The sequence below is a fragment of the Urocitellus parryii genome, chromosome 12 (genome assembly GCF_045843805.1).
Source record: "Urocitellus parryii isolate mUroPar1 chromosome 12, mUroPar1.hap1, whole genome shotgun sequence".
Classification (NCBI taxonomy): Eukaryota; Metazoa; Chordata; class Mammalia; order Rodentia; family Sciuridae; genus Urocitellus; species Urocitellus parryii.
In genome coordinates this window covers 57,237,663-57,309,751 of record NC_135542.1, presented here as the reverse complement: position 1 = coordinate 57,309,751, position 72,089 = coordinate 57,237,663, and the positions used below count along the sequence as shown (strand labels likewise).

Genomic DNA, 72,089 nt, shown 5'->3' with positions numbered 1-72,089 from the left:
CTACAGGAAAAAAAGGAGGAAGAGCAATGAAGAATCTACTTTGGAAGAACAAGAATAGTTTATTCCAAGTAACAGTTCTTTAAAGTACAGAAAACATCTCTACATAGATCTTTTCAAAGTCTTAAAAATCAAAGATGATTTGGACTTTACAAAAAAGGACATCAAAAGAAAAGGCTCATGGGTGCAACTAAGATATAATACCGTAGAAAAGAAATAAAAGGAATAATAAGACTAATAAAAACATTACATGGTACAAACTGTAGTGGAGCAGTAAGAAGGAAAATCAATATTGGTGAAAACAGGTGCAGATACAGAGGACTGGGAAGGGGAAGAACACAGAATGCAAAGGAGAAGACAAATGTACAAAAATGATTAGAGATAAAAGAGAGATTGGAACTGCTGGGGGACAGAGGATGTGGGGAACATGAAGCTGAAACAATAATTCTATCAAACGGGCCCACTATGCTGACCCCCACATGCTTTCTTCTCCCAAGAAGCAATTCACCTGCAGCCCTATCTGGTCTTAGTGCACAGGTGATATCCCATTCCTCAGCCAACTACCTGTTCACTACAGGAGAAAAGCATAGTCCAAAATAATGTTAATAAGGGGAACCCAAGTTACCCCAAAAGAGGAGACTTCTGTAACTAGATCCTGAAACTCTGGAGATAAAGATAGTTCCTCCTAACCATAAAATCTTTAAGAATTCAATTAGAACCAGTCAGCAGGAGCTAAGGTGACCTAGAGTGGCCATGACAGTGGGGACTCAGTCAAAAGTCTCTGGAAGATTCTCTGGGATCACCAACAAAACTGGAGTGCAGGAGAGGTACATTGTCCCTCTCCTTTCTGAGAAGACCCACTCTTTCCCTTGAGAGTGTCCTCTTCCCCTTTTCTTATCCCTTCAAAAAACTCATTCCAGTTACTCTGAACAACATGGAGCCCACTTGATCGTAAGAATTGGGGTTTCAAGGGGGGTCTTCTCATTGACTCAGTTTCTCGGAAGGCCTCAGCTCCATAACAAAACAAAGGTAATGGAGATCCAACATCTGAATTATAATCCTGAAGAAAAATCAGTATAAGTGAAGCAGAAAAATAAATAAGACAGGAATGGACAAAGGGAAAGGACTAAATATACACAAGTAAAATTTATTACCAAGCCATTGAAATGAAAGCATAATGAAGCTATGGAACTTCAAAGAAAAAAAGTCTATAAGTAATTTTGCAGAAGACACGGAGAATCTACAAAAGAAAAAAACTAAACTTATGTTTTTTTAGCAATATTAAATGTCAGAAGACAATTGGAATAACGTCTATAGATGAGGGGAAATTGTTATTAACTTTGTTAATTGAATGATTAAGCTTTTGTGGTCTATGCTGTAATCAATTTTTATAAAATCCATGAGTTCCTTTAAAAAAAATTTTTTTGTAAGTGCTCTGTAAAGGTATCCGTGGCACATTCTTTACTTACTGTACAGTACATAGAAAAGGAAACCTCAATTTACTCTTTAATGGAAATGGCACAACTTTTCTGATCACAGTGCAATACAATTAGAAATCCATAACCGAAGTGGAAATTTAAAATTTAGATACTTGAATTGTTTTGTTTCTTTGTTGTTGTTGTTGTTGTTGTTTGGGGTGCTGGGGATTGAACCCTAGACCTTGTGTATGCTAGGCAAGTGTTCCACCACTGAGCTACCCCCCAGCCCCAAAACTTAACCTTTCTTAAGACAAATTCTTCTGTTCAATTCTTGGATCCAAGAGTAAATCAAAAGGCATCAGCAGAGAATTAGAACCAACAAACATGAATGTAACACCAAAACCTATGGGAGAAATTGACGCTATGCCATAGAAAAAATCTATGACTTGAAACATACATTACCAGACAAAAATAAATAGGCAGCCATTAAATTTTAATTGGGAAAATAACAAAATATACCTAAAGACAAATAAATTAAACATGGCTAGATGCAGGCAATAACATGAATGAATTTCAGCTAAAGAAACCAGACCTCCCCCTTCACAGTGTGATATCCACTAACTATAAGTTCAAGAAGAGTCCATCCCAACTTAATGGCAGCAGGAATCAGCAGGGTGATTACCTCTTGGGGTGGAGCAGTTTGGGTTCATGCGGAAGAAGCAGGAAGCAACTTCCAGGACAGTGAACAGTTCTATTACCTCATCCAGGTGGTGTACACAAAAGTTAAAATCCACTAGGTTGTGCCCTGAAAAGAATGAATCCTGTGTTAATAAGTAATACTGAAACTTTAGAAAATTTTTAATTTAAAAATAATAATTAGTGAATTAGAGAAAAAAATGGTAAAATTGATAAATATAATAATTAGTTCTATGGGGAGAGGGTAAATATATGAACTAGGTAAACCACTAGTTTTGAAAAGGGAGAAAAACATAAATAAAAAAATTTAGCAATAAGAAAAGGAAAGGCCTGGAGTTGGGATCAGCGGCAGAGTGCTTGCCTAGCACAGGTGAGGCACTGGGTTCCATCCTCAGCACCACATAAAAGTAAATAAATAAAGTAAAGGTATTGTGTCCATCTACAACTAGAAAAAAAAATTTAAAAGGAAGTAATAGCTAATATTTTAAAAAGCAAAATAATGTTAAAGAATGCTATGTATATTTTGTTTCTAAAAATGTCGAAACCCTCAATCAATAGAAAACCTAGGCAAAGCAAAAGAAATTTCAATGTTTTCTAAGAGCTAATCCTCACAAAAATCACAGACATGCGACAATTTTGTGACTAAAATATTTCAGACTTTCAGGCTAATATGAAGGGTAACTAAGGCTTCCAGATTTAGCAAATAAAATAATAGCAGGCCCAATTGTATTTGAACACACTTATACTAAAAAAAAAATTATTCATTGTATTCATTGTTTATCTGAAATTCAAATGTAAGAGGGCACCATATATTTTATGTCTACCTAGTTGCAGAAAATGGCCTTATTACTTCTCCTTGGTGACTAGAGACAGTGACCATAGCTTTGAGGAAAAGATGGATGAGTGAAAATGAAGTGGATATAGAGACCCCTCCTATTTCACCACTGTGACTAAAAAATCTGACCAGAACAATTTGGGGGGAAAGAAAGGTTTATTTGAGGGCTCACTGTTTCAGAGACCTCAGTCCACAGACATCTGTCTCACATTCCTCAGGGCTCAAGATGAGGCAGGACATTGTGGTGGAAGAGTGTGGCAGAGGGAAGCAGCTCACATAATTATCAGAAACAAAGAAAGAGACTCTACTCTCCAGATATAAAATATAAACCCCATAAGCCACACCCCCAAGAACTACTTCCTCCTGCTACACCCCACCTGCCTCCAGTCCCCACTCCGTTAATCCCATCAGGGATTAGTTCACTGATGAGATTAGGGCTATGGCCCGATCATTTCTCCTCCAAATTTGATTGCATTGTCTCACACGTGAGCTTTTGGGGGACACCATATCTAAACTGTAACAACTCCTTTGCCACAGAAACTCCATCGTATCATTAAAAACTAATGATGAAATGAAAAGAAATTGTAAAACAGCCTGGCCTTAGACTCCTCCACAGAAATATCCACTGCCAGAAGATGACACTAACAAGACAGGCAAAGTTCTGAGGGAATATGTACATCAAGAACCTACTCAGGAAAGGGTTGGTTCCTATTACAATGTTCTCAGCATGAACAAACCCAGGGAGGGCAGTAAGGTGCCCCCAAGGACTTTCTTGCAAATTTGACTGGATAGTGGAAGCAAAGCAATTGAAAAAAAATAATGAAGTTTCCTTAAAAGAATCACTGGTAAGTACTGAAAACTTCAAGTTATGGTAAAACTGGAAATTACAGAAAGTAAGCAAATAAATATGACAACTTAAAATCACATAAAACTAATAAAACTGAGATGAAGAGAGAAATTATTAAAACTTCATCAATAAATTTTAGATAAAAGTTAAGTCAAAGCAAACATAATAAATCAAACTATTTTCTTTTCATGGCATAATTTTTCTTAAACTATAGAAGCATCTTTTAGAAATGAATCTTTCATGCTAAATTTTTTTTTCTAGATTCCTGAGGTGTCTTCAGTTTTAGTTACTTCAATTATTTGTTTCCATTCTGGTAAAATGTAATCCATAAAAAATTAAAACTGTTTAATTATGATCATGTTTCCAAAATTAATTTCATCTAAGTTTTATTTGTTCATTCAATAAATGTCATCATTTGAACACCTCCAATGTTCCACGCATCCTGCTTTTTGTATGCAAAAACACAGACATACACACACACACACACACACACACATACACACACACACAAGTGATAAAGAGATAAGTGGTGTATATCCATCTAATGTTAATGATGCTTTCTTTAGAATGATAGAATTTGGAGTGAGTCTCTGCTTTCTCCTTCCTTTCAAAAAGCTTGAATCACTTATAAGAAATAGGAATTATTTTATAAAACAATGTTACCAAGGAACATGGAAAAGGCTGGAAATTTAATTTTTAAAGGTCACATATCAAAACCTGTCAAAGAGTGCACCAAAAAGAACTAATATGCAAATCTCATTTGTGAATAGTGGACAAATCCTCAGTGAAAAGAAAAATTAATAGAGTTACATAGTACAGTGACAGATTAACACACTACAACAAAACAGGTTTATTCCAAGAATGACAAAAATAGACACTTCATGTTAATAGATTCATTGCTGTAAGTTTAAATGAGATAAAGCATATAATTTTCATATTAGATACTAAAAGCATATTATAGAATACATCATTCATCCTAAATGTTAATCAATAATAGGTCAGTAACTTTTTCAAACTAATAAAGCCAAAGGAAAATCGAGTAAGTATGATGCTCCAGAATCCAAGTGAAGAAATTCAAGGAGAAAATGGTCCACAGTATATATTCTAATATGCTTGAATGTTGATTCCATGGAGGAGAAAAAACTGCTGTTGCCAAGAGAGGAGCAAAATCATAGCAGCTTGGCCTTGGGAAGCAATAGGGAAGACGGTCCTAGGAAGAGCATAGACAATTCATCTTTGTAAAAAGAGCAAGGACATATCACAAAAGCACAGAAACAAAGGGGTTGAAAGAGGGAGCTCTGTGCTCTTTTAGCTTTTCAATGAGCAAGAATCAACAAAATCAGTGAAACTAACAAAAAGGGAGTATAAAAGGTGTATATAACCATTGTGTTAGTCAGCTTTCTGTTGCTGTGACAAAATACCTGAGAAAATCAACACAGAAGAGGAAAACAATATTTTGGTCCACAGTTGCAGAGGTTTCAATCCAAGTTGGCTGATTTCATTGCTTTGGGCCTGAGGTAAGGTAAATATCATGGTGGAAGGATGCGATGGAAGAAAGCTGTCACCTCATGACAGCCAGGAAGAGAGAGAGAAAGAGAGAAAAGAAACGGTCTTGGTAAAAAATATACCCTTCAAAGTCAAGATCCATGACTACTTCCTCCAACTAGGCTCTACCTCCTAAAGGTTGCACCTCCTCCTAGTAGCACCACAGATGGCAATCGAGACATTAGCACATGGCCTGTGGAGGACATTTCATACCTAAAACATAACATCCATCCTTTAGGATCATGGAAGAGTGATCAAGGAAAAAGGGAAATAATAAATAAATAATTTGTAGGGCTCTGCTGAGTGCCCACTTGAGACATGTGATCATAAATTCAAAGAGCAGCCACTATAATCAGGTGATTCACCACAAGGATATTCATCCCAGGGGCAGAGGCAGAAGGGCGGATTCCAGCAGGACAAGGGCTGTTCTAGAAAAAGTACAACAGAGGAAGGAAGAAGTCAAGGTGTAATGGGACACACTCACAAATACTAGGGTGGGGCAAGAGTCGAGGGGAGACTGGTGAAGGTAAAAGATGGTGAAATTTTCTGCAATTAATGGATAAAAGGTTCTAAGATGGTTACAAATGGTTGAAACTGGAATATTGGAATTAGACTAGGAAAGAGAAGAAGGTGAAGGGTCAGAGATTGGGACATTAAAAGTGCAGGTTCTGAAGATAATAATAAAGGAGTGGAGACAAAAGATCATTAGAAGTAAGGAAGGTAAGGTACTAAGAGGCCAGCACGATCATCTTCTTTTTCACACAAAATGGAAAGTCTTTGCTGACTGACAAGGTGCTACACGTTCTGCACAGACCCCACCCCCATTAACTTACACGGTTTCTCCTACTACCCTTCCTCCCATCACTCTCTGAGCCAGGCTTAGCTCCCTACTCTTCCTTAAGCTCACCAGTGACATTCACAGCTCACATTCCTTTGCATCTGCTACCTTGGCCCAGAATGTTTTTCCCATGTGAACATCTCATGGTGAAATGTCACCTTCTCATTGAAAACTGCACTACCCACCACATCCCAACACTTCCTATCCCCCTTCCCTGCTGTCTTTTACCACAATCTAACATGCACACTATACTTACAGTGGTTCACTATCTCTCCAACTAGGCCATAAGCTCCATGTGAGCAATGTTCTTTATCTCTTTCCTTTACTGCTACATTCCCAGAAATGATAAGAACATTTAGCACACAGTAGGTGATCAGTGAATATTTGTTGAGCAACTGAGAGAGAGAGAGATCGGTAAGTAAAAGAGTGAAGGAAGAAATTCACAAAGGTTTTAGGACTTTGCTGAAACTAGGGAAGGCCTAGTTTAAATCAAGAGTAATACTACATCCTTTTAATGCAACATTTCTTTTTATGTAAAAATGTAGCATCTATTAAAATGTCCTGTTTTTAAATAACCAAAAAAAAATGTGATCATTAAAAGTAAAGAAACTCATAGGTGGCATACAAAACTTCCCCAGGAAGGTTTAATTTTAGCTTTTTCACTCTCCTTTCTCATCCAACTCTCTGAGCAGCTCCTTAAAAATAACTCTCCCAAGAATCTTGTGTAGTTTTAAATGAAGCACACATGCCCCAGTGAGAATCAGGACTGCAAGCAAAATCTACTTAGAAATTTTTGTGGCAGTTGCTAAAACATACTTACAAAATCATTTTTAAAAATTCAAGGTTTCATTCAAGTCATCCAGTCTAGTTAGAAGCCCCAGAAACACTCAAAAATAGATTTGTGAGATTAACTAAAATGGATTTTTTTTTTAACTCAGGGCCCATTCAAGTAATACCCAAAAAAAAAAAAAAATGTGGTAGACTCATGGACAAGAGAACATGGATTCCAAAATGAAGTTTAATGCCACTTGCTTTCTGTTATTCTTGAAGCTGCATGTACACTAAGGCTGATTCTGATGCGTCAGAACCTCAACTAGGCTGTTTCTTCAGCAGAATAAATAACCTGTGGGCTTTTCAGGCAAGGGAGTGATACACAACAGCTAAAAATGAAATATCTAAAAAGCCCAAGCACAGTTTTTCTCTTCTCAATCTCTTCCTCTTCTTCTCTCATCTCCCCTGCTCATTTGTCACCCTAGGCGTGTAACCCTCAGTGGAGAGCCCCTGTGCAGGGAAGCCTCAGTATTAGGTTGTGGATTGGAGAGAAGCAGTGGTTCTGAGCAGCATACAGACATCACCAAGCCCTGAGCCCACTCACCTGGGAAATCAGCAGATTCTCCAGGAAGACAGAAGTTCTAGTTATAACCAAAACAGAAACAGGCATAAAATGAAATCTCCCAACTCAAGGACCATGTAACCTGCTGATACTAACACTAAGCAATTAATGAGAAAGCTATTGCCCTTCAGTTATTTGTAACAGTTCATTGATTTCAAGCAACTGAAACTGAGTTCTAGCCAAAAAAAAAAAAAACAAACAAAAAACAAACAAACAAACAAAAAAAAACTATTCCACTTGAACTTGGGAAAGACAGAAAATACAGTAGCACCAGGTACTGTTATTAAAATCTTTAAATAGTCTCTATAAGGCATAACAACCTCTTTCCAATAGTGTGTCCCTTCATTCAAAACACAAGCTTCCTTGGAGACTGAATCAGCTTCTTTTAGCTTGAATCATGGAGACACCTGCAGGTCACATATGTGGAAGTCATAGTGATTGACAATTCCACTGGAATTCCTGGAAGAAAGAAGTGTTGATCCCCAAAGGAAAAATGAGAAACTGATTTTTTTTTCTTAAAAACAGTGGTGTTTTACAACCCCTGTGATATAAGCAGACTACCCAAAGGTTTCAGAATACGAAGACCAAGAGATTTTGTGGCTAGACCCTTGGGGGAATATACATACTAGGGGAAGTAATTACCAAGAAACGGTGCCCCCGGGAGTCCATCAGAACAAAACAGTACCATCTCATCAAAATACAGGTGTCTTGGTAGACACAGCATGACATGAACTAGGTGGTGGCAGAGGGAGGAAAAAGCTAACTTGTGAGAATACAGAAGACTTAATCTGAGAACTCCAAAACTATCTAAAATGTGGAAAGCCTGAAAAATGAGATGAGGTTCACCTGTCAGTCAGGGTAGAGCACCATGTTCAAGAAATTCAGGAAATAATGTAGAGGTGCTAATAGAAGAAAAAGTTGGCCCAAATCTACATCATGTCAGCTTTGGAACCAACTTCCTTAACAAGACTCCTAAAACGTAAGCAGTAAAATCAAGAATCAACAAATGGGATGGATTTAAACTAAAAAGCTTCTTCACAGCAAAGGAAATAATCAAGAATGTGAAGAAAGAGCCTACAGAATGGGAGAGAAAAATCTTTGCCACCTATACCTCAAATACAACATTAATCTCCAGGGTATATAAAGAACTCAAAAAAACTTAAAACCAAAAATAAATAAATAAATAAATAACCCAATTAATAAATGGGCAAAGGAACTGGACACTTCACAGAAGAAGAAATACAATTGGTCACCAAATATATGAAAAAATGTTCAAGGTCTCTAGCAATTAGAGAAATGCAAATTAAAACTACACTGACATTTTATCTCAGTCCAATCAGAATAACAAGTATCAAGAATACAAGTAACAATAAATATTGGTAAGAATGTGGGGGGAAGGCACACTCATACATTGCTGGTGGGACTGAAAATTGGTACAACCACTCTGAAAAGCAGTATGGAGATTCCTCAGAAAACTTGGAATGGAACTACCAATGACCTAGTTAACCCATTCCTTGGTTTATAGCCAGAGGACTTAAGATCAGCATACTACAAGTGACACAGCCACATCAATGTTTATAGCACCTCAATTCACAATAGCTTAACTATGGAACCAGACTAGACGCCCTTCAACAGATAAATGATTAAAGAAAATGTAGTGTATATATACACAATAAAATCTTTTTCAACCATAAAGAAGAATTAAATTATGGCATTTGCTGGTAAATGGATGGAAATGGAAAATATCATGCTAAGTGAAATAAGCCAATCCCAAGGAACCAAAGGCCAAATGTTCTCTCTGACATGCAGACGCTGACTCACAACAAGGGAGGATAGGGAGGGAAAGAATATATAAGTACCTTGGATTAGACAAAGGGAAATGAAGGCAAAGGAGGGGAAATGGGGATAGGAAAGATAGTAGAATGAATCAGACATTACCTCCTTTGTGCATATATGAATACATAACCAATATAATTCTCCATCATGTACAACCAGAAGAATAAGAAATTATACTCCATATAGATATGTTAAAATACATTCTACTGTTATGTATAACTAATAAGAACAAATTTTAAGATATTTTAAAAATAATGTTGAGGTGCATTTGACTGGGAAACTTCAAGTCACTCATAGAATTGGGGGTGTGTTTTGGTTTTGGTTTTGGTTCTTTGAGAACAGAGAGAAAAGGGAATTTGATTTCAGCATTGCTCTTTCTTAACTGTGGCTCCTAAAATGAGGCGCTGCTGCGAATAACAAGGGGTGAGAGATCCAAGATGGTGGAATAGAGGAGGTCATGTTCGCCTAAACCTAAACCCTGCCTCCAGGAACTGTGCCTACAGGATGACCTCTCTCACTCCAGCAATTCAGAGGGTGGAGCATCACACTCCAGAAGACAGCACCTAAAACTGCTGAGAGGAGAAGCTGAGAATATTTTGAACTCCAACAAAAAAGAATTCTTTCATTTTTCATCAAGACATTTTTTCTTTTCTTTTATTATTCTTTTTCACTGTTTAATTGTGACCCTAAAGATACACGGACATTTATTTATAGAGTCCCCTATTTTTTTTCCTTCTCAACTCTAGCTTTTTCGAAGCCAGTTACTTTATATGGATTATTTTTTTGTGAAATAAAATGTTTGATTAGGATATTTTACTTTTGTCTAAAATTTTTTGTATTCTTTTAATTTTTTAAAATTGTTTGCTTTATATATTTTTTCTCATACTTGTTTCCCTTAATTCTCTCTTTTCTTCTGCTAACAGCCAATCACTATTTTTCTCTTTTACTCTTCCTTTAATCTTGTTCTTCTGTCTTCTCTCCTCCTCCCTTATAATCATCATATTATGTATCCCTGTCCACCATTTTGAAAACTTGCTGTTTTTATTATAGGCAATAACTGATAATATAATTTCTGTTGATTGTGATAATTAACATTGTAGACACCATAGTAGGGACTATTTGGTTTACTGTTATAAATTGTTTGCATTGGTTATTGTTATTATTTGTCTCCACCTAGACAGTGAGGTCATGGAAACCTCCAGAGACACTATAAGTTCACAGGGTAGAAACTTTACTGCCTCCGATGGATACTTGTAAGTGGGAAAACACACAAACAATATGAAAAAGCAGGGGAACAAATCACCTGAAGTAAATCAAGATCCTCCAATAACAGAAACCATTGACACCACAGTGAAAGAAATATCAGAAAAGAAGTTTAGAATGCACATATTTAAATGGATCTGCAAAGTAAAGGATAATATAAGAGAGCAAACAGCAAATGATCACTTAATAAAGAGAAAGAGGTTCTGAAAACAAAAACAAACAGAAATCCTTGAAATAAAGGAAACAATAAATCAAATTAAAAATCTAACAGAAAGCGTAACCAATAGACTAGATCATATGTAAGACAGAAGCTCAGGCAATGAAGGCAAAATATATAATCTTGAAAATACAGTTGACCACAAAGAGAAAATATTAAGAAACCATGAACAGAACTTCTAAGAATTATGGGATAACATGATAAGACTAAATTTAAGATTTATCAGGATAGATGAAGGTGCAGAGATACAAACCAAAGGAATGCACAATACTTTCAATGAAATAACATCAGAAAATTTCCCAAATCTAAAGAATGAAATGGAAAATCAAATACAAGAAATTTACAGCATCCCAAATGTGCAAAATTACAATATATTCTCATCAAGTCACTTTACTATGAAAATGCCTAGCATACATAATAAGGATAGAATTTTAAAGGCTATGAGAGAACAATAGCAGATTACATATAGAGAAAAAGCAAATGGATCCCAGCTGATTTCTCAACCAAGACCCTCAAAGCTAGGAGGTCCTGGAATACACATACCAAGCTCTGAATGAAAATTGGTGCCAACCAAGAATCCTATATCCAGCAAAATTAAACTTCAGATTTGAATATGAAAAAAAAAACTTCTATGATAAACAAAAATTAAAAGAATTTACAACCACTGCACTATATAACATTCAAAACAAAATATTCCATAAATATGAAATTTTAAAAAACTGAAAACCAGCAAAGGGAGAAACTATACTAAAGGAATAGTCAATCAAAGGAGAAACTAATTCAAATTAAACCAAATCTAAGAAATATGTCTGATAAAAGAAATAAGTATACTAGCAATTATTCTCAATAAAATTTTTTCTTGTGACAAATAGTGCTACGGGTATGAAATAAACCAAAATGACCAGGAACACAAATCAGATCTCAATAATAACCTTGAACATTCATGGCCTAAATTCATCAATCAAAAGACATAGACTGGCTTTTGGATTGGATTAAAAAACAAGACCCAACAATATGCTGTCTCCAAGAGACTCACCTCATAGGCAAGGACATCCACAGACTGAAGGTAAAAGGAAAGAAAAAAGCTTATTATTCAGATGGATCTTGTAAAGAAGCAAGGATTTCTATACTCACATCAGATAAAGTGGACATCAAGCCAAAGTTAATCAGAGGGGACAAAAGAAGGATATTTCATACTGTTTAATCGAATTATATACCAACAAGATGTAACAATCATTATGCCCCAAACAAGGGAGCATCTACATACCTCAAACAAACCATTCTCAATTTCAAGACTCAAATAGACCATATAACAATAATACTGGGTTACTTTAATATACCTCTCTCACTACTGGATAGATCTTCCAAACAAAAACTAAACAAAGAAACTATAGAACTAAATAATACAATCAATGGTTTAGACTTAACAGACATATACAGAGTACTTCATTGACTGAAAAGACTTTCTTCTCAGCAGCACATGTATTCTTCTCTAAAATAGACCATATCTTATGCCATAAAGCAACTCCTAACAAATACAAAAAAAAAAATGGAAATCATACCCTGCATCAATCATATCAGATCCTAATGGAATGAAGTTAGAAATCAATAATAGAATAAAAATAGAAGTTACTCTAACACCTGGAGACTAAATAATATCCTATTGAATAATGAAATGTTAACAGAAGATATCAGGAATGAAATAAGAAGTACTTGGAGGTAAGTGAGAATAGTGATACAACGTATCAAAATTTCTGGGACAACATGTAGGCAGTGTTAAGAGGAAACTTCATTGTATTGACCTCATTCATCACATCAAAAGAATAGAAAGTCAATGAATAAAAGACCAAAATTACATCTCAAAGCCTAGAAAAAAAAGAACTAATCAACACCAAAACTAGTAAGATAGGAAGTAATTAAAATCAGAGCTGAAATCAACAAAATTTATACAAAAGAAACAAATGAAGAAATTGACAACACAAGAAAGCTGGTTCTTTGAAAAAATAAATAAATTTGATAAACAGCTACCTAATGAAAAGAAAGAGAAAGAGAAAACTGGAATTACTAAAATTCATGATGAAAAAGTAAATATTACAACAGATACTATCAAAACATAGAAGATAATTAGAAACTATTTTGAAATTTTAAAAAATAGAAAATCTTGAAGACATCGACAAATTTTTAGAGACATATGACCTACCCAAACTGAACCAGGAAGGCATACACAATTTGAACAGATCAGTCTCAAGCAATGAAAGAGAAGATGCCATCAAAAACCTAATAAAAAAAAGAAAGGCCCAGAATGGATTCTCAACTGAGTTCTATAAGACCTTCAAAGAATTAACATCATTACTTCTCAAATTATACCATGAAATAGAAAAGAAGGGAACCTTCCAAATTTATTCTATGAAGCTAATATCACTCTGTTACCAAAACCAACAAAGACACATCAAGGAAAAAAAAACTTCAGACCAATATCCCTGATAAACATATATGCAAAACTTTTCAATAAAATTCTGAAAAATCACATACAAAAATATATTAAAAATATAGTGTACCACAATCAAGGGGGGTTCATCCCAGGGATAAAGGTTGGTTCAATATATGGAAATCAATAAATGTAATTCATCACATCAATAGACTTAAAAATGGGAATTATATTATCATCTCAACAGATACAGAAAAAGCATTTCACAAAAATATAGCACCCCTTCATGTTCAAAACACCAGAAAAACTAGGAATAGTAGGAACATAGCTCAACCTCGAAAAAGCTTTATTTTCTAAACCCATGGCCAATATCATTCTAAGTGGTGAAAAATCAAAATAATTCCCCCTAAAAACTGGAACAAGATAGTTATGCCCTCTTTCACCACTTATATTCAACACAGTCCATGAAACTAGAGCCAGAGCAATTAGACAAAAGAAATAAATTAAAAGGTTACAAATAAGAAAAGAAAAACTCAGGGTTGGGGTTGTGGCTCAGCAGTAAAGCGCTTGCCTAGCACATGCGAGGCACTGGGTTCGATCCTCAGCACCATATAAAAATAAATAAATAAATAAATAAATAAATAAAGTGAAGGTATTGTGTTCAACTACAACTAAAAAAAAGAAACAAATAAAAGAACTCAAAATATAACTATTTTCTGATGACATGCTTCTATATTTAGAAGATTCAAAAAATTCCACCAGAAACATTCTAGAACTAATAAATGAATTCAGCAAAGTAGGAAGATATAAAATTAACACCATAAATCAAATGCATTCCTATATATCAGTGATGAATACACTGAAAGAGAAATTAGGGAAACTACCCCATTCCCAATAGCAAAAAAAAAAAAAAAGGAAATCTAACAAAAGAGGTGAAAGATCTCTAAAATGAAAACTTCAGAAGACTAAAGAAAGACCTTAAAGGAGAACTTAGAAGATGGAACGATCTCCCATGCTCTTGAATAAGCAGAATTAACATCATCAAAATGGCCATACTACCAAAAGCATTATACAGATTTAATCCAACTCCTATTAAAATCCCAATGACATTTTTTATAGAAATAGAAAAAGCAATCATGAAATTCATATGGAAAAATAAGTGATCCAGAATAACCAAAGCAATCCTTAGCAAGAAAAGTGAAGCAAGAGGTATCACAATACCAGACATTAAATTATACCACAGAGCCATATTAACAAAAACAACATGGTATTGGCACCAAAACAGACACATAGAGCAATAGTACAGAATGAAAGACACAGAGACAAGCCTACATAAATACAGTTATCTCATACTAGGCAAATGAGCCAAAAACATATATTGGAAAAAGATAGCCTCTTCAACAAATGGTGCTGGGAAAATTGGAAATCTGTGTGTAGCAAAATGAAATTAAATCTCTTATCTCTCACCCTGCACAAAACTCAACTCAAAGTGGATCAAAGTCTGAAGCACTAGACTAGAGACCCTGTGTCCTATTGGAAGAAAAGTAGACCCAAGTTTACATCAGCTTAAGAACTTACTTTCTTAGTAAGACTTCTAAAGCACAAGAAGTAAAATTAAGAATCAACAAATGGGATGAAATCAAACTAAAAAGTCTTCACAGCAATGGAAACAATTATGTGAAGAGAGAGCCTACAGAATGGGAAAAAAAAATCTTTACCATATGCACCTCAGATAGAACATTAATCTCCAGGATATAAAGAACTCAAAAAACTTCAATACCAAAAATTTTAAAAAAACAAATAACTGAATCAATAAATGGCAAAGGAACTGAACAGACACTTCACAAAAGAAGAAATACAATCAATCAACAAATACATGAAAAAATGTTCAACATCTCTAGTAATTAGAGAATGCAAATTAAAACTACAATGACATTCCATCTCACTGCAGTCAGAAAGGCAATCATCAAGAATACAAGCAACAATAAATGTTAGTGAGGATGTGGGGGGAAAGTAACACTTATACATTGCTGGTGGGACTGCAAATTGGTGCAACCACTCTGAAAAACAGTATGGAGATTCCTCAGAAACTTGGAATGGAACCACCATTTGATCCAGTCATCCCATTCCTAGGTTTATACCCAAAGGACTCAAAATCAGCATATTACAGTGATGCAGCCACAGCAATATTTATAGCAGCTCAATTCACAATAGCTAAACTGAAACTAGCCTTGTTGCCCTTCAATAGATAAATAGATAAAGAAATTGTGGTATGTATACACTATTGAATATCACTCAGTCATAAAGAAGATTGAAATTATGGCATTTTCCAGTAAATGGATGGAACTGGAGAATATTATGCTAATTGAAATAAGCCAATTCCAAAAAAATAAAAAACCTAATGTTTTCTCTGATATGTGGATGCTAAATCACAATAAAGGAGGGGGTATTTTGGACTAGACAGAGGGGAGTAAAGGGAAGGGAGGGGGAATGGGGATAGGAATAATAGCAGAATGAATCAGAATGAACCCTCTGGCTTCCAATATGAATACTTATGGAGGTTCAGTTCTCAAGCCTTCTAGGTATCATTCTGCAGGTATCTACCCTATTTGCAAACATGATCACACAACCTGTGTAACTCTACAACAATGTACAACCAGATGAATGAGAAGTTATGCTCTATTTATTATATGTCAAATGCATTCTACCACCATGTATAACTAATTAGAACAAAGAAAAATATATTTAAAAAATAACAAGGGGTAGCAGTTCTTCCTTCCTAACTAATTCATTTGTTGAAGCCCAATGACTCCATGAAAGACCTGCCAATATACAGCGTCTCCCTTTGGCAGTGTGAAAGAAGAAAAATCAGGTAACTGTCAAAATCAAAATTCTTGCTCTCCTATATCTCCTATGAATATGCTCTTCAAACTCATGCTAAATCCATAAGTTGACTCAAAAAGATGAGGGCAGACCCTGCTATGAATCACATAGAAACCTCACAGCCTTGTCTCTTTCCAACCATGCCTCTATACACATGCACATTTTTATACCTGTAAAACGTCGTCAAAATTAATATCTAGAGCAGGATTAAAGGATAAAAAACACTTTTAAACTGTAGAACTTATAAATAGGAAATAAAAGCAGAGCAACAAGTCACATACATGCTGGTACTCAGTTTGCCTAGGACGTAGGTGTGTTGCCTCTAGGTTAAGAGATGATAGAAAAATCATCAGCTCTAGTCTTTTCCAAAGCCAGTCAGCCTCCTCCCTTTTGCCCCTGGGGCTTTCTTGACCTTGTGCTGTGTCTGGTCCCTGTACTCTCTGGGGCAGCACTGCCAGAGGAAGAATTCCTTGTACAGCTTCATACAGGTCCTGTCTTATTTTTAGAACATGCATATAGTAAATAAAAGTATCATATTGCAGATGAGAGGTGCTTCCAAAGGAGTCACGGCAAAGGAAAGACCATCCTTGCCTCCAATGCAGAACCTTTGGATAGTCCATTAGGGAACACATTTAACTTGGCTATTTATATAACCAGTTGTATACCAAGCACTTGTCAGAGGTAAGAGCATTTGAAAGCTTCTGAGCACTGTTTAGTTCCATGTTACTAACAGGATTGCATTAACTTCTAAAAATATTCTTCTGTTCCATCCTGACTTCACTTAATTAGGAATCTTTTGCTCCGGTGAAGACCTTTTACTCTACTTCAACTCTGTATTTGGGTTTTACTGTTTACACAAACTTAGCTTCTATGTTTGGGGCAGCTAAATATTTGCTGTGAGATTATCTCTGCAGATCAGAATCTAATTTCTCCAGACTTGAAAAAGCTCTGGCTTCCAATATGAATACTTATGGAGGTTCAGTTCTCAAGCCTTCTAGGTATCACTCTGCAGAACCCTTGAGAGACCAAGGAAAGCCAAGTTCAAAGATGAAGATTAGAATGTAAATCACCTAAAAGCCTAAGGGTTTCCTCATTCAGAGTTTAAAAAAATAACGCAGCAAATCATGTTCATAATTTCTGGGAGAAAATAATGAAAGACATTCTACATATGTTTTATATTGTTTTATATCTTATTGCTGTAGCTTTGAGAACTAAGCAACATTGGATAGTATCTTTAATAAAGCACATTTAGCCCATGAGAGCACTAATAATATATGTATTAAAAAAGCAACATTTCATAAAAAGCATGCAGTTCCATTAGACATAGCACATTCTCTGAGTCCTTTATGCTTTCCAACAGGATTTTGAAATGCCTTTATGATTGTGGGGTCATTATTGCTTGTTTCACCAAAGAAGGCTTCACTATCTCAGTAATTATTACTCAGAGATTTGATGGACTCACAAGGAATTTGTTGTATTCTAGCACACACATTAGAATCTCATTTTAAATCATCAATAAATATAAATACAAAATTTTGCATTGTACAAATACCTTCTTACAAACGAATACAAAAGAGACAAGGGTTGCTAGGCAACCACCCAGCACAGGTCTCAGCATTCCAGGTAACAAAAAGACTACAACACTGCCACCACCTGAAGGTTTGTGCTTAAAGCAACAAAAGAACACTGGGTGGAGCTGACATGCAGTTCCGAACCATCACCACCCTTCCAGAATTGTATTTGAGCATATTTTATCAAATTTAATATGTTGATTTACAAACTAAGTTAAATGAACTTTATTTAGTAGTGCGTTCAGCATTCAAAATTCACCTGGCATTTAGGGCACAACTCGGTGATGCAGTTTGAAGGGGACACTACATACAAGCTCTTCTGCAGTATCAATGGGGAGGGAGGGGCAATGTCTCTACTATGTACTTGCCTTTGGTAACCTTCAAATTTGTCTCCTTTCTTCAGTGAGCCCAAGACTTCCAGATATCCAATATCTGATGTTGGTTTTGTGGAGTTGGATGCAATGATGCAGCTTGGTGATGATTAGTTCAAGTGTCTGGCGTCCTATAATATTTCTGCTCCTTCAATGGGGACAGCTGAGAGAGAAGCCTGAAGAAGAACATTTCAAAGTGTTGAAAAGAGTAGCCCCTGGGCAAGTACAAAGCTCACTGAGGACCACCACTCAGTACTCCAAAGCCCATCACTGCTGTGTAAGGATTATAATACTTTCCTTTGTGGCACAGAATGGCATATGTAAGCTCACAGTTTAGAGTCTACCACCTACCAGCCTTGTGACCTTTGGCAAGATACTTAAATCCTCTAAGTCCATTTCTTCATCTACAAAAAAGGAATTGGGAAAATAAAAAGGTGCCTACCACATGTCATTCATGTGTTAATTGAAATAATGGATGTAAAGCCCTTTGCTTAGTCTCTGACATGTAATCAATACAGAATAAATATTTAAAGTATTAATTCTATTACGCAGGTCAATAATAAATAATGTTCTATCTCATTTATTTACATAAATACTCTCAGGGTTTTTATTAGCTAAATAGTCAGTGTAGGAATACTCTGTTCCAGTGTACAATGAAAACATGTACACTATTTAGGAATAAATGATGTCAGGCAAGAACATAAAAGAACTGATTTAGTGCGATTGAAGGCCTTGAATGTAGCCATATACTTTTTATCATCCTGCATTACCTAAGGCCATATTATTATAGCAATGGATTTTGCCCTCACCCTCTGCAAAACAGAATGGTATGTGTATCTTGGTCTTATGTGAGTTCCTTGCATTCACATACGTGGAGCCACATAGGATTATATACACTTAGATCACCAAGAACATGAGATTTGGGGGCTACTATTTAACAAAAGAATATATGTGCAACTATAAAGAAAATTGCATAAGTAGAAAATCAAGAACAATGCAGGAACTTGAGACATCTCTATGGGCTAAGCCACAGGTTGTACAACTCAAATCCACCTGGTGTCATTTGGGTGACTGGTGATGTTATCTTCTCTCTGTCCTGCTTCAAGTTGCTTCCTTCCATACTCACAGCTTCTGTTTCATGACATTAACTTCCATGTGATTCTTGATGATCTGCCCAACCCTTTTCACAATGACTTTCATTTTTCCTTGGACATATTATGTTACCTGCTTTAAATCTGCACTCAGAGGTGAAGCAGGCTATAGTGGGCACTGTGTTGGGGTGTCAGACCCCTCTCAGAAATGAAGGGACTTCTCCCATAGCCACTAGGAGTGCCGTGGGCAGACAGCCCAGCTGTCAGCAATCTACAGAGGTTGCCTCAACTGAAGAGAGCTGCCTCTCCCGGTCATGTTCTTTTCCTGGGTGCTGGGATTGATGATAGAGAAGACAAAGACCAAGTCCTTGTGTCTCAAACTGAGACATCTCTGAAGGGTCACCCCAGCTCCATAACTCCTCATGGTGTTTGATGAGCCCTGCTTTGAGACAAACATGGCCATTCAATTTCTGCCTCTGCCCACTCCTGTTCCCTGTCTCCTCCTCCTCCTCCTCCCTTCCCCAAATGTTGATCTCAGCAGCATTCCAGATAAAGTTCCCCAATGCTGATCTCCACCTCAGAGGCTTCTTTTTTTATATAATTTTTTTAATATTTATTTTTAAGTTTTAGATGAACACAATATCTTTATTTTACATTTATGTGGTGCTGAGGATCGAACCCAGTGCCTCGTGCATGCTAGGTGAGCACTCTACCACTGAGCCACAACCCCAGCCCCTCAGAGGCTTCTTTTTGGAAACTCAATCAGTGGTCAGAGATAACCCATAGGGGGGACGCAGAGTCATACAGGTTGTCAAAAATCAGTCAGGAAGTCAGGCACGGTGGCTCACGCCTATAAGCCCAGCAGCTCAGGAGGCTAAAACAGAAGGATTGCGAGTTCAAAGTCAGCCTCAGCAACTTAGTGAGGCCCTAAGCAACTTAGCCAGACTTTGTCTCGAAATAAAATATAAAAGGGCTGGTGATGTGGCCCATTGGTTAAATGTCCTTGGGTTCAATCCCCAGTGCCAAAAGAAATTAGTCAAGATACTGACTGGCCTCAGTTAAGGGCCCGTTCCTGCTCCATTAAGCTATGGCCAGGCATATAAGTTTGTGGGATACAGAACCCCCCTGTGGGGCCACTGGCAGGTCTAAGTGTGTGTCCTAGGGGGTGGCATACTTGACATGTCTCATACATTCTATTATGGATCCCAGGCAGGGTCCATAGGTTTGTCTGTCTTTCTGCAATGCAGAGCATTTGGTTTACATCCTTTTTATCTTCAAAGCTATCACCACCCCCTTGGCTCCACAGAGATCCTTGCCTACGCTAGAACTTAAAGTGAAAACATCTCCTCCATTTGACTACAATCTAAAAATATTCACTTTTGAGTTTGAGAAGTTTACTGCTAATCATGACAGGGAAACTGAAAGGAGATATGTAAAATAGCAAACATAATTAATACATTAAGAAGCGTCGTTAAAGAGATTTTTTAGAAATTCAAGCTTATGTTATTGCATTAATTAAAGACACTCATTCTATAATACTGCTTAAAATGTTTTTTTAAACCCCTTCTTTCTCACATCAGCAATGAATTGTATCTTTGTTCAGAACAAAGACCTCCATGTGCTCATTATAAAAATTAAAGTGACATAGAAAAGTCTAACAAAGGAAAAATATTACCTAAAATCCCACTGTCTAAAAATAGCCATAATCAACATTTGGATATAATTATAGTTGTCTGTCTATTGACATAGCCAGAAAGATAGAATGACTTGCAGTCAAATGAAATCATATACCTGCTATTTTAACTCTTAAAAATTAGTTTTAGTTTCATTAACCAAAAAAAGAGACAGAAGTAAAATTAAAATAATTTCTAAATATTAAGTAAATGTTTCCCCATCATATGAACTATTTCCTAAAAGATCACCATTAGATAAGAAGGTCATTGTGGGATAGGGATGTAGCTCAACACAAAGTATTAGCATTCTGGGTCCCCAATACTCTCCTCCATCACCAAATCAACCCTAGAGTGTGACTACCCAGACTTTCATATGGGAATGAACCATATTTCTACTTTATGTATGCCATCTCATCTTTAGGTTTCTTTGCATATCATCCTAACTTCATCTTTGCTAATATCTCAACTAATATGATTATTGTCTACTCTGAGACCATAATTCCTGGAGTTATTTTATCTTAATTCAGCATCATCGGGTAGAATGCTCACTGCCAATGTCTTTTACCAGGGTCTCCATTCCTGAATTCTTGGTGATTTATTTAATTATGTTTGATGAGTTAGTTTGGCTTATTACTACTATAACAAATTGCCACAAATTCAGTGCTTAACACAAATTTACTCCCTTACCCTTCTGAGTATCATATTGCAAAGCAAACGTCACTGGGCTAAAATGAAGATCCTGCCTTCATTTTATTTTATTGCCTTCTAAAGGCTCTGGGAGATACTCCATTTTCTTACCTTTTCCAGCATTTAGAGGCTGTCTCCATTCCTTTGCTCGGGGTCACTTTCTCTCTCCTCAAAGCCAGCAGTGTAGTGTCTTCAAGTTCTCTGTGGCCCTACTGCCTCCCTCTTAGTTTATAAGGACCCTTATGACTACCTATGTACCACCAAGATAATCCAGGGTGCTCTCTGCATCTCAGGATCTTTAACTTAATTGGACCCGTAAAGTTCCTTAGCCATGTGAGGGAACACATTCACAGGTTCCAGGGGATTTAGACATGCACATTTGCAGGATGGGGAGGCATTATTCTGTCCACCAGAGGTGGTTTGGACCTTAGATATTGTACCATTTATTTTATTTCATCGATTTGGGGTTGTTCTCACTGGAAAGGACTCCCAAGCACTTCATTGCCTGAGCTATTTGATACAGTATCAGGAATGTATGTTTCTTTGTAGTTGACAAACAACTGTCTGAATGTCATAATATGGAATCATCTTTTTTTTTCAATTTAGCACATAGTGTTATACTAAAAATACTTTAAAGCAGCATGTTGTTTTTTCTTTGTATATGAGGCTCTTATTCTACCCTTATTATACCTTAAAAAAAAATCTCTTTTAAGGGGCTTGGGATATAGCTCAGTTGGTAGAGTACTTGCCTTGATGCACAAGGCCATGGATTCAATCCCCAGCACCTCAAAAAATTTTTTTTCTTTCAAGTTCAACGTAACCAGGCTGTCTTGAGTCTGTGGCTTCTTGTTATTTTTTCCTAAGGTGAGGTAGCCTTTTTCAATACACTTACTCAGTTCTATCTTTATTACAATGAAGTTGTCTTCGAATATTTTTTTACGTCCATGTGTTGAATTACGTATTTGAGGGTCAACAAGTTATCTTTACCTTGGATTATTTTTTCCTCAGTTATCCATTACCTTAGTTTTAATTCCATAAATATCTTATTCTTGCTTATCTGCATTCATTATGTTTATAATGAATAAAAGCTGTTTCTCCAAGTTAGCATCCTTATTTTCATCAATACTGCTAGGCTCCTAAGGCTTCTAATCATTCTATTCCCTTTGTAGTGTGTTGGCTTGGTGCTCGATTTATTTCTTCAGCGTCATCCTCATTTTGTTAGCTATCGTCTCTTCCCTGAGATATCACCTTTATGAAGGTGACATATGATTGTCTACTTCACAAAGTTACTAAATAACTGATAGCACTTATGAAGAATTTTCTTTTGTTCTGAGCCATAGTGTCTCTTAGACGGTATTCAGTGTTTTCTCCTTTCTATTTTTGTTCATGCTCACTTTTTATTATTTTGGAGGTATGATTTTCTCATGGCATTACTATGTCTTCTCATGCTTAATCTGAGCTGCTTTATTCCAATAGTTTTCTCTGACATAGTGTGGGTTACTTCCCTTTTACCACTGTGTCTAACACCTGTTCATGTTTTCTTCCAATCTTACTGTATCCCCAATTCAGCTTTCCCTAGTTGTTCCCCAAAACTGTTATTGGTTCCTTCATTGGCACCAACACAAAGGGAAGATAAAGTAGGAAAAGCAGCTCCCTGGACCAAATGAAGTTAAGGTAATACCTTTGGCAAACTTTACAGAAACACGTGACAATGTGAAGACATTGTGCTAGGACCTCTCCATAAATCCCTGTGCAAATGAAGGTGTCTGAGTTCCACATTGTTACCGTCCCCTGTAAATCTGCATCTGCAGGCAGAAACAGGACCCCTCCAGCCTTGGACTGTCTCTTCAATTTACATGAATAGAGGCTCTCCTGCCTTGTGCTTTGTCCTTATTTCAATACCTCCTGTCAGAGGAGAGGAAAGACACATCCACTCACCAGGTTTCTCTCCAGATTTGGAAGTAATAGACATTGCTGCTATAATGTGATTATGTATTCCTGATAAAGTCTATTTTCTGCAAAATTACACACTAAAAATTAGAGTTTATGGGGGAAAATACATTTGGAACAGTGCACTCAAAACCTGCACCAATTTGGAACCCGATTACCCCCCAAACAATTCCAATACAACTAGAAATACAAGCACAGTTAAACATGCACTGACATGTGTTGGGAGATGATGCTCCCAGATTCCTTGCTTTCCACATGGTCCAGACTTTCTGAGTAAAGGATGCTAAAGGTCTTTTCTCAGTGTTTTAGTCAGCTTTTTCACTGCTGTGATTAAAGGACCCAGCCAGCACAATTGTAAATGAGGAAAACTTTTTATTCGAGGATTCATGGTTTCAGAAGTGTTAGTCCATAGAAAGTCGGCTCCATTTCCTGGGGCTGGAGGTGGGGCTGAACATCATTGCAAGAGATGGAGGGAAGCAGCTCACATCATGGTGATCAGGAAGCAGAGAGAGAGAGAGAGAGAGAGAGAGAGAGAGAGAGAGAGAGATCTCCACTTGCCACATACAAATATATATCCAAAACCACACCCCAATTCCCACCTCCTCCAGCCACACCTTAGCACTTCAGTTACCACTCATACATCACTTCTCATATATCATTTCTCCTCTGAACCTTCTTGCACTGGCTCACACATGAGCTTTTTGGGGACACCTCACATCCAAACCATAACATTCAGGCATGATTGAACAGAAAACCTCAGATAGAAAGCATCTTCCTCTCCAAAGGTGTTCTTGCTCTTTCCAGAAGATATTTGCTTAGCTCCAGGATTATGAGCAATAGCTCTGCAGAGGGGAAAATGAACAGTTAATCAGCAATCCTAATAAAGGATCAGAGTCTCCTGAATTCAAGGTTTGTTTCCTATAATGAAAACACACAGCAAACAGGCAGTACCTGCCTCATTCTCATCTCCCTGTAGGGATTAGGGTGTGAAGAGCAGATGCAAGATGTTACTCTGGCTATTATACTATGAATAGTAAGCTATATTCTATGAATAGTAAGCTATATGCAAAAAAAAATAGCCCTAGGAAAAGCCTGTTTTTCTCTAGCTATGAATAGTAAGCTCTGACCCAGGGGTTCTATATAAATATTTATTCCCCTATGTATGGCAGGCTAACATTAAATTACAAGTAAAGTTAAAATCTCAGACCCTTCATGGTTTCTGATTTAACACTAGTTTAACATCGTTTACAACCAACATCACAGTCATATACCCTTTTAAGTCTTGGGAATTTCTCTTATTTTTTAGATTTAGGTCCATTAAATTAAAACCCTGACCCAGTGAATAGCCTTTTTCTATAACCAATTTTAACAGTGAATATAATGTCTTCACAGCTCCTTCATCTCAACTTACACTCTTTTCAAAAAAATCTTCACATTCTGGGAAACAATAGCTCTTGAACACACTAAACTAGCTATTATTTGCACTCAAAGAAGTCACATTTAAAAATCTGAACATTTGGGGCTGGGGTTGTGGCTCGTGTTAGAGCTCTTACCTAGCATGTATGAGGCACTAGGTTCAATTCTCAGCACCGCATAAAAATAAAGATCCATTAACAGCTAAAAAATATTTTTTTAAAAATATGAACATTTTTTGGAGGGGGTTCTTAGGTTTTGCCTGGGTTTCCTCTTTAATTGTGAAGTAGTTTGCCCATGATCACTTCAAAATATTAAAATGAAGTGTGTGAGGGGTCACACATAAATTTAAAAACAAAACAAAAAAAATCCATTGTTCTGCATCAACAGATCCACCTTGAAAAAAAATTTCTTATAGCAGAGAACATTGGATTAGGACTGAGTCTCTGGATATTTTTAAGCACACTGGTTTAACCAAAGACCACAGAATATAGGCTATGAGATATACTCTACAGCTCCATAGTACTCTAGACAATTTTAGCCACCATTTTCAATACTGATATCAACTTGTTTTCCTTTTTTGGTTAGTTGCTACTGGAAAAATATTTTTTCTGGTCTTTTTATAAGTTTTTATTTTGGGTATATGAGTGTGTGTGTGTGTGTGTGTGTGTGTTGAGGGGGACATAATTTGAATGATGTGTTCTCTATCGTGTTCCAATACTAATTTTTCAGTAGTTATACATGATGCACTATATAGTACGACATGAATAACCACAGGCTAAGAATTAGGACACCCACCATAGTCTAGTTTTCTACCAAGGACCAACTGGGTAATTTTAAGAATGCATTCAATGTCTATGGGGCTCAGAAATACATCTGGAATATCTTTTAAGTACTAATTTGAATTGAATGAATGTTCATGTACTTCAAAATTCATATATTGAATCCCTAAAATCCAGTGTGATGATATTTGGAGATGGGAGTTGTGATGAGGGAGGGGGGCCTCATAATGGGATTAATAACCTTATAAGAATGGACACCAGAGATGTTCTTACTCTCTACCATGGGGCACAGCTAAAGGGAAGCTAGCTGAAAAGAGACCTGACCTTGCTCTGACCCTGAGATTGGACTGGTTTGGATCTCTAAAACTATGAGGAAATAATAAATTTCTGTTGTTTAAACTACTTGGTCTATTTTGTCAACATCCCAAACTGATGAATACAAGTTCCTTCCACCTTAAAAAAAAATTTATGCTCAAGGAAAAATGGTATAGAGGTACTTTTTCCTAGTCAGCCAACAAGTAAAACCCCTGGATATTATAAAACAAGCATGAGAAGATCCAGACTAGTGGAAAGAAACAGGTAGGCTGGCTAGGGACCTTATACCAGGAATGAGGTGAGTTCCCTGAATTATATTTTTGCCTCATGTACCTATACTGACGACTGAGAAACTGACAACTCAGACCATTAGGCACAGACAAAAAAAAAAAAAAAAAAAAAAAAATATATATATATATATATATATATATATATATATATATATATCTCCCCAGGAAAAGCCTGTTTTTCTCTAGCCAAAAGACCAGGGAGGGGACAGCCTAGCAATGGAGAAAAGATAACCTTGAGACAATAGCTACTCTACTCTAGCCAGACACCACATACAAAAACCTAAAAGCCTGACCCCATTCCCACTCACACCAGAAAAGGTTGAGTGGGGAGCTTAGACTTCTGTTCTCAAGAAGCTGCCAATGCCCTAGCAGCTAACGCCTACTACTGCCAAGATGATGTCAAAGAGGCCAAGTGGGACTATCATCCCCACCAGGCAGCAATGAGCTCCCTCACCCATGGAACTGAGGGAGCCCAGCCTCCAGCCCACCTGGTAATATTGGGGGCATCAGTCTCCCTCCCCACAGGGTTGCGTCAGGGAAGGCTGCTACTGTTTGAGTGCCCCACCAAAATTCATGTTAAACTTGAGTCCCTACGGGATATTAAAACAGTGGAAACTTAATCAAACTACGCTTTTGAAGTGGGACCTTTGGAAAATAATTAAGGGTAAATAAGCCCACAAAGGTCAGGCCAATAGGGAAGAACTGAGCTAATGAAACTGAAATTTGGAGATGAAACTCGACTACCTGCTTCTGCTGGCAGGTGGGACTGGTAAGACTGGAGCCCTCTATACTGCTGGCAGGTAGGGTGCACATAAGGTTGCATACCTCTGAGGCCAAGAAGTGTCCCAGCTCTTAATAGCAAGCTATGCCTTACGGTGTTGCACCAGACCTCAGCAGTTTACCATCAGTATCATCTTCTTTCTGGGATGTTGTCTTCTGAATTTGAAGCATGAAAGCCACAGACCAGGATAAGTAAGTGAAAGAGTAGGATTTAGTGAAGAAGGAACAGAACTTTTGCAGTGCAAAAGGAAACCCATCTGAGTGTGCTAGTCTAGAGGTTTATATAGGACTGGGGTCACTGCTATTGGTCCAAACTTATGCTAATTAGGATCTGAAAAGACTACCAATGCCATTGGTCAGGACTTATGCTAATTAGGGTTTGGAAAAACACTAACGTTCTTGGTCCAAATTTATGCTAATTAAGTTTGGGAAAGTACTAATGGTATTGGGCAACTCAGAAGCCCCAAATTCCATTCAGGTCCATCTCCATTTTCTCACCACAGGTCAAGAAGCGAGAAGTTAGGGTTGGTGAATGGTCTGTGCTGGTGGTTCCCATCTACAGAGTTACATGCAACGGGCTTCTGCAGTAGGCATCCATACTATGCCCTAGCCTAGCTGCAGAAGGTGACAGGTAGGAGAGCCTTGGCTCTCAGAGCCTCAGGCCCACTATATCTGCATGACAGGCTCCTCATGGCCATAGGCTGTACTTCCCTCTTGTTATGGTTTGAACGTGAGGTGTCCCCCAAAATCTCCCATGTGAGACAATGCAAGCAGATTCAGAACAGAAATGATTGGGTTTCAAGAGTCTTAACCCAATCAGTGATTTAATCCCATGATAGGGATTAACTGAGTGGTAACTGAAGTGGTGGGGTGTGGTTGGAGGAGGTGGGACTTGGGGGCATGACTTTGAGTATATATTTGTTTGGTGAGTGGACTCTCTCTCTGCTTTCCGATCACCATGTGAGCTGCTTTCCTCCGCTGATGTTCAGCCTCACCTTAAGCACTGAGAAATGGAGGCGACTTTCTATAGATTAAGACCTCTGAAACTATGAGCCCTCAAATAAACTTTTCCTCCTCTATATTGTTCTGGTCAGGATCTTTTAGTCACAGCAGCAACAAAACTGAATAAAATACCTCCCTTGCTCCAACTCACCCAGGCTGCCACTACACCACTTCACTGCCTCTTCTCAGCTGGGATTAGTAGGTTGGATGGCTGGCTTCTCAGCCAGGGAGCTGTGTTACTAGAACATTCTGTTCTATCATGTGATGCCCTGTGCAGCCTCAGGACTTTGCTGAGAGTCCCCACCAGCAAGAAGACTCTCCTAAGCCTCAACCACCTGATGTCACCTCAGCTTTCGGAGCCAAGAGCTGATTAAACATTTATTCTTTATAAAACAACTAAGTCCGTGGTCTTCAGTTATAGCAATGAAAAGTAGACTAATACAGAGGTCTAGTGGAAAGTCAAAACTTTCACCACTGCTCAGTGGCAAGAAGGCCACTTCCTCCAAACCCTGTAGTGCCTGTGGAGGTCAAGTAGGGAGTAGTGACAAGGTACCCTGATTTGTTCCTGCCAACAAGGTGATAGTAGGCCTGGTAGGGAATCAGAACTCTTGCACCCACTCAACAGAAATGAGGATTTCCTCACCTCAGGTGTCAACAGAAACTAGATAAGAACCTATGTATATTTCTACCCTTGTCTGGCAATAATGAGATGACTCTCTTTCATCCCCTTCCAGAGAAATGTCAGAGAAACCAGCTAAAATGGGAAATTTAAAATTAAATCTAGGGTCTTATATTATCCAAAATATCTAGATTTCAATAAAAATCATACATCATGCCAAGGAAGCTATCAAACTTACTTCAATAAAAAACCACATGTTAATAGCATCAAAACAGATGCACAGACCAGCTGGACTAGATTGAGAGCCCAGAAATAAACCTGTCCCTACAGCCAACAGACCTTGAACAAAAGAGCTAAGAACACACACTGAAAAAAGGACAGTCTTTTCAGTAAATGGTGCTGGGGAAATTAGAGAAACACATGCAAAGAATGAAACTAGACCCCTCTGTCTCCTCATATATAAAAAAAATAAACTCACAGTGGACTAAAGACCTAAATGCACAACATGAAACCAATAAAATAAAAAATAAGGTAAATGCTTCAGGACATTAAAATGGGCAAAGACTTTTTGGATAAGACCCCCAAAACACAATGGATTCCAACAAACTAATAAGCTTCTGCACAGCAAAAGAAACAATTAATAGAGTAAAGACACAGCCTAAAAATTTGGAGAAAATATTTGCAAAGTATATGTTTAACAAGAGGCTGCTAGCCAGAATTGTGTAAGTAACTCAAACAACTCAATACAAAGAAAAGAAAAATAATATAATTAAAAAGTGAGTAATAGACCTAAATAGACATTTATCCAAGGAAGACATACAAATGGCCAACAGGTATATGAAAAATTGCTGAATATCTTTAATCATCAGGGAAATACAAATTAAAACCACAATGGGATATCACCTCACTCCAATAAAAATGAAAAATATTAAAAAGACAAAAGGTAACAAGTGCCGATGAGGATAAACTCTCACACACCATTGACGGGAAAGTAAATTAGTACATCCATTGTGGAAAAGACTGTGGGGATTCCTTAAAAAAAAAAAAAAAAAAAAAAACACCTGCTGAGTATTATTTCCAAAGGAAATGAAATCAGTATGTCATGCTTATTGCAGTACCATTCCCAATAGACAAGAAATGGAAACAAGCCAAATGACCATCCACTGATGAGTGGATAAAGAAAACATGGTGTACAGACACAACAGAATACTTCTCAGCCAGCCATTTTTAAAAAATGGAATTCTGTCATTTGCAACAATATGTATGGAAATGGAGATCGTTATGTTAACTGAAATAACCATAACACAGAAAGACAAATGCCACATGACTTTACTTAAACGAGAATATAAAAAAAGGTAATCTCATAGAAGCTGAGAATAAAATGGCAGCTACCAAAGCCTAGGAAGACCATCAGAGAGGGATCAATAGGGAAAGCATGAACAAAGAGTACTGAATAACAGCTGGATGAGAGGGAAAAAAAAGTTCTGGTGTGCTTTTCACAGTAGAGCAGCTTCTTGAAAAAAAACTAGAAGAAATTATTTTTAATGTATTTACCGTAAAGAAATGATAAATATTTGAGAAGGTAGATGGGTTTTGCCTGATTGAAACATTACACTGTGTACACATGTATTGAAATATCACATGGAACCTCATAAATATGTAGCATTTTTTAATAAAAGTTAAAAATTAAAGAAATAGTCAATAGATGTCCGAACCAACATGGAAATGTTAAAATCATCTGACAAAGATTTTAAAGCATCTATTTTAAAAAAGATTCACTAGCAATTGAAAATAGACTTTTAAAAATGAAAAAAAAAGAATTAGAAAGACTTAGCAAAGAAATATAAAGTCTCAGCAAAGTAATATATAAAAACAAGACACTTGGAAAATTTAAAACTGAAAAACATAGTAATCAAAAACAAAAGTCGGTGAATGGGCTTAACAGCAGAATCCAAAGGACAGAGTAAATCATCAGTGAATCTGAAGACAGACAATAGAAGTTACTCAATCTGAACAGAGAAAATATAGGCAAAAACAAAATAAGCAGAAGTTCAGAGAACTCTGGAACTAAATACTTATAAATTAAAGTTTTAAAAGCTATAAATACAATATAAATATAAGTAAAAGGTATATATCTATATCTGAAAGTTATAGCTATTAAGAAGCTAAATGATTGTAAATAGGCTAAAACCAAAGAAATACACCCAAACATATTATCATCAAATTTCTGAAAATTAAAACAGAGAAAAAAATTTTAAACTGTGAGAGAGAAATGAGACCTTCCTCATGAAGGGAAAACAATCTAAATGACAGAAGTTATCTCATCACAGAGTCCAGAATAAAGTGTACAACATTTTCAAGTGCTAAAAGAAAATAATTGTGAACCCAGAATCTCACATCCAGAAAAATTATCCTCCCAGAATGAAGGAAAAATCAAGGTATTCTCAGAGAAAGAAAAACTAAGAGAATTGATAGGAAGCAGGAATATCTTTAAAGAGTAGTGACAATTTTTTAAATAGAAACAATTTTTTAAAAAAGGAATCTTGAAACACTGGGAAAGAAGGAAAAACATGATAAACAGAAATATTAATTAAAACAACAGACTTTTCTTCTTGAGTTTTCTAAATGATGTTTGATGAATAAAGTAACATTGATGTGGTTCTATGTATGTAGAGGAAATATATACATTATTTTATATCATAAATAGGGGAGGATATAGGCACATAAAGAGAGCTAAAGTTTCTGTGCCTGACTCAAACTGGTAAAATAATAATACTAGTAATTCATGATTAATTATGTATATATGAAATAATATCTATATAACTACTAAAATGCTATATAGAGAGATACAAAGACATTATAGCAAATCAAATTTTAATTATAAAAAATATTCAAGTAATACAGGAATGAAGGGAAATAGAAATAGAAAAAGAAGAAACAGAAAATGTAACGGCAGACTTAAGTCCTAACATGTGAGCAATTAGATATAATGCATTTTATCTAAATAATAGCAATGAAAATACAGTGGATTAAAAACATGACTCTATTACATGCTGTCTCAAAAGCACATGTAAAATATAATGATTTTAACAGAGTGAAAATAAAAGTATGGAAAAGGATAGACTTTGCAAAGCCTTAGTCAAAAGCAAGTAGAAGTGACTATACTAATATCAGATCATTTCAACTTCAGAACAAAGAAAATTACCAGAGATAGAGGGGACATTATTATGTAATAATAAATGGACCAGTACTCCAAGAAGACACAGCAATCCTAAATGTGCATGCACCAAATCACAGAGCTGAAAATTTGAAGTGAAACTCATAGAACAATGAGAAGCGGAGAAATACACATTTATACTTGGAGAATTCAACATCCTCTCTCAAACATGGATAGAACAAGTATAGAGAAACCTGGCAAGGATATAGGAGAATCAACCTCACTGTCAGCCAACAAGATATAAACCAATCACCTTCCCTTTTCTAAAGCGAGACAGGGATAGGGTATATATTTAGGCTTCAGGACATTCTTATCACTAGATGCTATAGAGGTAAAGGAAGAGAATAGGTAGAAAAATAAAAATAAAAATCTGCTTACTCCAAAATTCATGGCTGGTTCAGGAAAGAAATAGAACTAAACAGAAACTTGAATCCAAACCTTGCAAAAGGCACAGACTGGAGCCATCAGAACCCAGTAGCCTCCACACAGGAGGGATTTTCCTGTGTCCAGATCAGAACAAACCCAATATGAAAACTAAAGTTACTGTTGCTTTAATTATATTAGCCACTGAACTCCTATAAAGAATGAGTCTGAATCTACCACTAAAAAAGGGATAAATTCTTCTCTTTTAATTCTAGGATATGCTTTAGAAAATTACTTAATCCAAAGTGCTAAATTGCCCAGAAGAATTATTACATTTCCCCTAAGTGAACAATTTTTTTTTCTTTTCTAACCAGTTGTATCAAGTCCAATTAAAAACAGAATATAACTTCCTAGATATTTAAAATAGAACAGGTCAGTACTGTAAAAACCTGAGTAATTTGTAGGGATTTTGTAATACACTAGTAATAGTGCATCAATATAAGTAAAACTGCTATTTGTTGAGTAACTCTCTCTTCACTGTCACTACCTCAAGGGATTTGTGCCTTATATGGTGGCGCACACCTATAATCCCAGTGGCTCTGGAGACTGAAGCAGCAAGTTCAAACCCAGCCTCAGCCACTTAGCAAGAACCTGTCTCAAAATAAAAAGGGCTGGGATGTGGCTCAGTGGTTAAGTGCCCCTGGGTTCAATACCTGGTACTAAACAATAAAAACAAAAAAGGATATTGTGTGGGCAGGGTGGATTGGTATCTGAGTTGGACAGAGAAATGTGTCAGTCAATTCCAAGAGTTTTGTTGAATTATTCTTTGTCATCTGTTATTTCTCCCCCATGTTCATCTTCTCAATATGATCCAGAGGCCTGACATCACGGAGCAGGCACATTGGCATACACTTTTCCTCTTATATAAATTACTGAGTAATAAAGGTATTCACACAGTTCTCTTCAGAGACAAATCCAAATCATACAAATTTTCTCCATAATTTTAGGTAAAATGCAATCTGAATCTATGACCAATGCATCCCACGGGGAGTTAAGTAACCAGAATGCAGAAGGTATTTAGCATCTGAGGTTCTCAGTTTCCTTAGTAGAAGAGGAGTGTTAAGATCAGCCTTCTTTCTGCCTCAGGGGGGACTGTGCGATTTAAATAGTCTCATGTACACGAAATACTTTGAGTCCTTTGGGATAGCTGGATGACATGGTAGTTTGTTATCATATGATTTGTGGACACAATTACATTGGTATTTCACCCAAGAAGGTCTTCATAAAGTTTAGTTTTCTTAAACCTCTGTGGATGTGTGGCTTTTCATTCATTTCAAGAGTGAGAATTCAGACACTGGGATTTCAGTGATCAGCTCCAGTCATTGAACTCTCCCACCCCAACACAGAACTGGAGCGGAGAATTCCTGGCGCTGAGCCCCTGTGGGCCTGGCGAGTCTGCCCTGGTGAGAGCTTCTGCGCAGGGTTCAGTTGCATTGCTCTGTTATGGGGAGCAGAGAAAGACTCTGTTCTAATGTTATTTTTTGACAGACTTGGAATTTTTTTCAATTGGGGAAAAAAAGAGAGAGAATCACTGAACTGCTGGATCAAAATCATAATCTGCTTTTAATGGAAAAGTGAACTCAAAGTTTTTACCCTTCTTGCCCCTTCTTGGGATGCCCTCACCTCAGGTCCCCTGGGTGGGGGTGAGAATGGGGGTAGGGGTCCCCTGCCCACTAACCAGCTGACACAGCGTTCTTTACAGCTCTGCTCAAATGCACCCTCTCCGTGCTCTCCCTGACAAAGCAGTGTGTGGAAGAAGCTGTTATTGGAAAGAACCTTGTGATCCTCAGCTCAATGGTTAAATGTTGGCTGACTGGATCTGCTAAAAGAAACAAGGACCATGTTTCTCCTCTGGATTGGGGGGGTTTTCATTTACAGAGGGAGAAACTCCAGTGAGCTGGTACTAAGAAAATGAAATGGGACGCTGTCTTGGGTTGATTTGCTGTTCTCTGTGCAGCCTGTTACTTATATGAGTTGTGGGCTTAGTGGGGTAGTGGAAAAAGAGAAATATCTACAGAAGCAATAAAACAACAGTGGCCCTCAAACCATTCTCTCTTCATTTAGTTTTCTGTTCTTGTGGAGGGGGGTGGGTGTGTGTGTGTGGGGGGGGGTGTGCACACGTGCACGTTTATTTTCTGTTCTTTGGCAACAAAGGAGAGGGGACCTCTATGAAGCATTAAAACCTGTGAAGCTTCAGGCGTCATAAAATATTCTTTTTGATAACTTTCTGTTTTTCTTTACCTTAGGCACTGGTGGGTAGAGAATTTGGAATTGTGGCAGAGAACAGGGAACTGGAAGGATCTCCCCTCATCCTCTTGCTTTCAACTATAATCTGGAAATAGGAGACACTTTGCATCCCAGTCAGTAGTATGTTGCTGGGGTAGAATTCTACAAGACCATGTGCCTGGTCATGCCCACTCCTGGGTCTAGTCAGTAAGAGCCCAACAAATTCACCTGGACCCAAAAAGGTGCATAAAGATGTGAGAGGATTTATGAAAATACTTGAACAACATGAAATCATTGTTACAATTTCAGGCTCTGAGTCACACCAACCCGGATTCTTATCTTAGCTCTATCATCTATGAATTGCATGGTATTGATCAAATTGCTTCCTGCATCAAACCTGTCTATCTTCATAGCAGCCTTAATTATAGCAGCCCCAAAGTAGAAACAGCCCAAATGCCCAGCAGCTGATCAATAGATAAACAAAAGTGATATATCCATGCAATGGAATATTATTCATCCATAAAAAGGAATGACATACTGTATTTGGTACAACATGGATGAATCTTGATAACATTATGCTAAAAGTAATGAATCATACACAAAAGAATAAACATTATGTGAATTCGCTTATATGCAATGTCAACAATAGGCAAATTCATAGAAGCAGATAGGACATTGGGGCTAGTCAGAAGGAAGGAAGGGGAGCAACTGCTAATGGGTAGAGAGCTTTTTTCAGGGTGATGAAATGTCCTGAAATTAGTGATTGTTGTGCAGCCTTGTGAATATATCAAAATTTTCTGAATTATATACTTTTTAAAATTGAAATTTTAAAATTGCAATTTTAGGGAGAAAATCCTGTTCATTATCTTTTAAACTATGTTGATAGTTTCTCTTTCATAAAATTTATAATAATAAAATCATACATGCAATGCACATCCACATGGTGACCAGAACATAGTAAGTGCCAAATTAGTGATCATTGTGAGAACTTGAGTCCACTCACCCCTCAGTATCAAACATTCCATGAATCATCACAAGCTTGCAATGGGTTCGATTCTAACCTACAGGTGTTCCCCACTGTGCCTTGGAAGTTGACCTTAAGCAGTGCCGCCAAGGGACTAAATTCTGATTCAGTCTGCATCTTCATCTACGATTCCCATGCTTATCTTACCCCACAAATGGCATGACCATATTTTACTAATAAAAATTAACTCAATTAAATTTGAATTTCAGAAAAACAAAAAAAAAAATGATAATTTTTAGTATATTTTAAATGTTACATAGGATGTACTTATACTAAAAATAATTTATATAGCATTTGGGATATACTAAAAGCATTATTTGTGGCTTATCTAAAATTGAATTTAGCTGAACATCTTGTATTCTATCTGAAAATCCTACTCCCCAGGAGGTCTGCACTAGGCTGGAAAGCCTCCTTCTAGCCTCATAGGTTTTATTAGGAAGACTTAGTAACTGCCCATGTTCAGAGAACAACCTGGCGTATTGCATATTTATCAACAGCTTTCTAAGAAAGTCTGGACCCCAATGTGCTCTACTAAATGACAATCTTCCTCCTAAAGTCCTGCATATCCAACCCCCACCTCGTGTATGTGTGTGTGTGTGTGTGTGTGTGTGTGTGTGTGTGTGTCTAGAAACAGTGAATCTCTACTGAATCTGTTTTCTGTGCAGGCGCCATTCCTCAAGGAAACGGCATCTGCCTGTGTTATGTCAATAGGTGAAGCAGATTAAACACTTTCAGTTAGAAAGGTTGCTCCTGTTGGGAATAGAGTAACTCCATTTACACAGATCCTTTCTGGGTAATTTCTACTACTCATCTCCAGCAATAACTGTGGTCAGACCATAATATTCAATATCTGTGGTTGATATAGAAAAACACAAACACCTGCAAAAGTATTTTGAGTACAAAACATTTATTAAGTGGCCATTGTTAAGTATAACCTCGGCCATCAGGAGTTGTTGAAATGTCAATTGCCAAAAATCAAACCTTTAAGAATAAGGTAGGGGGGAGAAAAAGAATAAAAAAGAATAAGGTAGGGCTGGGGGTATAGTGTAGTAGTAGAGATGCATGAGGCCCTGGGTTTGGTCCACAGCACTGGAAAAAAATGAGGAGGAGGAGGAGGAGGAGGAGGAGGAGGAGACATACAATTATATAAACATAGTTGATCTCTCTGCAATTAAACACTCAAAAGTGGCTCGTTATGATTCAGTTTGGTATTTTCCCATTCTTTCAGAAACTTTACACTACCAGGAGGTTTCTGACATTTTCAGTAGATGTTTCAACATGGTAGACCTCAGAGACAGGTAATAACATGACTTTTATTCAAAGAAGTGATCGTTCTTATGTCAGTTAGGGACTACTCAAGTCAATTCTATTGTTTTCCATCTTGAAAGTACCTGAGATAGGACTAGCTAAATAATTAACTGGACATAGTGAAATATGAATATGTGGGCCCCTGGTTCAAAAATGATTAAGAATTTCAAAATAGCAAGAGCAGAGCATTAAACCAGGAACAGGGACCTGTGCAAGTTTCCGTTTTCAGCCCATGAAGCAGATCTGACTGTAGATATCACATTTTGGGAATGCAGTTATTAGCATTCTCTTTCTCCACAACAAGTATTGAAGTCATCAGGTACATTGTGTGTATTATTTTCTTGATCTCATTTGATGGTTTCACTTAATCTTTGGAACCCTGAAAAGAATTTGAGTAAAATGGATTATAATCTTAGTCCATTTTCTGTTGCTATAACAGAATACTTAGAAACTGAGTAATATTTAAAGGAAAGAAGCTCATTTAGCTCCTGGTTCTGGGGGGATTTCCAAGGGCATGGCACCTGTATCTAATGAGGACCCTTGTGCTACATTAATAATTTAGCAGAAAGTGAAGGGGCAAGCAAGTTGATGTGAAAGAGAAAACACAGGGAGGCCAACTCACTTTTATAACAACCCACTCACAATAACCCACTTCTGAAACAATGATATGAATCCATTCAAAAGAGCTCCACCTTCATGACCCAATCACCTCTTATTAGGCCCCACAACCCAGCACTGCCACATTGGGAACCAAGATTCCAATACATGAATTTGAGGGACAGATCCAAAACACAGTAGTTACCTCTGGGTGAGGAACTGAGTGGCTCTAGGACAGACATGAGAGGAAGACTTAATATGTATGCTTTCGTGCCTTTTGTATTTGGAATCACGTCATGGGAATGCACTAGCTAGTTAAAAATGAATAAATAAAGTTAAAGAGAGGTTTAGAGTCTCAGATCAAACCCAGAAGAGCCAGCCACATGCATTTTGAATTTATATAGGCACCACCATTAGGGTGTTGTACTTTTCTGATTTTCAAGCAATATCCCTCAGTGGAAAGATAATTCTTCATATCATGAAATATTCCAAGGTGCAATTAAGAGGATTTACAAGGTAAGTTGAATAGGGGAAAATTGTTTCTGTGCTGAGATACCTGCACCCCTTAACGCAGGGTGGTCTTTAATTTGAGGTCACTGTGAATTATGTGGCAGGACACAGTAGGACTTGGCAGTTTAGGCCTAATCAAGTGCGACATTAGTCAGGATATATTTTTTAGGCTTCCATTTTTACGTACGTTTCTATTTTCTTTCTATGAGCCTTTTAAATCCTAAGAACAAGTTCATGAAACTAGGCGGAATATTCTATTCTTCATCCCAACATGTAACAATGACTCCAAGAGATCTGAGGTGAAAATTTTAGATTTCTTTTTTCTTTTCTCATTTTAAGTCTTAATTAATACCTCACTAGACACGGAAGTCGAATGCTAAATTAAAAATGTATCAATATTCTTTTAAAAAGTAATTATTTTGCTGAAGCTTGAGTTCAAAGCCAGCCTCATCAATTTAGCAAGGTCCTAAGCAACCAGATGAAGCCCTGTCTCTAAATAAAATATAAAAAGGACTGGGGATGTTGCCCAATGGTTAAGCAACCTGGGTTCAATCCCTGGTACCAAAAATAAGTAAACAATGAATGTATAAGCTTAGAAACAAGTTCTGAGCTGAAATACATGTAAAAGATCACATAAAAGTTAATAGGCATAAACTTCCAGCATTCTACTAACATGACTACCAAATTTGCTCTGACCCATATTAACTCTAACATCTAGAATATTATCAGCCTCACCTAAAAATCACACCCGCACATATGTTCTATTCATGACACTATTGCTAAATGTAAAAAATCAGTAACAATGCAAATTATCAATGATAAGAAATAGAGAAGTCATCTACCCAAAGAACAGAACACTATGCAGCCAATTATTTTTATAATTGTTTCAAGAGTATTAGGACATGATAAAAAAATCAAATACCATGTTGAGTGAATGATCAGAACATAATTTTGTTGAATTGATCTTGGGAAGAGGAGTTAAGGAGAGTGCTACTATTTGAATGTGTTCCCATATTTCATATGTTGAAAACTTGATCCTCAGTGCAACAGTATTAAGAGGTAGCATCTTTAATAGAAGATTAGGTTCTGCCCTCATGAATGCATTAATGGCATTTATTATAGAAGTGGGTTCCTTACAAAAGGACCAATTTGGTCTCTCCTCTCTCTCTCCCTCCCCTGCCCACACCACTTTTCTGTTGCCCTTCTGCCTTCTACAATGGGCTGTGATCCAATAAATAAACTTCTCTTCATTATAAATTACCATGTCGGTGGCATTCTATTTTAGTAGCACAAAACAGAATGAGACAGAGGGTAATAATTATGTGTACTGGCATATATGATCAGACTGAAAGTGATTTTATTTTATTTATGATATTTCTTCTAGTTTTAAAAACTTTTGCAATAAACATGTATTACTGTATAAAACTTAGAAAATTATTTAATTTTGAATTATTATTTTGAATAATCTTGAATTATTTAATTCAAGATTTTTTCCAAAACCAAAATCCTTGAACCCAGTCTGCCAATGTGCTGACATGGTTCCTAAATTTGGGGTTCATTCAGGTCCCCCAAGGACTAGACTCATAGTGCTCAACAATATAATGCATAAACAGAATATAGGCCTCAGTGATCTATAGAAACCCAACATCTGAGTCAATTAAAGTAACCGATATGGAAGCAGTTCTCAAAATTAGCAATGCAGGAAAATATCAGGTCTATAAAAAATGAGCATGCTGACCAAAATGAACAATTGTCAATAATGAAGGCTCATGTGAAGGTCTTTTAAAAAGAACAGTGGTAAATAAGGAAGGACACATTTTTTCAAATTGAAGGCCCCTGGATTTTCTCATTAGTCGCTAGACTCCACATAAACAGGACAAGGAGAGCATTTTGATGAGGTACTGCTTACAGCAGTGTGTCACCTCCTGTAACACTGACCACCTGACCCCATCAACAGTCTGACCTGGGTTCACTGTGCTTAGGCAGCAAGAGCCTCAGTGACACCAAGGCAATAAACACAAGTTTGCAAATGTCCCTCATCCTTTGCTTTTGTGGAAATCACATTTTCTACTCAAGATTTCAGACCCAGTAAACTCAACTGCAGTTCTCAGCCATGTGTAAATGGGTCACACCTCCAAATGAATAAATCAGGTCTATTGAGCACTGCTGACTGACTAATGATATGATAAATGCAGCTGGTAGTTTAATGGAAATAAAGGTGGCATTACCAAGTGTCTGCCATGTGCTGGGCTCTGGGATCTGGACCCTGCTAACCTCCCCTAGCACCTCAGTAGGTCATTTCTCCTGCACCTGTGGCTTGGGGTGTGAGGGAGTGGCTTCCAGGGCTTCTAAGAAGCAACATACGGATTTCTCTGAGGTCTTTACTTACTTTTAGAAACATGCTTTCTCTCAAAGTAGCAGAGAATGAAGCAGGTGTGTTTATATGCTCGAATACAAATTATTTCTGCCTCAGGAAAGAAACTTTTCAGCATATATAATTCCTAAGTATTGCTTTGAATGAGGAAATAATTTAATGAATTTGTGAATGAGCAAACAAATGAATGAATAGACACATGAAGAACTTTGAGATCTCCAGGAGAGTCGAGACACTTGTGATTCATCCAAGGGGCAGATAGCTTCGGGGAGCATAGAGCTGAATAATGCAGAAGCAAAGAAAGGCTGAAGGTCCCCGCTCAGCAGCGCTTCTTAGCCCCCAGCTTCCCCACAACCCATAGACCCCAGAGACCAGGCCAGAAACACCACCGAGGAATGACAAGAGAGGGATAAGTTTATGACTAGAGATTTGCCTGGAGCCATCATTGGCCAGAAGTCAATAACAACAAAAATAGCAGTAGTGGTACTTTTAATAATAGGTAACATTTTCAAGTGATGACCATGTTAACCTCGATAACTCAACCAAGTGTCACAATAATTCAATTAAAAGGTACTATTATTAGCTCTATGTTACAGATCAGAACTTTGGCTTAGAGAAGATAATTAACTTGCCTAAACTGCACAGATTGTACTACGCTGTACATATGGTAATTAACTAGAGATGTCTAAATCAGATTTTACATTCTACAAAGATTTACATTAGATCAATTTGATCAATGTTTTTCAACCCAGCTGCTCATTAGCACCACCTAGCACCCTTCACATTTGAAATTCCACTCCAAGCTTTTCTACCCAACAAGTTAAATAACCCCTTTGATTCCACAGTTTTCAGAATACACATGAGACCTGATCTTGATACTGAGACAGGAAAAAAACCCTGAGGGACTTTGCCAGGCCTTTGGGTCACAAATGTCCTAGTCAAATAATTGTGCTGCCTCCCTCATTTGCAATGTGGACTGACAGCTTAACTGTCAGAAAAATGACCCCCTCCCTTTCTAGCTATAGATTGTCTGAGATCACAAAAGGGCAAAATTACGATTTTATTTCTTCAAATTTCTTAACTAATGTTTCAATTGTGAATTGGACAAGGAAAAGATCACCAACAATTTGAATAAGACTGCGTTATAATAGAAAGTTCCTTCCAAGGAAAACACCCTGAAATAATTCATAGACTGTGAAAGCGGCATGAACATTTATGGATCATCCAGTTCAATGGTTCTCCATGCTGGCTGCACAGTAAAATCACCTGGAGAAGCTATTAAATAATACCAGTGCCAGATCCCATCCCACAACATCCAATTTCATTGATTTGGAGTAGTACCTGGGAATTGGTAATTTTAAAAGCTCCCTGGGGATTTTCAACCACCATGTGGAAGAACTGGTTTAACCTAACACACCATTATCTGTAAAATGGTCTCCCTGATGCCTCTTCACCTATCATGGGCAAGGTCATGATACACCTTTCTAGCTCAAATCTGCATTGAACCTGGACTGTGGCTTCTTTTCAAAAATACCCAGGACTCTTAGAAAAGGTGCTATAAGACTTAAAGAAAAATAAATTTTAAAAAAAAAAGGATTACAGACAAATACTTTAAGACCTACACAAGTTTATCACAATAGTTATTTTCCAATGAGCCCGTGTACTAATTGCAATTGTTCATTAAGAGGTTCTATTTCCCCTGCTTCGGTTATGAAGAGTGTGGAATTTTTCAGAGAAACCATATGGAAAGGTGATTGTGCAGATGCAGGCCAGCAGACAATGTTTTTGACCACATAGGTTTACATGCTTGGTGTGATGCATTGAAAACCATTGTGGCTAATGAGCTGATCCTAATTGTGCTCATTTTCCAGCAGCCTTAATAGGCTTGTATGGGAGGAGACAGAATGTGTTTCTGGTCATTCATTCTAATCCCCCAAATCAAGGAAAATAATAGAAGTCCAACAGAGGCCAGACCTATCAGGTGATACTGTGAGCAGGGAAGCATAGGCTCTTGACAGTAAACACCACGGAGGAACAAAGGGAGATGCAGGTATTTGATCATTCTTTATCTGTAAACACAATGCCCACAAAACCCAAAATCTCACTGTAAGTGTAGATTTCAGGAGGCTACCATAAATAATCCCTCTTAAAACCTATAGAAAATAAACTATCAATAGCTGGATCCTACAATAGTTTAGTAATCTTTAGGCAGACAAAGAGCAGTAAGGTCAGTTTCGCACAGAAAGTATTTCAAATTAAGGATGTTCAAAACTGTGAAGCTAATGTTTAGTTTTACTTTCCAAAACACAAAGTTTTACGCCCTCCAGCCGAAATATTCATGCAAAGGGCTCATTTAAAATGTTATCTTTATAGTAAAAGGGGTTTCTTGCAGCATGTTAGAATCGAGCGCATTCAGTAAACATAGATTGAGTGTTTAGTATGTGATTTATTGAGAACATGATTTAGCTGGGTCACCAGCTGGGAAATTAATTGGTGCTTTTTCTGTTTCCTCTTGCTGTAGATTCAGCCAAAAGGAAGGACTTGAGCTTCTTTGTTCCTTAAGTAAGGGCCTTTTGAGCACAAGAAAGAAAGAAAGGCTCATCTGCAAATGGGTCTGAGGCCAGGCGCTCTGATCCATCTTGTGCTTCCTCAGGTCTTATTATTGAAGGAAGGGGTAGGATAGGTTGCTCTGTATTGAGAAGACTAAAAGGGGAGGAGAAGGAATGGTTCTATTGGATAACCCAGAATTACAAATAAGGACAAAGCTTGAAGATCCTGCAGTGACTTGGGAGCAGGACCTTAGAGATAGCAGGCCCATAAAAGGTACGTTGGGACACCAGGTCCCAATTTGGGGAACCTACGTGAGTTGCTGTCATGTGGAGTCTCCACACAACCTGGTCAAGGATTGGGATCTGGAGATGTGGATCATGATGTGGGGTCCATGAATGGGCCCAGTGCCAAGGCACAGCACCATGTTAACTTAAGAAATGACCAATGTAAAACAACCCTGGCCAAGGACCAGGGATTTCCTCTTCACAAGAATTGTAAGACTGCAGGCCCCTTTCAGAATGGTATGAAAAAAATCCACACCATGACTGTGCAAAACAAGGCCGATGCCTCTAAAAATGATTGATATTGGATTTCTCATTGATTTGGACATACGGAAGCTGATAATAGCTCTAATAAAATCAAAATCACTTTTTCTCAAAAGTGATAAAACAGTCCCTGAACATCACACACATACACAAAAATTGGTATCTATAACATTTGTGTAAAGAACTTTATTAACAAATAATTTGTGGTCGCTAAATTCACTTGAATATAATGCAATTATTTTTCTCAGCCATAATCTAATTTAGATCTTCTGTGACAATGTAAGGAGAGAAATGGATGCCTGGCTGGATGTCATTAAAGACTCCTCTCTAAATAAATTCCTACTTCTCATTGAGTTAGAAAACGATTTCCTGGAATCTTGCTAGAGACCTCTAACAGGTATTTAATTTAAATGTGAATACTTTCTCTCATGTACAATCTCACTTATTGATTCTTTCAACAAATGTATGTATTAAATTCTCACGGTATGCCAGGCATGTCTGTATGCAACTCTTCCTAGAAGCCAAGCTGTGCTCATTTTAATATAGTGGTTACTGTCCCCATCAAGTTCTTGGTTCATGAGAAGACAAGAAAATTTGTTGAAAAACAAAACTTGGCATGTGCCACAATGGAAGAAGCACATGTTCTATAATAGCAAATATTAGAACATAGACAGGTCAAGGGTGGGCTCTGGAGAAAGTGATAAAATGAGAGCCAAAGAATAGGAGTAATCCAGGTGAACATTGTATATATTATAGTTTCTCGTTATCTTTTTAATCACCAAAATGAGAACACAGTTAGAGTTTCAACATAATGAAGTCCTTCAAGACCAAGTAAGCACACAAATCTAAAGCACTTGAGTCTGGAGAAATATTCAAAAAGAGAAAACAGGAGGGGCAGGGTAAGTTCTCTACTATCCACACTGCTCTCAAGAAAGATCTTTCACTTGAGCTGTGGCTCTGACCATCTCCAGAAATGCTTCATTTCTGGAATTATATCTCTCCCATGTCAACAGTACTCCCTTCTTACTGAATAACTCTCTTTGATGACATATTAATCATTCTTTCATCACTGTAACAAACACTTGAAATAAATCAGCTTATACATAGAAAAGATTTATTTTCATTCACAGTTTTTGAGATTTCAGTCCCTGATCTATTGGTCCCCTGGCTTGGGCCAGTGGCAAGGCAGCATATCACAGAGGAAGTGTGTGGTGAGACAAAACTGTTCACCTGATGGCCACGAAGTACAATAAAAAAGACTAGCTCTTAGAATCCCCTTCAAAGGAACAACTCCACTGACCTAAAGATCTCCCGCTCACCCACCTCCTAAAGGTTCTACCAACTCCCAATAGCAAGAAGCTGGGGACCAAGCCTTTCACACACAATCCTTTGGGGGATGCAGAAGTACCATAATTCAAGAAGTTTATTAATTAATTGAGAAGTAAATGCAATGGCTAAAACACTAATAAACAATACACAGGAATATATAATTAGGTGAGGTGTGTGTGTGTGTGTGTGTGTGTGTGCATACACATTTGCAATTCTAAGCAGGAGCTTAAAGAAAAAGAAAAGATCGGTGGGAAAAGGTGAACAAATAATTCTTTGACCCTACAATAGCCACAAAGCAATACATGAACATACATAGGGCAGCACATAACCATGACTGTGTTTGGTTGACAGAAGACCATACATACACACCAAAGTGGCCCCTTAACATCCTATTGTGTAGTGACGTTGGAGCCATCCTAGTCTGCTTAAGTGCACTCTGTGATGTTCACATTTCTCAGAACATATCCCCATTGTTAAGCAATACATGACTGTCACTCTCTACCTAAGAACTAAAGAGAGAAAGCAGGGTGATGTGATTGAGATAAGGTTTGTCACTGAGTCTCCATATAAGTGTCTTTTGAACCAAGGCTTCAATGAAAAAGGATTAGAAGGAGGCACCTCCAATGAAAGGAATGGAATGAGCCACACCCAAAGAGAGATGTCACTGCCGGGCGTGGCCAGGGTAGGGGCAGGACAGTCAACAGTGAGCTCCTGTGGGTAGTGAAAAGAGGGAAAACTGAGAAACCTAGGAAGGCACCTCGGAGCATACCCAGGGAAACAGACAGACAGAGGGATCCTAGAGGGGGAGATGGCAGCAGGTACAGAAAGAAGTAGCCTAAACCATCACTCTGGCAGAAGGACGGAGGGTCCGGCTGTGTGGGGGAACCTATGCTCATTACTTGACAGATTAGAAATTTAATGATTATTGAAAGTCAAACAGAGGGGGAAAAGTGTTTTCATGGAGCTGCGATGCAGTTCATTGGTAGAGTGCTAGTCTTGGGTTCAATTCCCAGCACCCCCACCACACACACACACACACACACACACTTGTTTCCATGTGTAAAGCCAGGAGAAAGAGGGAGCAGACTGAAGGAAACTGGGATTGGAAAAGAGATAGCTTTGGTGTCTGGGGTCTGGACTCTACATCAATGTGCCACCCTCTGGTCCAGTGAACAGAAGCTATAAAAAAGGACTGGTAAAGAATAGACAGTGAGCTCTCTGTGTAGGAGGCACACATTTGTACACTGGTCATAGTTGGCAACAATTTCACAATACTCTGTTTCATATGACTTCAAAACAGCTATCTTTTGAATTCTAATAAGATAAGCTCCCAATAAGCCCTGCTATACACTCTTGATCTCCTATACCTTTGCTGTACCTTTTAAAATTTTTTATCGCCTTCTAACACACTACACAATTTCATGTATTCATCTTTTTATTTGTGGTCTACCTCCAATAAAGTGCAAGTTCCACAAAGGCCCTGAATTTGTTCACTATTGTGTCCTAAGTGCTTAGAACCATTGTCTTGTATATAGGGGGCTCTCCATTCGACATTAGGTGGATAGAGTACCGAGAGGTAAGTGGCTTGCCAAAGGCAGCAAGCACTGCATTATATAAGAGTATGTCCAGCAATTTCTAATCACAAAGATGTAGGCCAACAAAAATTTAGGACTCCGACTTCAGCCCTGGAGAAAGGCACAGCTGTAAGAAAGGAGTTTGAGTCCTTAAAAGCTACCCACCTACTGATCGATAAAAACAACCTTGCTGTTATAGGAATAAAAAGTAAAATTCTGTTTGGGTAAGCCTCTGAAATTTTGGAGTTTATTTGTTACAGAAACTAGCTAATACACATTTGAACATGAACTTTTCTAGCAGGAAATGAATTCATGTGCTATGGGGGGATTTGCATTATTCATTCAACAAACATGCTGAGCTCTTGCTATGGGCTAAGAACTCTGACGGGCATAGGGGATTCAAAGATGAGTAATAGAAAATTATTTCCCTCTAGGAAACCCAAAACTTACAATATCATGTTGTAAGTTCTATTGTAGAGGAAAGTAAAAGGGGCTGTTGGAGCCCAGAGGAGAGAGCCTAATTCTGTCAGGCAAAGAGAGAGAGGGATCAGGACACAGGATCTGACATTTAGACTCAGTTTTGAATTATGAGTATGATGAAGAATGGAAAAAGAAAATGTATCATTCTTGTGAAATGTTACTTGAAAAATTTGATTCCAAATTATTTGGCCTTTTCCGTCTATATGACTGCTCCTAGAGTTTCATTAGAGACAATTTGTATGCACTTCAGAGGTAAAATTGAACTTCAAATGACTCAAATAGATTGGGATATAATATTTTTTCTTCCTGCTAGAAGAGGTATAATGTGAGCCCGTAAGAGAGAGCAACAGGAAAATGACTGTTCTTCATTGTTGATATATCCCAAGTAGTTGATTTACTCCACAAAATACAGAAATAAAAGCCCTTTATAATCACCGAAGAAAGCATCCGTAGGTATTTAACAATTCTTCCTACTGGCTAGATGATAAAGGGATCTTAGTGTATTTGAAACTTAGGAACCAGAAAGACCTTTTGTTGATATTCCAGAACACCTTATGGCATCTGTTTTATTTAAATTGACAGAGGCCTTCATAATGAATCAGTGCTTTTGAGAAGTAATTAATCTTGACATTTATTAAGTAATTTCTCATATTTAAAGACTGATTAAGGTTCAGTTAAGATAAATATTGAGCAATATGCTAAATAAGAAGTAAGTTTTCACAAACATATAAACACATATGGAATAGCATCTGGAAGTGGTCCAGCAGACATCCCATGGTGGTGGGCGTGTAGCAAAAACAAGTCTATCTCATTATTTTTGGCACTGATTGGGTCCTTTGTTAATTCATCTTGCCTAGTTCTCCTTTTGTGAAATAAGAGGGATGGCAGGAAACTAAAGTGAGGGCAAAAAGAAAAAATAAGCCTAATGATAATGATGAAGGTAATTCCTTTTGAGAGATCTTTTTTCTCAAATAGTTTTACAATTGATATCCCACTTGGTCTTCTTGAGAAAACACAGAAGCAAAGATGAGATTCAAGATGGCAGCTTTGGGGAAGGCTGCATTTCCAGTTGCTCTGTGGCTCAGGATTCGAGCAGTGAGAGTACTGTTTCTCAGCTAAGTGGGTTAAAGAGGGGATTCACTAAAATTCAAAATCAGACACTCAGTGTCTCTTAAGAGATGAGAAATTTAAGTATATTGAAAAAAGGACCAAAAAAAAAAAAAAAAGTACCCACTTGAAGCCAAGTAGTTTGTAGCAATGGCAGAAGCACTGACTTACCACAGAAGGGAGGAATAACATATAGAGATGAAAACAGACCAATCTGGCACAGAAAAACCTGCAGAACAGAAAAGAAGCCTGAACTTAACTGATCCAGAAGCTGCACAGCAAACTGGTATTTGGAGAATGCTTTGGGTTTCTCATCTGGCACATGGAGAGTTCAGGGGGATCCATTGTAAGAAGCCCACAGTGCAGCCTGCTGCTGTGGGGGCCTGAGGGGGTCATAGCATGTATTTCTATACTGTCCTGGAAAGCACCTAATGTGTGGCCTACCATATATCTAGCAGAATGTGAGTAAAATAGGCACAGAGAAGACAGTAACCAGGGGGATTAGAGTCAGAGATATGGATGGGGGGGGGTCTAACTTGCTGTCACTTTGAGTCTGGAAGCTCACATGACCAGCAGAAGAGCACAGAAAAACTGAAATACATGAATACATGCATGTATACACTTGGAAAATTCATAAATACACTTGGGAACTGAGAATGTATTTGTGAGCAGTGACATGTGAGAGACCTCTGGAGGGTTAAATCCCCTCCCCTACAAGTAGAATTCTTGAAAATAAGGGTATGAAGTTAATGTTTACATGTCCGATGCTAAGACTCCCATCTCTTTTAATTTGACTCCCAGAATTCTAGAAACAAACATATGTTCCCTAGACAGGATATGAAAACACTCTTTTTTCTGGCTAATTTGACCAGCCTAAACACAAAGACTTAAAGACTCTGTTTTCAGGAGTCCTTCAATGGGAAGACCCAGTAAGATCGTTCTATGGTGTGTCCCATTAGGGACAGTCACCAATCATCCACTCACATTTGCAAGTCTAATTTCCTACTATTATATATGAGGATCATTAGATACATGAGAAAATTTCTAGCATTAATGTCAGACACCAAAAGTTAACTAATCAATTTTAAAAGTAACTCAAAGGAAATATACTCTTCAGAGAGCAAAGGATTAAAAACTAATGTAAATAAACTCAGAAAAATAAAAAAAAGAGGTATCATATCTATGAAACAATAATAGAATATTATCAAGACAAAGTGAAGCAAAATAAAACTCAGTGAAGATCTAGTACTAGAAATTAAAAATAGAATAGACAGTTATTTGGAAAATAACCGTGAATAAATTTCCCAGAACAGAGCAAAATGCCAATGTAATGACAAATATTTTTAGACAGAAACACTGAGATCCAGCCCAGAAGACCCACAAGCTGAGTAGTGGAGTTTCTAACAAACCAGAGAAAATGAAGGAGAGGAAATAACTAAAGAAATAATTCAAGAAAATAGCCCAACGCTGAAAGACATGGTTTCCTTGATTATTAAAGGTCAGCACCAGGGGTAAAATAGATATTTTGAAATTTCAGATCAGTGAGATAAAAGAAAAAAAATATTACAGATTCCTACAGAGGGAGGAGACATGGTTCACATACAAAGTTTAGGGAATCACAATGACTTTAAGTTTTCTAATATCAACTATGGAAAGAAGAAAGCTCTGCATTAAAAATTCTGGGGGAGAAAAGTAATTCTAAGATTGTATCACCAGCCAAAAATTATGAATAAAGAACAAGGGTAGGGCTGGGGATGTGGCTCAAGCGGTAGCGTGCTCGCCTGGCGTGCGTGCGGCCCGGGTTCGATCCTCAGCACCACATACCAACAAAGATGTTGTGTCCGCCGAGAACTAAAAAATAAATAAATATTAAAATTCTCTCTCTCTCCTCTCTCTCTCTCCTCTCTCTCTCCCTCTCTCACTCTCTCTTTAAAAAAAAAAAAGTAAAAAGAACAAGGGTAGAACAGAAATGTTTTCTTTTCAAGGTCTTAAAGTAAATTTCAAAACATTTATATTCAAGCACCCTTCTCTGGAAGTGAGTGATTCCACCAAAATGAAGGAGTCAACCAAGAAATAAAAAGATAGAAATGACAGGACAATAGGGCTCTGAACACGAGAAAAAGGGTATCATCAGAGAAATCATAAGAAATCCCAGGATGTCAATGGTACAGCAGCTAATAAAACAAACTAGTCTGGACCACTGCAGGTCAGAACCAGCCAAAAGATTCTAAGAGAGTGTTTCTTCAAGATGATGAAATTAACTAGCTGATTCATCTAAATAAATTGCAAAGGACTTGGAGGAATGTAGAAGAGTTTAGGGTTGAACTAATGATAAATATGTCTATGGAAAATAAATAAAATGTACGCACAAACAAAAAAAAACATAATTATTAAATCTAGAAAAATAAAAAGTTGGAAGGAAAGAGCAGCGTACACACCTCAACTGTGAATTGTCATAATAACAGGACTGAATAAAGCTTTAATCTTAGCATAATGGGGAGAAAGATGAATAAGGAGATGGGCAAAGTGATGAAAGAGAATAAACCTGCTGCTAGGAAGGCAATATATCATATCTAAGTCTAAAAAATCAAGAGCTAGAATTATGAAATTACTCTTTAGAAATATGGTGCCATGGGCTGGGGATGTGGCTCAAGCGGTAGCGTGCTCGCCTGGCATGCGTGCGGCCCGGGTTCGATCCTCAGCACCACATACCAACAAAGATGTTGTGTCTGCCAAGAACTGAAAAATAAATATTAAAAAAAAATTCTCTCTCTCTCCCTTCTCTCTCTCTCTCTCTCTCTCTCTCTCTCTCTCTCTCTCTCTCTCTCTAAAAAAAAAAAAAAAGAAAAGAAATATGGTGCCATGCTGGGCACTGTGGCGCAAACCTTTGTAATCATAGTAATCACAGCAACTCAGAAGACTGAGGCAAGAGGATTGCAAGTTCAAGGCCAGCCTCAGCAACTTCCTGAGACCTATATCAAAACAAAAAGGGATGTGGAGGGGCTGGGGATGTGGCTCAAGTGGTAGCCCGCTCGCCTGGCATGCGTGCAGCCCAGGTTCGATCCTCAGCACCACATACCAACAAAGATGTTGTGTCGGCCGAGAACTAAAAAATAAATTAAAAATTCTCTCTCTCTCTCTCTCTCTCTCTCTCTCTCTCTCTCTCTCTCTCTCTTCTCTCTCTCTCTCCTCTCTCACTCTCTCTTAAAAAAAAAAAAAGCTACTGGTCTTTAAATAATCTGGCACCTACTACAAGTTGCCTAGCCTTTCCACCTGTCCCTCTACCTTTAAAAAAAAAAAGGGATGTGGATATAGTTGAGTGGTAGAATACACCTAGGATCAATTCCTGGTTCCAAAAGAAGGGAAGGAAGGAATGAAGGAAAGAAGGGAGGGAAAGGAGAGGCAAGGGGAGGAGGGGAGGAGGGGAGGGGAGAAGGGGAGGGGAGGGGAGGAGGGGAGGGGAGAAGGGGAGGGGAGGGGAGGAGGGGAGGGGAGGAGAGAAGGGGAGGAGAGGAGGGGAGGGGAGGAGGAGAGGAGGGGAGGGGAGTGGAGGAGGGGAGGGGAGGAGGGGAGGAGGGGAGGGGAGTGGAGGAGAGGAGGGGAAGAGGAGAGGGGAGGAGGGGAGAGGAGTGGATGGGAGGAGGGAAGGGGAGGAGAGAAGGGGAGGAGAGGAGGGGAGGAGGGGAGGGGAGGAGGGGAGAGGAGTGGATGGGAGGAGGGAAGGGGAGGAGAGAAGGGAAGGAGAGAAGGGGAGGAGAGGAGGGGAGTGGAGAAGGGGACGGGAGGAGGGGAGGGGAGGGGAAAAGGGGAGGGGAGGAGGGGAGGGGAGGGGAGGGGAGGAGGGGAGGCGGGGAGGGGAGGAGGGGAGGGGAGGGGAGGGGAGGGGAGGAGGGGAGGAGGGGAGGGGAGGGGAGGAAGGAAGGAAGAAATAGGGTGACATATACTAAACAAAGCCATCAAAAGAGCTTAAGTAGTTACCCTTAGTGAAGAGGAAATGGAAGGTAGAGGAGACTTCTGTTTTCACAACTAACCCTGTAAAACCATTTGGCTTTTAAACTGTGTGAGCACAGAACTTTGATAAAAATAAAGACTGAATAAAAGGGCTATAATATTTTCATTTTAAAAATCAACAGGAGAAAAATGTAGCTGAGAAAAGAGAGACTAACATCAAAATGACGCAGAAGTTTCAGATTGAAATGACTGGTTGGATGGGAAGTCTAAAGGAAAGGTTGGATTTAAAGGGAGTAACAACTATAATTCTAAAGATATGGCATCAATGGCAATGAACAGCTATCCCGTGACACAAAACCATGGAGCCATTCTGTACTTAAGGCTGCAAAGAACCTTGAAGATCACGTTGCTTCTGCTTCTTGTATCCCTTCTAGGACCTCCTTTGAAAGGGCTGCCCAGCAACAAATCCTCTAAAATGGAAATGAGGACAACCACTCCATTCACAATATCCTCAAAAAAAAATAAAATACTTGGGAATCGACCTAACAAAAGAGGTGAAAGACTTATACAATGAAAACTACAGAACCCTAAAGAGAGAAATAGAAGAAGATCTTAGAAGATGGAAAAATATACCCTGTTCATGGATAGACAGAACTAACATTATCAAAATGGCGATATTACCAAAAGTTCTCTATAGGTTTAGTGCAATGCCAATCAAAATCCCAACGGCATTTCTTGTAGAAATAGATAAAGCAATCATGAAATTCATATGGAAAAATAAAAGACCCAGAATAGCAAAAACAACTCTAAGCAGGAAGTGTGAATCAGGCGGTATATCGATACCAGACTTCAAACTATACTACAGAGCAATAGTAACAAAAACAGCATGGTACTGGTACCAAAACAGGCGGGTGGACCAATGGTACAGAATAGAGGACACAGAAACCAATCCACAAAAGTACAACTATCTTATATTTGATAAAGGGGCTAAAAGCATGCAATGGAGGAAGGATAGCATCTTCAACAAATGGTGCTGGGAAAACTGGAAATCCATATGCAACAAAATGAAACTGAATCCCTTTCTCTTGCCATGCACAAAAGTTAACTCAAAATGGATCAAGGAGCTTGATATCAAATCAGAGACACGGCATCTGATAGAAGAAAAAGTTGGCTACGATTTACTTACTGTGGGGTCGGGCTCCAATTTCCTCAATAGGACACCCGTAGCACAAGAGTTAATAACTAGAATCAACAAATGGGACTTACTCAAACTAAAAAGTTTTTTCTCAGCAAAAGAAACAATAAGAGAGGTAAATAGGGATCCTACGTCCTGGGAACAAATCTTTACTCCTCACACTTCAGATAGAGCCCTAATATCCAGAGTATACAAAGAACTCAAAAAATTTAATAATAAGAAAACAAATAACCCAATCAACCAATGGGCCAAGGACCTGAACAGACACTTCTCAGAGAAGGACATACAATCAATCAACAAGTACATGAAAAAATGCTCACCATCTCTAGCAGTCAGAGAAATGCAAATCAAAACCACCCTAAGATACCATCTCACTCCAGTAAGATTGGCAGCCATTATGAAGTCAAACAATAACAAGTGCTCTCGAGGATGTGGGGAAAAGGGTACACTTGTACAATTGCTGGTGGGACTGCAAATTGTTGCGGCCAATTTGGAAAGCAGTATGGAGATTTCTTGGAAAGCTGGGAATGGAACCACAATTTGACCCAACTATTCCCCTTCTCGGTCTATTACCTAAAGTCCTAAAAAGAGCATACTACAGGGACACTGCTACAATGATGTTGATAGCAGCACAATTCACAATAGCAAGACTGTGGAACCAACCTAGATGCCCTTCAATAGATGAATGGATAAAAAAAAATGTGGCATTTATACACAATGGAGTATTACTCTGCATTAAAAAATGACAAATCATAGAATTTGCAGGGAAATGGATGGCATTAGAGCAGATTATGCTATGTGAAGCTAGCCAATCCCTAAAAAACAAATGCCAAATGTCTTCTTTGATATAAGTAGAGTAACTAAGAACAGAGTAGGGAGGAAGAGCATGAGAAGAAGATTAACATTAAACAGGGATGAGAGGTGGGAGGGAAAGAGAGAGAGAAGGGAAATTGCATGGAAATGGAAGGAGACCCTCAGGGTTATACAAAATTACATGCAAGAGGAAGTGAGGGGAAAGGGAAAAATAATACAAGGGGGAGAAATGAATTACAGTAGAGGGGGTAGAGAGAGAAAAGGGGAGGGGAGGGGAGGGGAGGGGGGATAGTAGAGGATAGGAAAGGCAGCAGAATACAACAGACACTAGTATGGCAATATGTAAATCTGTGGATGTGTAACAGATGTGATTCTGCAATCTGTATACTGGGTAAAAATGGGGGTTCATAACCCACTTGAATCAAAATGTGAAATATGATATGTCAAGAACTATGTAATGTTTTGAACAACCAACAATAAAAATTTTTAAAAAATTTACACAGAAAAAAAGAGAAAGAAAGGGCTGCCCATGCTTTATGTGAACACCTATGACAACCGGGCGTTCACCATATCCTGTAACATCTATTTCTGCCTTGAACTGTTCTGTCGTTAAGTGGAGCTTCCTTTAGCAAAGCTAAATCTGCACATACATTTGCCCAGATCGTATTCTATGGTTCTTCACTCTCCCTCTCCATTAGTTGAAGATAAGGGAGCTCTGCCTTTCCATCCTCAGTGCCTTTAATAAGTACCCAATGCTTTTCTATCTGTTCTCTGGACTTGCTTAATTGAATCCGAGGACCAAACATTGTACTAAAAGAATCTAAACATTGAAATATGAGTAAGAATAAAACCATTAATCTCTGGCTAGTGATAAGGGCTTGAATAAATGATTTCCAGATATTTCTTCTATTCTTGAATAAACAGGAGTGCTTTCTGAACTGGAATCTCTACATCAAGTTCGACACTGACACAGCAGGCAGGGGAAGGCCAGAGGAAAGAGTCCCATGCCCTGCTATTTGCAGGCGTTTCTGAGGACAATAGTTGTCATGAAGCCACACTCTAAATCTGGTCTAAGAGCTAACTCAAATTCAAATTAAAGCCAAGTACAGCAGCATTGTTTCTAGAATAATTTGATTCTTCAAGCTGTGCTAAGTGCCTTTTTTGCCATGAAACTTACTACATTTTTTTAGTTTGTTTCTATTTGAAAGAAAATGGTTTAGGTGAATATGGAGGAGTATCTTATTCCATTCTACACAAATTCCACTCATGATTTTTTTCTGTTTAAATTACAAAATTCTCTTTAATAGATAATTTATGTTCTGCTAAGACAGGTTTTTTTTTAGAACAGTAATAAGCCCTCAAACTTCCCAGAGGCAAAAATATATATGTAGATGCTCAATATGAGATCTTAGAGCTCAGCTCTCGCCAGAGGCCTATCCATCTTACATGATCAAGAGCTGGTCTCCAGTAGCTCTCTGTGGGTGACTGAACACTGTAGAAGAGTGATGACATACAAACTGTCTTTCTGCACTTGATTTTCACCAATGTCAAGTGCAAAAGATAAAAATTCCTTCAGGATCCCTTATTTGAGAAATTTTAACTCTCCTTATACCTATTCTCTGACATTTAATTTTTTATTAATTCACTTATCAAATATTGATTGAGCACCTACTATGTGACCAGCAACTGCTCTGAGTATAGGGAATACAGCAGTGAGTGAGATAGAAAAGATCCCCGGAGCATACATTTTCAGGGATGGAGAATCCTCATTATCTGTGGATGTTTATAAAGAAAATAAAACAAGGTGATGTCCTGGACTGAGGCTGTTGGAGGTGAGAGCTGATTACACAAAGTAACTGGAAAAACCTTCTCTCTGGAGAAGTGAAAACCAAGTGTCAAGAACCAGGCACTAAAAGGGCAGGGAAAAGAATATTCCAGGCTGAAGAGAGCAAGTGCAAAGGCCTAAGAGGGCTCTTGAGCATGGTTACTCTATAAGAATGTTCTCGGGAGGATTTTAACATCTTTAGTGTAATGGATGCTTTGCTGCCCCTAAGCACCCAACAGAGGTACTCATTCCCCAGCTGCCAGCCTGTTGCCACTAATGGCTTGAAACTGAGACCCAGTCCAGGAATCACCCGCAGCCCAGGAGTCTCTCCCCTCCCTGGAGGCAGGCTGTATCCAACGACCCAGTTCCCCAGCCTTCCAGTTCATGGGCACCCCACAGGCTGGCTGAGCCCATGTTGTGACTGGGTCACAGCTCAACTCCTTCTGCCCCGTCCTGCTTTCTTCCCTGTCCTGCAGGTAGTGATTCTGAGGGCACTTCCAACACACCTCTCATATACAGATTTCCATCTCAGGGTCTCTTTTCTCTCATACATCCAGCTGAAGATCTGGGTTGATCATTTTAAGCGCTTAAAAGTTTTACAATAGAACAGCAGCCCACCACCAAATTTAGAAATCTTTTTAAGAGTGCTAGTGCTTCTTTACTATGTCTGTGTGCTTAAAGATAATTTGACAGGAGGTCCTAACTAGTTTCCATGCATCTAGTTTGACTCCTCTGAAATCTGTCCCTTGTTGCTGAATGATCTTACCAACCAAGAATCTGATCATGGTGAAAGCCCACACTAAAGTTCTTCAGTGTCTCTCAGTGACCTTAAAGCTTTCAGATCTCCATGCTCACAAGTCTCTTCACGGCCTAGTGTCTGTCTTCCTATCTCTCTCTTTGACCTCCATCTTCATGATATGTTGGCCTGTTTCACATCCTCTTGACTATATTTGAACCTGAAGTTTCAACCTCTGCTTAGCAAATCCCTTTTCATTTTTTAAAGCTACCCTCTGCAAAAGCCTTCCTTAGCCCTCATTCTCAGAGTTCTAACATCTTCAGTTTACCTCTACTCTATACTGTGTGATTATTTTTATTATTGTATGTCTCATGATAAACATCTGCACCTTCATTTCTTTGAAGTCAGAAGGCACATGTCCTATTCATTATTCACCCCTCCCCAGCATTCGGCATAATACCAGGCACTTTGAAAACACTTCAAAGGCCACCTCATTCTGATTTAGTCTTGGGAAAAAAGTATAGGCACAAAATATATCTGTCAAATAGATGTCTTATTAGCAACCTCTTTGCAATTATAGAATCCGTCTTAACTGAAAGGTTATTTCCACTGGGCCCTGAAAGAGGAGGGGCAGAAACTGATGTATAATGTTTGTACTATAAATGTAACTGCCATTCCCCAATCCCTGAAAGTCTCAGGGATCTAACATCCTAAATGGATCTTTACCAACTACTACATTTCCATACCTTCCCACTTCAGTGTGACCCTAGAAATTAGCTATTTCCACTGTGTTAAGACCTTGTCATGAGAATTTATTAATTCTTCCAGTCCAGATGGGAGAAAAGACAAAAGGCAGATTAGAGCAAAACCCTGAGAGCTTTGTTTGTTCTGGTTGTGTACAAATGTAAATATTATCAAAGCAATCCATGAAATGAAGAAAAACTCTTGGTTGGGCAATTAAAAAGAACAAACTATTTTTTTTTCCAGAAACTTTGCTGGTGAGTGCTGCATGTAAATATTGACGAGTGATAATAGCAATCATGAGCCCATCAGAAAACTAATTTTCCATTCCTAAAAATTCCAGTGTGCAGGAGGGATAATATTTAGTAGAAAAGTCAGTGGCCTCCAAGACAGAACATTTGAGCTTCAAGACTCTTAACAGTAGCCTTGAAGTAGCCTTCAGCAAGATATTTAACTTCTCCTAGTTCTTAAATGGAGATGGGATCATCTCTAACTCACGTTGTTCTTATAAGAATTAAATGAATGGGTCTTTGAGAAGATACACAGTATGGGCTCTGGTATAACTGTGTAATTCAATAAGTCTTCACTCAAAACAAAAAGTGTTTCAACCAGAATCATATTCTTTATGTCCTAAAACCCAAACACAGCAGATCAGAAGAAATCCATTCTTACAGAGCAATACTGTCACTCAATCTCTGCATAACTTTGAGATATTTTGATTTTGAATTTCTCATTTCAATCTTCTAAACGATCAGAAAATCAGTGTACAGAAACTATATAAAACTGTCAATCATATATACTATATTGTAAGTACATTTAGTTTCTTTTTCCTAAATAAACAGAAGAACGGCAGTTAAATAGTAAAAAAGAAAATCAAACACCTGGAAGATTAGTAATTTTATATATCTTTTACCCCAGAAAATATATAAGCAGATTATAACTTTTCTGCATGTCTTAAAGGCACATTTTGTTCTGACCACCTGTATGTAACAGTGGAATTTCAAACGATTAGGGCAATAATATCTGTCCAATCCACACATTGTAAAAAGTCAATGCCACCAAAAATTTTACCTCTCCAGGACAGCATTGGAAGACAACCTCTCAGATCTGTCTTTTAAAATCATGTTGCTCATTGTTTGTAAGGTTGATAATATTGCAAGATACAATGCTTCAACCGAGAAGAAAATAATCTACAACCTGCTGACTCCTTTGATATACAAAATGATAAGTCCTGTCAAAGAGACTGGAGGCTATGGCAAATCTTTATTTTTTAAGAAATCTATTAATCGGCCTTTAGTGTAGCCCTGCTTGATGCAAATTGTACTACTTGTCAAGACTTTTGTTTAGTCAGAAATAAAAGGCTTAGTGGATAAAGGTTTGGCCTTTCCCTACTGGTTTTCTGCCAAACTGTGACCTAAAATGAATGAATTGGTATTGAGTGGGGCCTCTAACTCTGTAATTTAATGCTGACAGTAATTAGCTAAGAAGGGGGTGTAATAATGAAAGCCCAGGGCATGGTGTTTATGTGATTTTACCCAGCTGCAATAGACGACACCTTCTTTTTCTGTCTTTTCCATTTACTACCTCTGAAAAGGGAGAAGGTGCAAGTCATAAAAGATCCTGGCTGCTTGACTCTCTGATAAATCTCTGGGCAGTGAAGACCTTGGCTTTAAATTAGCTGTCAGGCATCAGCCATCTCACTCTCCAGCTCTCTCTGGAGTCAGCAACAGTGCAAAGATGTTATAAATGGATTCATATGTCTTGATTAATGCCTCCTTCTGTAAACAGACTTTGAGCATAGAGCCCTGACGTAGGGATGCCCTGTTCTAAAGGTTAATTGTTACATCGATAGCATATTCAAGACATCCTGCTTTTTTTTTTCTTTTTTGCACTTCTGCTCTTTTCTTTTTGAATTTCAAATTTTCTTAGAGTAAATGAGAAAGAGGAGACCTAATAGCAGAATCCACATCTATTGTTAGACACTTCCTATATAAATAAAAGGTCTTTCCTCAACATCCATCTCATAAAACAGGAAATCCTCTGTACGGTTTCAGATTGAAGCCTTTTCTTCTTGGCCCTTAAAAATTGCTTTGGCAGAGAAGGTCCACACCTATGCAACCCCTCTGTGCCTTGAGCTTGGGATAATTTGCTGGATGAAATGGAGCTTTTGCATCAAGTAGTCTAATGCTAGGAGCTCCAAGTATTCGAACTATAACTCAGTGTTACAACCAAACACAGAGAAAACTTTATAGACTTGTTCTTCTCCAACTTCTGCCAGTCTTTATGTTGCCTGAATGTCACTCAGTTACTAGAAGAAAAAATTAAAAAGTGAAATTCAAGGAGATAGAGGGGGGAAAGAGTATGGTAATACATTTTTACTTTATCACAAGCTGTAGTTCAGGGAGGGATTGTTGATAAGAGATTTTTGTCACCTCAATTATTCCCAATGAATTGGAAGCAAATATTCCTTTCAAGTGTGTATTGACACTGTCATTTACTCAGCTTTGTAAAATGTTGACATAAATTAGATGTTTGTTTACTCTATCCCAGATAGGAACAAAAATAAAACACTTTGATAAAAAACAACTATGTAATTACTTCACTATCCTAGAAAATAAGCAATTCTACCTAAGATTAATAGGTTACATTAGTCCGTTTCCAAAAGAAAAAATAGTACGAAAGCAAGACTTATGTGCAAGAAATTGGTTAGGAATTCCAATTAATTCTTGTTACTTTTTCAGAGTCTTTTTATTCCATGTACAGACTATGTTTGCATAATTTAATTTTGATTTCCAGAATATCAATCCTCTCCGTGTTCAAATGAAATAGACAATACATATCCCTAAAATTGAGGGCTTATCCGGCCATTTGCCACTGTGCACCTCCAATTACTGCGTGTTCTTACTCTATGCTACGGTTCTACTTTTGCATTAAAATTCTGCTATAATAAAGAGGCTTCTAATGTAATTTGTGTGAAATCAATAGTCAGTTGATATAAAGATTCACAGTGATCTATCTATTCTCTTGTCCTGTGACAGACTTCCAACAGGAATCCATCATACCAGATAAATTGATCATTGGAACTAGTAATCAGTAGATAGAAAACACACTGGGACACCCCCTTGGAAAAATAAGCACAATCAAGGTAAGCCAAATATAAGAATGGGGAAGAAAGAACATATTTCAGGCCTATAGGAGTAAAGAGTTCAGTTAGAGTCTACCTTCTCACTATTCATTGCACAGTTGTTGAACCTGCTTGAGCAAACAAAAAGAAATTCATGACTCTCTATTGTTTTAACTTGCAAAATATTTGCTAATATAATACAGAATAAAAAGGCAGATCTTGAGATTTTATGTTCATAAAGAATAGTATAGATATGATGAGGTAAGGGTGCATGAGTAGCAACAGGATGAAGGGTTACTTTATAAATAACGTGCTGCAAGGGAAAATACTGGAGAGTGAGATTGACCAAGCTAACATATGTGCACGCACAAAGATGGCATAAGAAATCCTACTATTGTGTATAATTATAATGTACCAGTAAAAATAAATAAATTAATTAAAATAATAGTAATATGTTACACAGGTCCATTTTTACAAGCTTACACTACGGGATATAAGGAAGGAAGGGTGAAACCTGGTGAGCAGAAGGACAACAGACATTTGGCAACTTGCTTATCTCTTTCTCTCTTTAGTATTCTTTGATCTCCTCTGAAGAACTGGTATTTGGTTTATTCCTAAGGTTTCTAATACCATAAAAATTAATCTCTTGCCAATATCCCTCACCAGGTCCAGATCTAAATTAATTATCATCTTGGTATTGGGGATACCACTCAGTGGTACAGCTTACTGGACCCTGAGTTTGATTCCCAGCACCACAAAAAAATAAATAAATAAAATAAAATTGCTTACAATTTCATTGTGGCTACTGAGGCCTAATAGTCCAGCCCAAAGCTCTTCTAAGGAAAAGAAAAGTATATAATTAAAAAGTTGTTAGTATATTCAAAGGTGTTTCCACTATCAATTTCAGATTATTTTCATCACCATTAAAGGAAAATGTGTGTCTATTAGCAGTCACTCCCCATTCCACTCTATTCTCAGCTCTTGGCAACCACTCACCTACTTTAAATCTCAATGGATTTACCCCTATTCTGAACATATGATAAAGTGAAATCATGCCACATGTACCCTTTCGTGGTTGGCTCCCTCGGTTGGCATAACTTCTTCAAGGTTCATCTGTTAGTGCTTCATTCCTTATCAGTGTCAAATTATATTTTTTGTTGTGCCATATTTGGTTTATCCATTCATCAAGTGATGGATATTTGATTGCTTTCACTTCTCAGCTATCATGAACAATAGCGACACAAGCATTGGTGTTCAGGTTTCTGTGTGGACATGTTTTTGATTCTCTTGGGTACATGCCAAGAAATAGATTGCTGAATCATATGTTAACTTTAACATTTTGAGGAACTGCCAAACTGTTGTCCAAAGTGACTGCAGATATTTGCAATCCCATCAGCTCTGTATGAGGTTTGCAATTCATTGCCAACATTTACTATTTTCCTTTATTCTTTTTTTTTTCTTTTTGTGATAATGGAAATCAAACCCAGAATCTAACACATAGTAGATAAGCATGTATCCAATCATTGAACTATATCTCTGGGACCCCTCTTTGTTTTAATTATGCAAATCCTAGTGGGTTGGAAGTGATATCTCATGGTAGGTTTCATCTGAATTTCCTTAATAACTAATAATATTGAGAATCTCTGGATGTGCTTACTGGATGAACATTTGTATACAAGAATTTTTGGAGAGATATCTATTGCTCTAAATTCTTTGACTAATTTTTATTTCAGTTATCATTTTATTTTGAGTGGATAAAGGTCATTTTATATTCTCAACCAAATACATTATCCAGTATCAAGTATATTTTGCAAATATCCCAAACTCTGTTTTCAATTTCTTGAGAGTATTTAAAGCACAAGGTTTTTATTTTAATGCAGTTAAATTTGCTGATTTTTTCCTTTCGTCACTTATACTTTGATGCCATACCTAAAAAAATTAATCTAAGAACACAAATATTTACTCCTATTATTTCTTCTAAAAATTTTACAGTTTTAGCTCTTACTTTTAGGTATTTGATCCTTGTTGAATTGATCTGTGGGATAGAAGTATACAATTGCATTCTTTTACATGTGGATACCTAAGAATACTAAAATATTTTGTTGAAAAAATATTTCTTCTACCACTGAGTTGTAGTGGTACTTTTGTCAAAAAATGAATTAACTATAAAAATGAGAGTTTATTTCTGGATTCTCAAATCAATTATGTTTATCTATATGTATATTCTTAGGCCAGTGCCAAATCATTTGTATTACTAAAATTTTGTAGTTTCTCTGAGGCTCATTGTTCCTCATCCTTTTTGTGTTCATCAAAGTAGAAAATCTCAATACTACCTTCAAGTGAAAAGAGGATGAGAAAAAAGACAAGTTAAAACACTACAAATCTCACTGCCTTATCAACACCTGGCTGTGTTTTTAAATTTTCCTTTAATTATTGAAAGGCTTGGTTAATTGCCAGGTTTCAATAAAGGTTTATTTTTATAAATTTTGCCAATGTTATCCCTATTTTTTCAAAGGAGTGGACTTTCTGAAGTTCTCACTCCATTATTCTGAAAGTACTATCGTGATATATTAAGGGCATCTGACGACTTCTTGACCTTAAGTTACATTATGACATTCTCTCCTGTCCTCTTTGGCTTAGGAGGTATCAAGTCCTGCCACACCTTTGTGATCCCTGATATTTCATTTTATTAATATTATTTTACTGTAGCAAGAATAGAAAGAACAAGTCAAAGACATTCATTTTTAAATCTTATTACTTACAGTGAAAAAGTAAGTGTACAAAAAAGGGAAAAAGGAAAAGGTAAATTCAGGTAGCCCTTCCTCTGCATTAGCTGTGGAAATTTTTTCTTGCCCCCCCCAAAAAAAAGCAGTTTTATTTACCTCACTAATATTCTATTATCAACCCATAAGTGTAATTGAATCAAATATTTTATCTATAATGATACATAACACACAAAATATAAACACTAAGAATATGTGAGGTTAAGTAGGAACACACCTAAACACATGATAAAAGTGAGGGAGTAAGAATAATAGGATAGCTTCCAATGACATGAAAATTAGGTACTTTACATTTTGCATCAGATAATAAAAAGATAGCAGTAAGCCTAACTATTTGATGTTCCCTATATAGATCTTACAACAAAGACAGCACAGTTTAATTTATTGCACACTTGTATAACTTTATTTTTATGTGGCTGTTTTCTAAATAGTATCCTCTTAAACTGGAACAGTATAAAACATAATGTTTTCTGTATGCCAGCACCACCAAGAGCTAGAAAAGAGAGCCTTCCTGACTTTAGATTATTCAATAAGACTAATAGTGCATATGATATGAACAAACAAAGGCAGAATCCATTCCATATCACCTTTTAAGACAGAACAATGTATTTGTTTTGTTGTTATTCAGTTAAGGAAAGATGATATCATCACCAGTGGAGAACACATAAATCAAAATGGTGCTGCCTTAGTATTATGAATGTTTACCTAGATGAATATGTGAATATAGTTTCCTAGAGGAAACAGATACCTGTCATATAGTTAAACCTAACTATATATATTAAAAAGTAAGATATCTTGGTTAAACAATGTAATCATTGTTAATGAGATCTTATTATAATAATTCATACAACTTTAAAATGTCCATATAAAGCATGATAAATGATCTTTTCAAGTTATAGTTCAATCTGCTAAATATAGGACTTGTTTGTCTTATTAGGACTTCTGCTTGTTCATAATGCATTTGCAACTGATTATTTCCTTTTTCAAATTTTAAGTCATAGTTTGTATTGAATATTATTAAGTATGAAATGCTTTTCTACATATTCCACAAACCAAAATAGTGAGATAGAGTCTCTTTCATCAAGGAAACTAAAATGTCTTCTTTTTTATTTTTTATTTTTCAATACTGGGAATTGAACCCAGTTCAATAGTAGCACTCTACTACTGAACTACACTCAGTCCTTTATTTATTTGTTTATTTGTTTGTTTATTCCCTCCCACAAACACGCACATTTTTTATTGGTGCATTATAGTTGTACTTATTGGTGGGATTTGTTGTTACATATTTACACAAGCACACAATATAATTAGGCCAATATCACTCTCCTATATTTCCCCCTACCCCTTCCTCTCAGCCCTTGATCTTTTCCTCTATTCTACTGATCTCCCTTTTATTTTCATGAGATACACCTCTCACCTTTCTTTTTCTTTTTTCTATCTAGCTTTCACATATGAGAGAAAAATATATGATCATTATTGACCTTCCAAGTTTGGCTTTTTTCCTTAATATAATGGTCTCAAGTTCCACCCTTTTTACTGCAAATTACATAATTTTATTCTGTTTTATAGCTAAATAAAACTCCATTGTGTATATATGCTACATTTTCTTTTTCTATCCATCTATGTATGGACACCTAGGCTAGTTCAATAGTTTGGCTGTTGTGAATTGCACCACTCTAAACATGAGTATGCATGTATTGTTCTAGAAAACGGACTCCAGTTCTTTAGAATAAATGTCAAGACATGATACTCCTGGATCATATGGCCGTTCCATGCCTAGTCTTTTGAGAAACTTTCATACTGATTTCCATAGTGGCTGTACTAATGTACAATCCCACCAACAGTGTAAAACAGTGTATTCCTTTTTTCCACATCCTCTCCAGCATTTGTTATTGTTTTCTTGAAGACTGCCATTTTGTCTAGTGTGAAATGAAATCTTACGCAGTTTTGATTTGCATTTCCCTAATTGCTAATGATTTTGAGCATTTTTCATATATTTATTGACCATTTGTATTTTTTTCTTTTGAGAAATGTCTGTTGAATTGATTTTCCCATTTATTAATTGGGTTATTTGCTTCTTGGAGTTGATTTTTTTGAGTTCTTTATATATTTTACATATTAATCCTCTGTCAGAAGAATAATTTTTTTATTGTTGGTTGTTCAAAACATTACATAGTTCTTAATACATCATATTTCACAGTTTGATTCAAGTGGATTATGAACTCCCACTTTTACCCCGTATACAGATTGCTGTATCACATCAGTTACCCTTCCATTGATTGACATATTGCCTTTCTAGTGTCTGATGTATTCTGCTGTCTGTCCTATTCTCTACTATCCTCCCTCCCCTCCCCTCCCCTCCCCTTTTCTCTCTCTACCCCTTGTCAGAAGAATAATTAGAAAAGATTTTTTTCTCCCATTTGGTAGGTTCTTTCTTTACATTTTTAATTGTTTCCTTTGATGTGCAGAAGCTTTTTGATTAGATTTATTAACTAATTTGATTACATTTATTAACTCATGGCATTATTTCATGAGTATTAGTGGTCCCATTGAGAAAGTAGAAGCTTGTGCTTATATGTTGGAGTGTTGACCTTTCATTTAATCTCCAGAGTTTCATAGTTGCTGGTTTAATTTCTAGGAATTTGATCCATTTTGAGTTTATTTTTGTACAGGGTGAGGGATAAGGGTCTACTCTCAATCTTCTACATATGGATAACCAGTTTTTTCTGTATCATTTGTTTAAAAAGCTGTCTTTTCTCCAATATATGGTTTTTTCACCTTTGTCAAAGATCTGATGACTATATCTATGTGGGTTTATCTCTGTGTCTTCTACTCTGTACCATTGGTCTGTGTGTCTGTTCTTATGCCAGCACCATGCCATCTTTGTTACTGTATATCTGTAGTATAATTGGAAAATCAGGCATTGGGATGACTCCAGCATTGTTTTGTTTTGTTTTAGCTTAGGATTCTGGGTTTTTTATTCTTCCAAAATAATTTTAAGACTTTATTTTTTCTAGTTCTGTGAAGAATGTCATTGGTATTTTGAGAGGGATGGCATTGAATTTGTATGTAATTTTTTGGTAGTGTGGCCATTTTAACAATATTGATTCTGCCTATCCATGAACATGGGAGGTCTTACCATCTTCCTGTGCCTTTTTTATTTCTTCTGTGTTGTATAGTTTTCATGTTAGAGGTCTTTCACCTTCTTATTTAGATTTACTCCTAGGGGATTTTTGTTGTTTTGTTGTTGATGTTTTGTTTTTTGAATCTATTGTGAATGCAATTGTTTTATGATTTCTTTCTCAGAAGATTAGTTTTTGGTATACAGGAATGCTTTGATTCTTGTATGTTGATTTTGTAAAGTGTGACTTTGCTGAATTTGTTTATAAGCTCTAGCAGTCTTTTGGTGAACTTTTTTTAAAATCTAAGTATAAGATTGTGTCATCCAAAAACAGTGATAATTTGGGGCTGGGGATGTGGCTCAAGTGGTAGCGCGCTCGCCTGGCATGCGTGCGACCGGGGTTCAATCCTCAGCACCATATACCAACAAAGATGTTGTGTCCGCCGAGAACTGAAAAATAAATATTAAAAAAAAATTCTCTCTCTCTCTCTCTCTCCTCTCTCACTCTCTCTTTAAAAAAAAAACAGTGATAATTTGACTTCTTCCTTTTTTATTTTTATGTCTTTTCTTGTCTAATTGCTCTGGCTGGAATTTCTAGCACTATTTTAAATCGGAGTGGTGAGAGTGAAGATCTTTGTCTTATTCCAGATTTTAAGGGAAATTTTTTCAGTTTTTCCTCCTTTACTATGAAGTTGGTTTTGTATTTTTCATAAATGAACTTTATGATATTGATGTAGGTTCCTTCCATCCCTAGTTTCATCAGTCACTTTTATCATGAATGAATGCTGAATTTTGTTAAAGATTTTCTCTGATTCTATTGAGATGACTAAGTGATTTTTGTCCTTAATTCTATTTATATGATAAATTACCTTTATTGATTTGTGCATTTGAAACCATTCTTGCATCTCTAGGATAAAACCAACTTTGTAGTGGTGTACAGTCTTCTTAATATGCTGTTGAATACACCTTGTTAATATTTCATTAAGGATTTTTGCATCTAAGTTGTTCAGGGATACTGATCTGTAGTTTTCTTTCCTTAATGTGTCCTTATTTGATTTTAATATAGCAGATTTATTTACTTATTTGTTTATTTATTTATTTTTGAGACAGAGTCTAAGTTGCCCAGTCCAGTGTTGAATGTGGAATTCTCCACCCTCCACCTCCTGAACAACTGGGATTACTGGTGTGCACCACCAGATCTGGATAAGAAAACTAAAATTTCAATATGAAAAGAGGATGGAAGCAGTGGAGAGGGAGAGAGTATTCTGTGTTTTACCATTTACACAAAAATCTTAAGGTATTGGTTAAGGAGAGTTGTATCAAAAAACAAAAACAAAACAGTTCTGCTCTCCAATTTTAAAAATGAATTCTTATCTGGTTATCAATTATAGCCTTGATAAGTTAACCATTCCTGAGGATATATTTCAGATACTCATTATTTAAACGTGCATACCTAGTTATTGAGTATAACTTTCACTCAAGCACTCCCAGTAAATACTGTAAATCACTAAAGGAGACGGAACTCTAAGTCCACAGAGGGTATTTCCAAAGAAGTGGTACAAAGATAAAAGTCTTTTTGCAAATGTTTCTTGGAAGAATAGAATTTCATTTGTAACACAGGATTCTTTCCTGCACCTAGAAAAAAATGACGAGGAAAATATTCACATATAGAGAAGTGAGATCTCTAGAACCAGATGCTATTTAAATAAAGTGCGCTCCCATGTAAAATACAAAATATTCTTTTTGCTTTTTGACTACCAGGTAGAACTATAACAACTGAAAAGAAAGAGAGAAAAATTAAAGTGAAAAAGAAAAGGAAAGATTTACAGGGACAATAATGCCAGCAAGATGGTGTAATAGAAAAACCTAGACTCTCCTTTCCCAAAAAACATACTGATTCAGCAATGATTGACAGGTAAATTCCCTTTATAAAAAATCCAAGAACTAATTAAAGGCTCTTGCACTTGAGGCAAATGCAAAACCAGACACACCAAATCTGGGAGAGAACCCCTATCCCCATTTCAGTGCCAGATGATCAGGAAGAGACTCTCTGTTCCCAGCAGAGGAAAGGGTATTTTGGTTCACACATTTAGTACCCCAACTTTTCCAAGAAGGACTCTCTGGAGGACCGGCTGCTATATTGCCAGTCTTAGAGCTCCAGTGGGATCAGCACTGTCTTGACATATGGCAGATTACAGAATTGGTGGATTGGACAAATAAACACCATATATTACACCCTCCCCTTAGTCCACAGAGCAAATGGATGAAAAAAAAAAAATCTCATTCTTTCAGCACAGAGACACTATGTGAAAAATCCAAAATTTTCCCAGGGGTGGAAAGAGTTGATTCTTGTATTAAATGCTCCCAGTTTCTCTAAAACCATCCAAGGAACTGGCATTTTTACTGCAAGTCTTGGAGCTCTGATGGGACTGATGAGGTCTTGTCATGATAGATACAGCAGTTTAGTCTAATAGACACAGTAGAGCAAACAGGAAAAAAAAAAATCTCAAACTGTTTGATTTTCACTGTGTAGGTAAAGAACTGATAGACTCTCTGGTGGGGACTTCTTCCATTTAAAACCAGTTCAGGAACATGGGGTAAGGTGACTACATTGTCAAATGTACAAACACCAGCACAGAGAGAGTCAAGGAAAATGAAAAATCAAGCAAAGACGTTCCAAGCAAAGGAACAAGATAAATCTCCAGAAATTGACATAAACAAAATGGAGTTATAGGACTCAGCCAGCAAAGAATTCAAAATAACTGTCAAAGGTCAAGAAAAAAACATTAGGACAAAGGAAGAATTTCAACAAATAGATTAAAAATATATCAAAAAGTACCTATAAAGTGGATGTTGATCCAAAGTGGGGAGAGTAGGGAAGAATGAAGGAACTTTCGATTGTGCAGAGGGGAGTGAGGGGAGGGGTGGGGCTGTGGGGATGGGAGGGACAGCAGAATGAGACAGATATTATTACCCTGTGTACACATATGAATACACTACTGGAGCGACACTGTACCATGTACAGCCAGAGAAATGAGAAGTTATGCTCCATTTGTGTATAAGTGTCAAAACGCATTCTACTGTCACATATGACTGATAAGAATAAAAAATCTTTAAAAGAAAAATTACCCATGAGAAATCATAGTAACTGAACCCAAAAATTCACTTGAGAGGACGAACACCAGAAGAAAAGGATCAGCAAACTGAAAGACAAGTCCCTGGAAATAATTCAGTCAGAGAAGTCAAAAAGAAAAAGTGAAGAACGTATAAGGGACTTGTAGATCAACATCAAGCAGAAAGGTATCTGTGTCTGTGTCTGAGGAGCCGCCGCCGGAGCCGCGGATGGTTTGCTGAGCCCGTTACTGCTCCTGGCCAAGACTCTTGCTACCTGCGCCCCCCGCAACGCGTCTCTGTTGGTCAGGAACGTGGCCGACGACACCAGGTCTGAAGATTTACGGCGTGAATTTGGTGGCTATGGTCCTATAGTCGATGTGTATGTTCCACTTGATGTCTACACTCGATGGCCAAGAGGATTTGCTCATGTTTCATTTGAGGATGTTCGTGATGCTGAAGATGCTTTACATAATTTGGACAGAAAATGGATTTGTGGACGTCAAACCGAAATACAGTTTGCACCGGGAGATCGAAAGACACCAAATCAAATGAAAGCCAAAGAAGGGAGGAATGTGTACAGTTCTTGGCGCTATGATGATTATGACAGATACAGACGTTCTAGAAGACCAAGTTATGGAAGGAGGAGGTCAAGAAGTCGGTCTTTTGATGACAACTCTAGAAGATCTTATATAGTCCTAGAAATAGACCGACTGGAAGACCACGGAGTAGCCGAAGCCATTCCGACAATGATAGATTCAAACACCGAAATCCATCTTTTTCAAGATCTAAATCCAATTCAAGATCACGGTCCAAGTCCCAGCCCAAGAAAGAAATGAAGGCTAAATCACGTTCTAGGTCTGCATCTCACACCAAAACTAGAGGCACTTGTAAAACAGATTCCAAAACACATCATAAGTCTGGCTCAAGATATGAAAAGGAATCAAGGAAAAAAGAACCACCTAGATCCAAATCTCAGTCAAGATCACAGTCTAGGTCTAGGTCAAAATCTAGATCAAGGTCTTGGACTAGTCCTAAGTCCAGTGGCCACTGATAGTATAAACCATGATAATTTTTAGGCATGTACATCATTCATTTACTCGTAGTTTGGTATACTTAAATTATCGGGAATACAATGTTGCAATGATGCCTAAAAAACACTTGTTAGTTTTCCCTGTACCAGGCAATGGTTATAATTAAAATGATATGCTGTTGAGAAGCCACTCTTAAGAGTCCAGTTTGTTTAATGTTATGGGCAGCTACCAATTTGTGGTGTCTCTGTATATTTTTGTAAAGATTCTTATTTTTTTATGCTTGAAGTATTTGGTGGAAAGATGTTGGTTGACCATAATTTGCAACGTTGTCTTATTAAAAATAAACTTTCATATCCATATTTGGTAGAACTGTTAACCTAGAAATGTAGCTTGCTAATAAGATGGAATGATACAAAAGTGAAGTTGTAGCCACAGTACAACACTGACTGCTCAGACACATTTAGGTTCAGGGTGGACCTTTATGTCTTGTCAAAATGTCTAGGCCCGTGATAATAGTTTATTGATGATACAGTGTGGAATAGTACTTTTGTTAACCCCTTTGTCTTGGGGAATGATGCCAACTTGGTTAAGTAACATTTTCAGGGAGATTAAGTTTTTGACTGAAACATGGAGCCTTCACTGCTTTTTTTTTTTTTTTTTTTTTTTTTTTTTTGTCCTTTCTGGTTTCTATGAAGGTTTGGAACATGAAAACATCAGAAAAGCTCCCCTGAAAATTTGAGCAGGTCAATGATGACAAATAATTTTTAAGGGGAAAAGAATGTTCTTAATATAGTTACTCTAAAATTTAAGAGGCATTGTTGCTTAGTTTTCTTACTGCTGTTAAGTGCAAGTAAATTGTTTCAAAGTAGGGGTGTGTATGTGTGTATGTACACGTGCGTGTATATAGCATAAAAGAATGAATTTTGATGCTTAGAGCCCTCGTCTTGTGCATTTGTATCAGAATTAGCTTACCTCTTTATGAGGGAGGCTTGCTCTTCACACCTCAGTTTGTTTAATGTGAGGCAAATTGAAAGAGAACACTCCCATTCTAGGCAGATGATTCTGTGGTGCCATGAAATTTAAAATAATTTTGGAAAATGGGTTAGTTTTAAGCAAGAGCCACCTCTTGAGTTTTTGATTATCAATGTCATACGTGACTAAAAATGGATAAGTAATATCATTAACTATTTATAATTTCTAGTATTTCTCTGAATGATCATTTGGAGGCAATTAAAAGTGACTTGAAATGTCCAGTCTCATTTCAGAGTAAAAAGCTAGCATCTTTTAAAATCTCAGATTGCTTGCTTGCTTGCAGAAGTAAGAAGTATTGTGGGGAAACAATTCCTTTAGAGGATTATTTTCTTCAACATTGGTTTTAGAAATCTAGGCCTAGCCTGTAAAGAACAAAAGAGATGGTTTTTAAATACTGTTTGTGGAATGTGTTTAAAGGATTGATTCTACAACCTTTGTATATTTGATAGTATTTCTAACTTTCATTTCTTTACTGTTTGCAGTTAATGTTCATGTTCTGCTATGCAATCATTTATATGCACGTTTCTTTAATTTTTTTAGGTTTTCCTGGATGTATAGTTTAAACAACAAAAAGTCTATTTAAAACTGTAGCAGTTCTAACAAAGAGGAAAGTTGTGGG

The 72,089-nt window shown here is 37.3% G+C and overlaps 1 pseudogene; it reads left to right on the top strand.

Annotated features, from left to right (window-relative positions):
- Nucleotides 1–27,068: 27,068 nt before the first annotated feature.
- LOC113175023 (serine/arginine-rich splicing factor 10 pseudogene) lies at nt 27,069–70,481 on the top strand (annotated as a pseudogene).
- The last annotated feature ends 1,608 nt before the right edge of the window (nt 70,482–72,089 follow it).